General features: G+C 36.7%; 7 protein-coding genes across 12 annotated transcripts in view; 2 read left to right on the top strand and 5 right to left on the bottom strand.

Moving 5' to 3' along the window:
* LOC109710505 (basic leucine zipper 19-like) lies at positions 10,459–13,197 on the top strand. Its single transcript, XM_020233135.1, has 4 exons — positions 10,459–11,073; positions 11,448–11,538; positions 12,008–12,134; positions 12,585–13,197. The coding sequence occupies exons 1-4, from the start codon at positions 10,706–10,708 to the stop codon at positions 12,746–12,748; spliced, it is 750 nt and encodes a 249-aa protein (XP_020088724.1). The 5' UTR covers positions 10,459–10,705; the 3' UTR covers positions 12,749–13,197.
* Positions 13,295–31,514, bottom strand: LOC109710504 (putative callose synthase 8). Of its 3 annotated transcripts, XM_020233132.1 has the most exons (41): positions 31,200–31,511; positions 30,224–30,324; positions 29,880–29,950; positions 29,691–29,772; positions 29,331–29,432; positions 28,998–29,117; positions 28,723–28,812; positions 28,553–28,644; positions 28,283–28,409; positions 27,281–27,418; positions 27,125–27,201; positions 26,925–27,018; positions 26,043–26,168; positions 25,838–25,955; positions 25,079–25,407; positions 24,528–24,580; positions 24,395–24,455; positions 23,752–23,833; positions 23,616–23,665; positions 23,399–23,485; positions 23,180–23,314; positions 22,975–23,069; positions 20,791–20,875; positions 20,550–20,710; positions 20,310–20,433; positions 20,126–20,220; positions 19,898–20,045; positions 19,346–19,497; positions 18,836–18,942; positions 18,645–18,743; positions 18,465–18,533; positions 18,189–18,375; positions 17,996–18,101; positions 17,718–17,837; positions 17,528–17,643; positions 17,321–17,404; positions 17,036–17,148; positions 16,445–16,674; positions 14,916–15,764; positions 14,240–14,425; positions 13,295–13,718 (listed from the first exon to the last, which is right to left on the bottom strand). In XM_020233132.1, the coding sequence occupies exons 1-41, from the start codon at positions 31,483–31,485 to the stop codon at positions 13,488–13,490; spliced, it is 5,778 nt and encodes a 1,925-aa protein (XP_020088721.1). In that variant the 5' UTR covers positions 31,486–31,511; the 3' UTR covers positions 13,295–13,487. The 3 variants fall into 3 exon arrangements, with proteins under 3 accessions (XP_020088721.1, XP_020088722.1, XP_020088720.1); XM_020233133.1 differs by having other exon boundaries at positions 14,916–15,524; positions 28,553–28,812; positions 31,200–31,514; XM_020233131.1 differs by having other exon boundaries at positions 28,553–28,812; positions 31,200–31,512.
* Positions 33,774–36,724, bottom strand: LOC109710585 (prefoldin subunit 6). Its single transcript, XM_020233285.1, has 5 exons — positions 36,578–36,724; positions 36,368–36,438; positions 36,122–36,246; positions 35,924–35,984; positions 33,774–34,092 (listed from the first exon to the last, which is right to left on the bottom strand). The coding sequence occupies exons 1-5, from the start codon at positions 36,657–36,659 to the stop codon at positions 34,036–34,038; spliced, it is 396 nt and encodes a 131-aa protein (XP_020088874.1). The 5' UTR covers positions 36,660–36,724; the 3' UTR covers positions 33,774–34,035.
* On the top strand, positions 37,202–41,181 carry LOC109710586 (uncharacterized mitochondrial protein ymf11). Its single transcript, XM_020233286.1, has 3 exons — positions 37,202–39,405; positions 40,633–40,805; positions 40,916–41,181. Exon 1 carries the CDS (start codon positions 37,230–37,232, stop codon positions 39,240–39,242), a length of 2,013 nt encoding a protein of 670 aa, XP_020088875.1. The 5' UTR covers positions 37,202–37,229; the 3' UTR covers positions 39,243–39,405; positions 40,633–40,805; positions 40,916–41,181.
* LOC109710951 lies at positions 43,233–44,227 on the bottom strand. The gene has a single exon (XM_020233775.1). The coding sequence runs from the start codon at positions 44,103–44,105 to the stop codon at positions 43,620–43,622; it is 486 nt and encodes a 161-aa protein (XP_020089364.1). The 5' UTR covers positions 44,106–44,227; the 3' UTR covers positions 43,233–43,619.
* LOC109710159 (ubiquitin carboxyl-terminal hydrolase 15) lies at positions 51,176–61,380 on the bottom strand. 2 transcript variants are annotated; one of them, XM_020232626.1, is made up of 16 exons: positions 61,129–61,380; positions 60,280–60,445; positions 60,132–60,179; positions 59,583–59,953; positions 56,726–57,140; positions 55,957–56,353; positions 55,704–55,849; positions 55,494–55,591; positions 54,726–54,811; positions 54,486–54,648; positions 53,862–53,985; positions 53,347–53,504; positions 52,729–52,813; positions 52,181–52,393; positions 51,952–52,013; positions 51,176–51,859 (listed from the first exon to the last, which is right to left on the bottom strand). In XM_020232626.1, the coding sequence occupies exons 4-16, from the start codon at positions 59,870–59,872 to the stop codon at positions 51,226–51,228; spliced, it is 2,871 nt and encodes a 956-aa protein (XP_020088215.1). In that variant the 5' UTR covers positions 59,873–59,953; positions 60,132–60,179; positions 60,280–60,445; positions 61,129–61,380; the 3' UTR covers positions 51,176–51,225. The 2 variants fall into 2 exon arrangements, with proteins under 2 accessions (XP_020088215.1, XP_020088216.1); XM_020232627.1 differs by having other exon boundaries at positions 55,494–55,582.
* LOC109710654 (katanin p60 ATPase-containing subunit A-like 2) overlaps positions 66,204–70,482 on the bottom strand; it is a 4,889-nt gene continuing 610 nt past the window's right edge. Inside the window, exons 3-12 of one of the 3 annotated variants that reach the window (XM_020233377.1) lie at positions 70,440–70,482; positions 69,881–69,942; positions 69,642–69,749; positions 69,042–69,108; positions 68,572–68,656; positions 68,202–68,362; positions 67,780–67,881; positions 66,998–67,220; positions 66,634–66,769; positions 66,204–66,531 (exon numbers count right to left, since the gene is read on the bottom strand). The exon at positions 70,440–70,482 is cut by the window's right edge and continues 10 nt beyond it. In XM_020233377.1, the coding sequence (XP_020088966.1) occupies positions 66,636–66,769; positions 66,998–67,220; positions 67,780–67,881; positions 68,202–68,362; positions 68,572–68,656; positions 69,042–69,108; positions 69,642–69,749; positions 69,881–69,942; positions 70,440–70,482 (985 nt within the window). In that variant the 3' untranslated portion in view covers positions 66,204–66,531; positions 66,634–66,635. Of the gene's footprint in view, positions 66,770–66,997; positions 67,221–67,779; positions 67,882–68,201; positions 68,363–68,571; positions 68,657–69,041; positions 69,109–69,641; positions 69,750–69,880; positions 69,947–70,439 lie in introns of all 3 variants that reach the window. The other 2 variants (XM_020233376.1, XM_020233378.1) reach the window with 2 other exon arrangements.

Below are 70,482 nucleotides of genomic sequence, written 5' to 3'. Positions count from 1 at the left end.
GTGGAGAGTTCTTGTCAATAAGGCCGGAACACATAGAATGTGAGTAGGACCGTGGCCAGGGTGGTTCCTATTTTTTTGGAAATAAAATGGCAAAGGCAAATTGGGGAGATTGACATTAAAAAGAAAGAGTATGAAAATATGACCACCATATTGACCTCCAACTATAGTCAGCCGAAGAGGAAATCGGAGCAATGGGGTTCTGGAATAGTCACCATCGGACTTCGCGCGTGCATCTAGAACAAGCATGCAGAGCTCTCTGGAAAAGCTAAGATGTTTTTCGCATGAGAAGGAACAAGCATACATCGAAGTGACGCAAATGGAGCTGCAGCTACTGAACGCATACTAACCAGATAGGATCAGGTTTACCACCTCTTGATAGAGAAGCAAGAATGAAGAACAGCAAAAGTGGCAGATGAGCATATGCGTTTCCGAGGCTGAGCTCAATGTCATGTTCCAATTTAGTGGCGGTTATACAGAGCGGCTTTGAAGCATACTCGTAGTGCTGTTTTCTGACTACAGGAAAAAGTTTCCACAGGTGAGGAGCCTCTTTATAGTGATGTTCTGCAGTGTGGTGTTGTCTTAGTAACCAAGGAGTTGGAAAGGCAGGTTGGAGAAAGGGACAAATGGCGCTTTTGTTAGGTTGGATGATTGTGAGCTTCAGAAGGAATCTTTTGAAGTTTGGGAGTTTTGACGACCGGCCTCGTGCGCATGTTGAGAAGGGAATAGCAGAAGCTGGTGAGGAATGATATTTCAAGGAAAAGTTTGTAAAAAACGGAGTTCAGGCTAACTTCCAGAATGGAGTCTACGCGCGTATGTTCGGAACATGACTTGGAATTATAGCTTACACATTTAATCATGGTGTGCAGTTAATCAAAGAGTTGTATTAAGACTATGTAGCTTATGTTAAGGTATCCGCAACACCTTCTTGCACCAGTTGCCTAAATTAACGTACTTTCAAGATTGTCTGAAATTTCTGGAGACCAGAATATTCATCTTACTATGTAATTGCAACGAGTTTCCAGTATCCATATTTTGTTATCTCTATTTTCTCAGCTCGCATTATATGACTAATATATTTATATTACCGCCTGCTGTCTGTGGCGACAGTTGATTATATAATTGTATAAACTATTCCTGTTTGTAAGGAGCTCAAAAAAAATGTTAAAATCTGAAATTTATTTATTTTGATGAGCATGCTTTTCAGCTGTTCAAGACCCTTTTTTTGCTGATTCAAAGCTAACAGTTGCTTGAAGTACTGACATTTTAATATTCAGTGACCCTAAGTATATCTTCTCATCAAGACGCTTGTTTAGTAAATTTCTTAGCATGTGATTCAATGAAAATATCTGTGAAATCATGAATAGGAACCCGTTGTGGACCTACTCATGGGTCATTGCAATTTAAAAATTAGATAACACGTTGGCAATTCATTTTGGACATTTATGCATTCGCGAATAATCAAATGAGATGTTGCTTGATACTAAGGTCTATCCAAGGCATGTAATTTTGCGTTTTTTGCACCGTTAGGCTGATATTTGCTATGTTAGAACTTACCTGCTCATGGCTACTCCAGTCATGACTGCTGGATCATAACGTGTACATGTCGTAGATACAACTTGCGCACAAGACAAACACCCTTTGACGGTAGATTTTGTGTTAATGCGAACATCTTATGGCAGGCCCACTAATAATATACTGAAAGAGACAGGTGACATCTATGATTTTAAAATTACCCGGAGCTTCCATGTGTCTGATTACGTCTGTCTAATATTGTTAAGATTAAAAGCAAAAGATTGAGAACTGTAATTGGAATATTTAAGTGAAATTCATCTTGATAACATGACAAGGGTCATATATGAGGCTCCATGTTGACACTGCAAGTGCCATCGTTCTCAAGTCATCCTTCTGTGTTTGGTTTTTGTATTGATTTCCTCTTTGTTATATTGCATTTCGCATTCTCACGCTTACACTTCTTTGCCTCTTGAATCTGTCTCAAAGTCTTTTTGCCGATGAAGCAGATACTCTTACCATTTTTGGAGCTTTTGACTTGATATTATATTTGAGCTTGTAGGAAGCTACAAGCGGAAGACCTGGTTTGCCTGTTATAATCTTTTACAGTTGTATTTTTGCTTGAAATATACTGATCATTTAATCATTCGAGCGAGTTGACAAGACAAAATCTAGCGCTCTTCTTGGGGGGAGAGTATATATCTTCCTGAGCATTCACTTTACATCTGCAGATTTGTCATTACCAGTAACTGTTTTGTGATGCATCTTTTAGAAAATTCTGACTGCACACGGCCAGTTGGAATGACAAGCAGACTCTATTACCAATGTCGTAAGCTCACTTGTTATTATTTTTGCTTTATAATATTATAGTGTTTCCTGCACCTTCGTTACAGTTTATTTAAAGCCTGTCCTGCACCTTTTGTTCGGCAGCTTATTCTTTAATCTATCTACTCCTCGCTATTTTTTTTTTTTCCCATTGGAACACGCAATTACTATTCTTTCTTTCTAATGGTTTAATACATTTATTCTTCTCTTACGCACTGTTAACCCAGCATCCTGAAACTTTTTTGTTTTTTTGATTATAGTCGAAAGTATTTTTTTTTTGTACAGTTACAATTTGCTTTGCCGCTTAACATGTACCTCTTTATCCAGTTTCCTTTGACTTAATTGTTATGTCGGTGATCAGGTTTCTACTCATGTACATTTGGAAATTCTTCTGTCTCCTTTATGGCTGTTCATTATTGAACTAAAATACTTATTAGCCAACAGTTAAAAGCCCACGCCGTCCCCTAATTTAAATTTTGCATTTCTGTGCTAATTTTTTAGCATTTTCGTCTTGAAAAGTTCTCAGCTTCCTTGATAATGCCAATTCCGAAATATTCTGCATCGGAAATGATTTGTTATTGTATGAATGAAATGAATTCGCAGTCTCTGTTTTCGAATTTAGTAGCTTCGAATTTGGTAGTTTTGTTGCAATGTCCTTGTTCTTGAACTTCGAATATCTTCTTAGTTATGCTTGTAATGTGCATGCTTTTTAGTGGTAATTTTTGCGCACAATTTATTCATCGGAGATGAAAGATTGAAAGTATTTTTCAAACTTTTAGACCTTCAATTTAGAAGGTAACTGCCTAATAATGTGGCTTTCTTCGTATTTTAATCTCTCACCGATCAGAAAGTGATGTGTTTTGCGTTCAAATAAATGGGTTACCAATTGCATACAAATGGATTTAATAATAATTAACATGATAGCTAATAAAAACTTTTTTTTCAAGTCCAGTTGATAAACGATCGTGTGGTGCAATTTGACTTCACTTCTGATCAAAGATCAGGCTTTTTCTATTTCTCTGGTGATCCACTTATTTGTGGTCCGACGCGACAGCATGCCGAACGTGCTGTGCATTCTGAATTGCAGGGGACCGCGGTTTGCCTGCACCACCATGACTGTTGCAGATGCCTGACATGTCCGCAATTGACTGGATCTGTCGAATAATGCTTTGCCCACTCCCATGAGCAGATTGAGTACTGAACAATTGGCACAGACTATTGATTCTTGTTTTTGTTTCGAGAAAGAGATAGGACCTACCCGTTTTATTTATTAGGTAAAAAAAACTACCGTATAAGATGAAAGCACTTAGAGCCTCGGCAGACAAAAGGAACATATTTGAGAAATATAGAAAAAGTGAGAAGAAAAAGAAAGAATAAGTATATAGAAAGCAGTGAAAGAAAAGGAAGAAAATAAAAAGCCGTACAGGAGAGGACTCGGGAAGCTCATTCCAAGTTGCCAGCAGAGTTTGACACATGGCGAATGCCCGAAGGATGTGGGAGTTTCGTTAGAAGATAAAATTGTTTCTCTCTGTTCAGACGACCCACTAAATTGCTGACAAAGAGTTATCCTTTTGTTCGCTGTCGCGGCACATAGTGAAACCAAAAGATTAACAATCATTCTTGTTGAGTCTCTGAAATTACTCTTGATGATGTAGTTTCTATTCCTGATATATTCTATCGCTGGTTTGCTCTCAGTGAGTTGTGCAAAATTACTCTATTTCTGCCGATTTTTGGCCGTGATAATGATCTCGGTGTTACCAAATACCGCTTCTTTCAACACATATGATTTTCGCTAGCTTTACTTCACTGTGTATATCTGAGACATGGAATGCCGCATCAGGCACTTTGATGGTCACATGACGATGCGCAGGGCATTTTGCACGCAATGTGGCCCTGGAATAGAACTTAATATTTTAAAACAAAAAACAATAAATCAAAATATTGGTTTCTCTCTGGCAAGTTGCAGCCACGATATAGAAAAAGCCTCAAGCTTGTTTGCGATGGAAACTTGAAAATAAGCTTTCCACTTAAAAATAGAATTCAATACAAATACTTTCACTTTTGTAGTTGTAGAAAACACTTGAACAAACAGACTCAATACAAAAAAACAAAGAAAAACTTCACATCTCTTTAAGAACACTTTATTAAGCTACACTTACTATACAAACCTCCGTTCATAGCCAAAGTGAAAAAACGGCTTTGGGCAATGTTAGTTCAATCGAATATATAATCTCTGCTTCTCAAATAGAAAAAACTGTTTTCGGGCCAGGCATCGGACAACGGCGAGAGTGAAAAAAACCAAAATTCCCAAAACGGAGCAGCAGTGTGGCCATGAATTAATGTGGAAGAGATGGGGACGGCTCGTGTGCGTCTCCCACATGGAGTACTCTGCTGCTACACGCTGCAAAATTGCGTGTGTCCTCTGTCCCTGGCCCTCTCCACATGCACTGTTCTGTCTCGGTCCATTATTAATTAAAAGCTAATTAACCATCTAAAATACACAACATGAGATCGGATGCAATTTATATACAATGTAGACATATGAAAATTCATTACATGCATCTATTATGGACGATAAAAACTCGTGCCCTTTAGCGACTTTATTATGGATAAGTTCACAAGAAACTATGAGAATGAAGTGGCATGTAAATATATAAGCTCAGCAAATGGTATGCTCATCAAAAAATGCTTACTCACAACATTTATATGAGTTGACTATACTGACGCATAAATCATGCATTAATCACGATCATTTGCGCATCAATTAGGCGGCTTAATAATATATTCCATACATCTTTGAGTAGATATTAAGAATGTTTTACAGACAAAATAATATAGTTCTTCATTCTTCCTGTGAACAGTAAACTGTTCTAAACATGGGTGCCACATCCCACTAGCATCATAGATGTATAGGCACTTTAAAAACCAAGTACTTACAAAAGCAATATGGCAATTTTAATGTTGCTTTTTTTTGTTATTATTATTAGAAAATTATTTTCTAAGTCTTGCCTGTAGAAGAAGGCTGTTTTTTTTATGCTACTTGTAAAAGTAATTCTATATCTGTTTTTTGCTACAGTCCCAACATTATACACATTATAGTAGTATTTTAAACTAGAAGTAGAAATTTGAAATTCGGATCTACCTCGTAGTCTCAATATAAAGGCTCATTTCAGGTTTTTGCCAAGCTTCAGCAAGAAATTTTTAAGGCCTATATTTTTTTAAACTTTAATTACTTTAGGATTTTATTATACTATATTGTTAGTTCTGGCATTCATATGACAAAGTAAACATAAATTCAAGCAAAAAACCCCGGAAGAGATTACGAAAATCAAAAGTTTGTTCTCTACATCTATACGAAATTCATACCATTGTGCCTCCCAGGCCCGTATCTACTCTTATCATACTTTAAATCTTGATTCTTCATCGATCCAACTTTAAAAAGAAACAAGCTTTCAAAACTTGATGGAATGCACTAGCTGTAAGTGATAATTTTTTATTAATATTTATATGTGCACCTAAAGTGGGGTATAAGAATTTACACTTCTAAAATTTTGAATATGCTAGAATATATCTACTGTCTTATCAAAAAAAAATCTTAACAAAAAATTCAAATAATATAGATTCATGTAGATATACATTTGTAATAAGAGGCCGTATATGTTAGCAATTTTTTAGTTTTAAATCAAAGAGGCTAGTAAAGGGTTTGCATGTGGCATTTGCATGTGACACACGATCATGGTACGGACAGATAAAGAAGGATCCACAAGCAACCTCACATGGGGAACCCATCATTTAATACACATAATCCTTTCCATTCTCTAAGTATCATTTCCTCTCTAACTCCCACCCTCACATCTCCAATTACATCCCTCTTTCAGTCTTCTCTCAGAACTTGCTTTCCTCCACTGTGCCTATTAATGGATATATATATATACTAGGTAGAGATCCAGCCGAACAAGCATTCTAGTTATAGTTCAAGCAAGTAGCGCAAAGTTTAATAAAAATTTATATTTACAGTTTATAATATATAACAAAATCTATACCATTATTTGCACAACCAGTAATTTGGCATGACTAAATGCATTATGGTGCAGCAGGGCCCCACGCGGATCGGTTCAGCAGGCGCACTTATATAGGCTGCCGGCTCGGTTTCGCCGGGACGATACTTACTCGAAGGGAGACAATGTTTCTTCGGAGGCTCTTCTTCTTCTTCTTCTTCTTCCTCCACTCATCTTCGTTACATCACAGTCGGAGAGAAGCAGAGAGAGGATTGTGGAGTGGAGAGATACGGATATTTTTTTTTTTTGGCATCAAAAAGTACAAGAGGGGGGTAGGAGTATTAATGGAGGAAGAAGAGTGGATTAAAGTTTATAAAGTCACTCAGTGAGTAGAATACTCACTATAGTTGCATGTAATTAAATGTTGCAATTGCATGCACATTAGAGTATGGGGTGGGTGAAGGCGCGTTGAGAAGAGAAGAAGGTGGTTTGTTTAAAGTTGGATTTTAAAGTTGCAATAATTAAAGTGCACTTTGCATTAATTAAGAAGAAAATGGGGGAGGTTGAAGAGTTGTGGTTTGATTGAAAGTTGGGTCCTATGAAAATGAACGAATAATATGCACGTGGCAGAGAGTATTGTGGCTTAATTCATATAATAATTAGGTTGATTTAAAGTTGATTTTTTAAAGTTGCATATAATAAATGTTGCACGTGCATTAATTAGAGATAGTGGGAGGTTGAGAGTTGGTTTATTTAAAGTTGGGTTAATGCAGAATGAAGATAATAGCCACGTTAGCAAGATAGTATTGATGGCCTTCATATATATATATATATATATATAGTACGGCTGGAGATACGATCGATAGCAGATTGGTGCTTATCAATTTTCCACGTTAGATTTAACCCTTTGAATTATTTTTATCCTTAGATTATACTATGTCAACTTAATCACTCACTCAAACCTACTCAACCTTAGCGGACCCACATCATCCTAAATATACATTTTTCAATCCGAAGGCTGAAAAAACTGAATAAGACCAGTATATTATATATATAAATACATATATAATATATATGTATATATATATAGTATATATATATACAATATATATATACTACAACATTAAATATATATATACATATATATATATCAAGTACATTATATATATATATAACATAGTAATATATATACATACATATTATCATATGATATACATATATAGTATATAATACTATATATATTATATTAATATATATACAGAGTTGGACTGGCGCTACTATAGTAGCCAAAATTCATTGTTGCGTTACCAGTTTTGGACGCGGCACTATTAGTAGCAAACTGCATTGATGTACCAGTTTTTAGCCCTTTAGATCAACTCTTGTTCGATTATTCTAACATTGGATTAAATACTAATAATCTAGTAGGGACCACTCAACCCTAGGGGGACCACTCACTCTAACCGATCAATATCATCCTCACCCTAATTTTTCATTCCAATGGTTTAAAAATTGATAGCAAAAAAGAGCGTTTTACTTTAATAGTTATTCCAGCCTAATTCTATATATATATATATATATGGTAGTGTGTGTGTGTGTGTGTGTGATTGTGGTGTATTAGATAATATATGTCATGTATACTGTACACTATACCATATATATATATATATATTATGATAATACATATATAGTATATATAGTACACAACACATATATATATATATATATATATATTATATATATATATATAATAAATATATATAAACATATAGATATATACATATTAATAATACATTATATATATAATATACATATAACATATACATAACATATACATATATATATATATATATATATACCACACACACAGATATATATATATATAATAATATATATGATATAATATACAATACTATTATAATATACATTATACATACTATACATAGCATATAAAATACGGTATAATACATATAACATCGTATACATATATATATATATATATACATATATATAATATATATATATATATAGTATATATATTAATACATATATATATATATATATATATAACATATAATATATAGATACAATATATGATATATACATGGATATGTATAACATATATAAATATATGTATGATACATATCATTAGTATACATATATACATATATGTATATAACATATATGTAATATATATACTGTAATATAACACATTATAGATTGAGCATCATACTTTCTACAGTATCACAATCATGGCTGCTATTAGATTTTAAGCCATTGGCATCCCTACGTGTTTGATTATTAATACCCTTCTGGACCTAATATTACTCATCTCCACCCTACCACCAGCTACACATCTACCCACATCATCTCAACCTCACATCGTCTCCATGCCAAAGCAAAAATATACAAGCTAGTCCACTCCCATGATACTTTTTACAAGTATCTAGCTCTACTCTAATACTATATATGATATATATATATATAATATATATATATGATATATATATATATATTTCTTATTATAGTGGGACTACTATTCTTCTGGAAGTACGGAGCCTTCCGTACTCTTTCATGGCGTTGTCGATGTTGCGACTTCCGGTTTCGAATCGTCGATCGGCTCCGTTAAACTTGATCTAGAGTATTCGAAGTATCTAGAAAATAAATTTCGTAATTTTTCGATATCATTTGCCTAGTGAACTAAGGGGCTCAAAATCAACGGCTGAAAATAAAAATCTTACAAAACATGATAATATGATATTAAAATTTTAGATCAAAGATATTGATCTTGTTTTATATAGTATAAAAAATTTTCTATCAAAATTTCACGTGATTTAAATATTTTTATAACGTTAAACTTGCAAGCGGCTCACCATAACCTTTAAAATTATTAATTTTGAGCCCTTTCGATTACTAGGCAAATGATATTGAAAAATCATAAAATTTATTTTCTAGATACTTCGAATATTCTAGATCAAGTTTAACGGAGCTGATCGACGATTCGAAAGTCGCAACATCAAAAACGACTTAGAAGCATGGAAGGCTCCGTGCTTCCAGAAGCATAATAGCCTCATTCTATATATACATATCTATATATATTGAGCTAGGTTAATATATACTATCGGTAACACGGAGGCCTCCGTGCTACCAAATTGTTTTCAATGATGCGGTTTTCAAATCGATGATCGGCTTTATTAGACTTGATCTACACTATTAAAAATATTTGGAAACTAAATTTTATAATATTTTGACATCATTTGGCTAGCGATCAAAAGTTTTCAAATTGACAATTTTAATGGTAGATGTGATGCGTTTGTGAATTTAACAGTGTAAAACAATTCAAATCTAATGAAATTTTTATAGAAATTTTTTTTCACTATTTAGAATAAGATCAATATCTCTGATCTTAAATTCAAGTCTTTTATCATCATTTTTTATGAGATTTTTATTTTCAACTGTTCATTTTTAGACTACTCATTTGATGGGTAAAAGATACCGAAAAATTATGAAATTTAGTTTCCAAATACTTTCAATAGTGTAGATCAAGTCTAACGGAGCCGATCGTCGATTTGGAAACCGCATCATTAAAAACAGCGTGGTACTGATAGTATACCAACCTAGCTCAATATATGTATACACACAACACACACACACACTTGTGGATCCAAAATGTCAATAATATACTATTGCAGCAGCAGGGACTCACCTCACTCATACTAACTTTTAGCTGGAGAAACTATTACGTGCACCCACTGCACCATATATTGCACTTTTAAAAATTCAATTATAAAGTATATATTATACTTAATGGGAGTAAAAAAAAAGTCTGCTTAATTATATCAAAAATTACAAATGTGGAATACGTATTTAGTTTCTGAAACAACAGCCTATCAAAACTAGCTTATAATATTTTACATATAAGTACTTCAGATATTATAGATCGTATTGATTGAATCACGCGCTGATACGGTGAATATTAATAATTGAACATGAAGTGTAGTGTACGGTGCGCCGGGTGCATGAAATTAATACTCTTTCTTTACTAGCTGTACCTCCTCCTCTCATGTGGCTTACCTTCTTCATTCATTCGATATTTCTTTCGAGCCCATTGAAAGGGATGATGTGCATGCGCTCAAATTAACTACGACGCCTATGGAGATCGCAAGTACATTAATGGATATATATGTGTTGTAGAGAGAAGAGGTGTACGTCATAGAGGAGATCGCTTCACGTCTATTTCCCTACTATACCCATAATACTGAGTTTTTGCAAGTATAGGGATCTTAGCATTTACACAAACCATATTGCATAAAATATGGTTTCACTGTAGCATTGCGAACTACTGGGCTTGTTTGGTTCTCGTTCGCTTCAGCAAAATGGCGCAGTTGCCTCCGAAGGTCCCCAACATCACGCCCACTCACCAGCCGGCGGCGCCGTGGGCCAGCGAGTTCCTCGGCTTCTCCGCCGCCAGGCGCGGGGCCCACCGCCGGTCGGTGAGCGACTCCGTCGCATTTCTCGAGGAGTGCGTCGGCAGGGGTGGCGAAGGACTCGGCGGCTTCGACAACAACGACGACCAGCTCATGGCCATGTTCCCCGATGACGCGGCGCCGGTCGTGTCGTCGCCGTCGGACCGCAGCGGCGTGAATGGCATGCCGTGCGAGGAGGCGGAGCCGACCGCGGGGGCGCCGCCGCAGGAAGAGACGACGGCGGCGGAGAAGATAGTTGACCCCAAGAGGGTTAAAAGGTGATCAGTAAGCCGCCATTCACCGGCCACTTTGGATTGCAATCCTATAATTTTGATCATCTAAAGATTAGCTAAACCCTCAAAGTACGTGATTGGATCTTAATTTTGGTTGTAGATCTAACATTTCTCTAATTAAAAACTACAATTAAGCTTCAAGAAGAGATGCATGTAGCTGTAGCTCTTTCAACGGCACATGTACAAATTGTTTATACACTAGCTAGGTAATATCAAACACGTAAGATCGATCACGAGTTAAAATCTGATCTGTTAAAATGTACGCGACAAAAATTGCCGAGTATTAATAAAAATGAAATTATCTCTCTTTTTTTTTCATGAAATTTGAAATTTTCTCTCGGTATATATGGTTTGTGTAGGATATTGGCGAATAGGCAATCGGCGCAGAGATCGCGAGTGCGGAAGCTGCAGTACATCTCCGAGTTAGAACGGAGCGTGACGACGCTGCAGGTATTTAGTAAATTTCATGAGTGGGTGGTTGGTTGAATAGTATAATCTAACGGGTGTAAATATTCAACAGTACTGATCTAACGGTTAAAAACCTACAAGTACAAAATGATTGGTGCTTTTACAAGCACCATAGCCGGACTCTATAGAATTGAGCTCCTATGCTTTTAAAAATACCAAGACATTAGTACTTGTAAGTTTTTAGCCTTTAGATTAAAAAATATGTGGTTAGGATGATATGCACAACTTAGGGTTGAGTGGGTGGTTGGTTGAATAGTATAATCTAACGGATGTAAATGATCAATAGTGCTGATCTAACGGTTAAAAACCTATAAGCACAAAGTGATTGGTACTTTTACAAGCACCATAGCCAGACTCTTTATCCATATTATATATTATTCATTAACATCTTGTTACATATGATTTATACTAATTTCGTTGTTATTGTATGATATTATGCTTAATTATGAAGACGGAGGTTTCTGCGTTGTCCCCTCGAGTGGCCTTTCTGGATCACCAGCGCTCGCTGCTCACGGTCGGCAACAGCCATCTTAAGCAGCGCATTGCTGCCCTCGCCCAAGATAACATTTTTAAAGATGGTGACTCTCTCTCTCTCTCTCTCTCTCTCTCTCTCTCTCTCTCTCTTTCCATATATCTATCTCTATAATTAATTGCACATGGTATTATTTATTTAAATAGTGTTTCAAACTTACAATTAGAAGAAATACAGTACTAAATTTATTCTAATTAAGTTTTAAAGTACAACTTCTACTTACATGGAGAAGTATTTAGACCAACACATAATGGACTTGAGAACAATCAAGTTCGATCTCTCTATAATGCTTCAGAATATAACTATTTAGAGTTCAGGGATTAAAGTGAAACTCACGTGCAATTGTGTAATATATCCCAAAAAATTAGTAAGGCCACTTTAATTAGAATGTTGTTTAAGATCGTGGGCTGAAGTGTTTAAGCACAAATTCAAAGATGATATAGCCCTAGATGGTTGGTGCCTTTCATTTATTTGAGTTTGAACAAACATTTTGTAGCTCACCAAGAGGAACTAAAGAAGGAGCTTGAGAGATTGCGAGAAGTGTATTATCAGCAGAAGCTCAGGAACATGGACGCACCGGATTTTGATGCTTCAGTACATTTGGAGAAAGAGCTCCTCAACTTCGAGGGAACTACTTGCACATTGGGCCCAACTCCGTGACTCTCTTATTTATGATTGTGGCGATGATCATGGAAGGAATTCGTTGCGAATAACCTTGTTAAGTATGTCTGCTTCCGAACGTAAATGAGAGTAGAAATTAAATTGAAAAGATTGATTCTTCCCACAACGTATGAGGCCCGCACCCTCGTGATTTGTATAAATTTCTTAACAATTTAGGCGCTTCCAATTACTTCTAAAAGACGTCATAGACCAAGGTGGTGGCGGTGGTGGAGGTCGTACTCATCTGTTAGTTTTATTTGTTTATTCCTTGATTTTTCATAATTGATTAATTTTGGTTTTATTTAGTTTTGATATTGGGGATTTACAAGAATTCTAATGAAATGCACGGGCCGAAGGGTTTATCAGATTAATTTTTCCGTTGTTCCAAATGCCATTTTATACAGTAACAAGTTTTTTTTTTTTTCTATTTTTTTTCTCTTTTTCTTTTTTGTTGGGTTATTATGCTCTGTGGTTCCTTAAAAATCTCAACATTCTGAAAGTAAACATACTCCCTCTCCCTTCAATCTCTAAAAAAATTCACTCAAATCCTTTGAAACATGCATTTTCAAAGTTCATAGAGACAGATAACAATATTCAAGCTAAAATTGTTACATGAACTTTAGTGCAAAGGCATTTATAAGAAACAAAAAAAATGGATTGTATTAAACTATCTACACAAGGAGATTTCATGTACCAAAAAATACCAGCTATAAAATGGCAACTGAAATGTAGCCTCAATCTACCTATATTTGCTTTTCCCCGCAAGAATAGGTTGAATCTGCAATTGACGGCTGAATGCCTGGTTGAAAAGAACGCGAGTTTGAATGGCTGAGATTACAGGCATCCATGCTAATGCGGCGATTGGCGCAAATAGTACTGAACCCATTCCATAGTCATAGGCATGAGCAATAACCTGGATAGGCTCCCATATTGCGTAGTCCTCTATCATCGGTCTCAAAACTTGCACAATCTGGAGCAAAGGGAAACGAAAGAGTTCAAACGATAAAAAAGAAAAAGGAGAGCCTGCATTAACTCGATGCATTTTGAGTGCTTGTTTGGCATGGCGTTGAGAATAGCTTCTCTGCTTTGAAAAGCAGCAGGACCATGTTGGGTCAATCAGAAAATGGGCTTTTACTGTCGCAGGAAGTCAAAACAAGTTCAAGAATAGAAGCTCCAATTTGGAGCTTTTTCTTCTTCTGCAAAGTGAAGGTGATGAGGATATCACCGAAAAATCTGTTAGCACTGGGGATAGCCATGCTGACCATGAGAATTTAGTATCTAATATCATGCTCATGGCATGTTACTACATGCTGAGGTACGCATGTAGTAGGCTACTCAGCAGAGCACAGGATGTAGATGCCAGCACAAGAGCAGCAGGCTCTGTGCCGTGGCTCGGCAATCCTTGGGTAGGCATTTTTTTTGAAATGTTATGCTTAACAATAATTCTACAGAAGCTTCAGCTAGACCAAAAAAGCACTCGATCAAACTTACCAGCAAGAGGCCCCAGCCGGTCGGTATAAATGCGAGACAGCACATGATCAGATCCATTAAAGAGAGTTTGCACAAATTTGAAAGAATAATTAAACAGGTTATTACACCCAGGAACATCAGCAGCTTAAAAAGCCTGAACGCTAGGTGATAATCTGTGCTCAGCCGCCGACGAGCCTCATTTACAATCTGCAGCAAGATCAAAAACTTTAATATTCATAGTTATACCCTGTAAATTTGTTTCATATAGCCTAATCTGAAATCCCAACCATGCCATTTAAAAATTTATCTTCTTACACTTAGTACCATTCTATTTAACAAAATGCCCCTCTTTTAAATAACTTGCAAACTTCACATAGTGGTGCTTTCATAAGAAATAACACTTCAAGGGGTTGTGAAACTGCAAACTTCACATAGTGGTGCTTTCATAAGAAATAACACTTCACATAGTGGTGCTTTCATAAGAAATAACACTTCACATAGTGGTGCTTTCATAAGAAATAACACTTCAAGGGGTATAGATATGAAACTGCAAATTCTATAGGGGTGTAATTTTGTAGGATGTTGGAGTAATAGCTCCTACTTTCTAATGCAATGGGGTTGTGGATTCCTATATTTCTTTATTACATACAGGATGGAATGAAAATAAAATCAAACTTTTGAGTAATGGATCCCATACCTTGACTAGTGCAACAATGGCAACTATCACGAGCCAGGAAAGCACATAAACCACAAAATTCTTGTTTTGTTGAGAAATGTCGAGGTGATAGACAAGGCCGTATTGATAAATGAAGAACCTTAGAGAGAGAAGAACTTCAAGAACTCTAGAGCTCACCACTGAATGCCTTAGATGTGCGTGCTCAGCATCCCACCAAGACTCCCAGCTCTTGTCCGGTTGTACTCCTATACCTCCTTGGTTACTCATCCACCTATTCCACTCGACCCAATCCTCAACTATCTTTCGCCATTGAAAACCGGAAGGGTTGAAAAGAAAAGGCGTGAAGAGCCACGTCACCGCCATGAACCACGTAGAATACGTGACCATTAAATAAGCCATATTGCTCTGATAAGATTTTCTGAACAGATTATATATTACCAACAGAAATATCAATTCGAATCCTTTGACAAAGTGGCTTCGCGAGTATAGTCGATAGTTTTCAGTGAAACTGGCATGGAAAACCACAAACTTGCGACCTGTGGGCCGGTATTTGGCTCCGCCATGGAGAATAGTCCGACCAAAGTAGTGGGCCTTTGTTCCAAGAGAGAATGTGAAAAAGACAGAGGCGAGCTGCAGTTGCATCAGAATGAAGTCTGTTAGAGCCGTACGGAATCCTTTTTCAAGACATAGTTCCATAACCATAGGTAAGCCAGTGAGAAGTCCTAGCTGCAGAAAAGATTGGGATGCAAGGGCTGTTTCTAAAGATTTCATATTTTGAGCTCGAGCTTCAGTTAAAAGTGCTTTCTCCACTCCACTAAGAACCAAGTACAACTGTCCATACAGGAAAATGTAAACCCCAACAATTGAGATCTGCAACATTATTGAGGAATTGTTAGATTAATTGACTGTGTAAAGGAAATTTGTTATAGATGTCTTTTAAGTTTGTTCAGCAATTCCCGGACCCTCACGTTTTAAAATTTAGTAAGATGATATCAATCTTGATCAACAGAACATATCATAACTGAAGATCACCTGGTGCTAATTTTTTAATAACTGAAAAGAAGAATTTACGTAAGTATGAAGTCTAATTGACAACCATGGTTGGACACATATGTATTGGAAATTCGTGTATGCCTGAATGTATGCATGCACACATGCATGTAGATATATGTATGTATGCATGTATGTTTGGGCTTCGGAGTATGATGTTATACAAACACATACATGTGTATCTGTACATTCATACAAAACAAAAGTACATATCCATATATCTATACATATGGACATACATATATGCATATGTATATTAACACATGGATGTATGTGGATGTACATATATATGTGCATATCTGTACAAACATACATATTTACACACACATGCATGCATGCATAGATACATGCGTACATAAATGCATGCAAAAGTACATATCCTCATGCATACATAGATGCATATGTACATTAACACATGGATGTATATGGATGCAAAATATACAAATATGTATATATATATATATATAGAGAGAGAGAGAGAGAGAGAGAGAGTTACATACTAGGCTATTGAAGTAAAATCCAACTGTAGAGAAATAACAAGAAAGCATTCGGAAAAAGTCAAAACGCCGACCAAGACGGTAGATATCACGGCTTATAGTTTGCTCACTGTTCCCATTTGCTACTTTGGCTTCAAACTGAGATATCTGATTGAGACCAACATCACGCCCTTTGCCAACTTGAATATACTCATTGTAGGTTACAGATCCACGGCGTAGCGTGGAATTATAACCTGTAAGCAACTCGGATAAAAATATATAAGGTAATCACGTGGGATTTTGCAAAAATAATCCCCTTTTTTTTCATTTTTGCAACTTTGATTACATTCATTTTTGCAACTTTAGGTTAAAATCTTCATTTATGGACTGAAATACCCCTGAGTTACCTTGGGACAAACATGTGAACTAGAGTTCCAGCAAGAAGCAGTTTGGCCCATTCAAGAAAATTTCAGTCCAAAATACAAGAATACAAAAAAAAAAAAAAAAAAAAAAAAAAAAAAAAAGTGGGTCAAAGTTGCAAAATCAAAAAAGTGTACTTTTTTATGGCAAAATAGACTAATCACATTTAAAAAAACAAAAAGAAAGTAACTTTACCAGCAAATACATCCTCGCTTAAATTAATAGTTTTAGAGGCTTTGCTAATGCCACCTCTTGCCAAATGAAAAAGCCTATCAAAAAGATCTGGGTGGCCATAATGAAATCGTACCCTGTATGAAATAGGAGTAATTGAGCAACTGTTTCTTCTAAACAAGTAGATCTTTCACTTTAACGACTCTTTGATACATTCATCGATACTGTTAAGACATATTTAGTATCTCTCATGCTATATAAGGATACTATATATGTCTTAACAGATACAAACATGACACATAATTTTACCTGAGGGGATTTGCAAGAAATCGCTGTCCTATGGTGACAAAGCTTGTCTCTTGATAGGACATGAAGGCAGCAAGAGAAGAAACACTGCAATTGTAGATATAGTATATTGAAAAAAGAGTCTAGAATTAATAAAGTTAACTAAAGTATTTATAATTAGTAAAGTTACTTAAAAGTATTTGTAAGCCATGTGAGAGAAAACTGACAAACCTTCCTGTGAATATGTGCTCTCTTAGCCCAAGTATGGTCGGAGCATGCTCTCCATGATGCCTAACAAACTCCTGGAGAACATTTCGCATTTTATAGGCTTCTTCTAGATAGTTGTCCTGAAAAACAAAATAAAGATGATCAGTACATGGACATTTTGTCAAGAAGAGCTAAAGAAATGCAAGGGTCATACTTGGTTCATATCAATTGTTTGAAGAGCATCACCACGAGTGAAAATAATTGCATGGTTTTGGTTTTCAGGTTTCCCTTCTCCAATGATTGGTGGACCAGGAAGCTTTATACGGTATATTTCCTATAAATTAGCAGTTCATCACCGTAAACTTATCAGGCTACTATTTCACAATGATACTGTTGTATGTAGTAAGAAGTTAATTATTGCAAGATCAATATCCAAACAACTATATGCCAGTAATTGTAGGAAAGTCTTTAAGTAATAAAGCATCACATTACCTGGTCCAGATTATTCTCTGCTTTAACTAAAACTGAAGAATAAACCTTACAGGGCGTATCAGCTAACTCTTCCTCTTCAATATAGGCAACACGCAATGATGGATACCTTCGGTATAAAGAAATGGAATTTTAGTCAAATTGCAATTTCAAGATAAATAAAATTTAAAAATGGCAAGTATATACGGGAGAAGACCTCATCATCAGATCGATAATATCTTTAACACGAGGATCACCAGAAGATTTTTGTTCTCCATACATTTGACAAGATAAAACATATGTGAATTTCATATCTGCTAATGCATCTAGCTGGGCTGACAATGATTGTTGGCCTTTTTTCTTACTTTGTCCTTGTTCAATAGCAATATGCCCTTTACATATCTCTGGTCAGAGAAAATAAATCAATTCATTAAAAAAAAAAAGAAATCCTAGATCATTGATAAATAGAAAAAAGAGTAAATTCTTTCTGTACCTTGATCGCTAGCCCTGTCTAGGAAAGCCTGCAGTTTTAATGCTTTTCTGTAGTACATCATTCCTCGAACTATAATAATTCATAGAGGCACAAGTGTATTAGAGCAAGGATTTGGATTGGTTACAACTTTAACATACAAGGATAATGTTTTTGGCACAATAAAATGATGATCTCGAATACCTGTACGGCTCAATGTTTGTCCACGAAAAGAAGCCCAATATCTAATCTCTTCATTGGTAGCCTTGGGACCAAGACGCTCCAAAAAGTTCTTCCACTCAGCTATTAAACATGATAAGAAAGGCTTATATAAAATCAAAGCAGAAAAAAAAGAAAAGAAAAAGTAATTATTTTGTCATTTGTGTTCAAGTTACCTGGATAAATTTTTTGCATATAAGATAGGATGGATGCCCCATCTGGACTTAAATGAAGCTCCTCCTCTGAAAAATTAACTTCTTCCATGAAATAAGGAGTCATCACGCTAAAATAAAAAAAGAGTTGCTTAGACTGAGAAATGTTGTCAAATGCTTACTCTTATGGAAGAAAGAAGAGATACTCGAAAGAAATATACAACAAAACTTTTGAAAATGTGAACATTATAACGTGATTATCCATTAACACTTAATATCTAGTTGTTAATTTAAGTTTGTAAAATATTGGGACTAGATGTGGTGCTTGAATTATGATCTAGTGTAGCAATAGGTTATTGATGTACATGAGAAGGACAGCACATAAAAAAAAGATGCTCAGAATATAGCACACAAAAAAAGGTGCTCGCTGAAACTAATTGAGAAGCAATGTCAGAGTTGCTATGTTATTATGTAAATTTTGTAACGATTGTTAAGAGAAAATTTATTGTTAAGCATATAAAAAAAAGAAATTACCTGAATGACAACATATTGCGGACACTCGGAGCAACAGGCATGTCCATGAACAGAGAAGTGGCAAAGAAGGAAATGCGCTGTCGAGCCTCTAAATTGGTTGGTATATCCATAGCATTTTCCTTGGTAGTAAGCAATAAATAAAGGCGTTTGACCTGACAAAAACAGATAGATGCTTGCTATGACAACAGAACCTTACATTAATGCAGCTTCAATTTTGGGACTTTGACACATTTATCGCCTGCAAAATCATCATTTTACACATATGTCCCTGCAAATTTCTAATTTTATATAATCACACCAAAGTGCAACTTCTTACAAAAATACCCTTGTTTTAGGTTGGCAATTCATTCAATTCAATTCATGACAGGAAGTTGGTTTGGTATTATAACATATGTTTTATATAAGGACATTCCTGTAAGTACAAGGCATATATTTAAAAAACTAATAGAAATAGAAGAGCAATCAGAATTCGCAAACCAGAATTTGCAGGGGTTTAGATATACATATATGCTTCTGTAGGGATGGTAATATCATTTAGTTCATTTTAATCACCTGTTCTTTCAGTGGACCCTTATCTGGAAGAGGAAAGCGGATGGTAAACCCAGAGACATTTGATGCAAATAACTGTGGGTTGTAATATGTGAATAAATTATCATCATCGCAGTTCACCATTTGGGAGGAATTGATCACATCCAATATTCTGTAGGAAACAGATAAATTTGGAATAATAAACACAACATAATAATATCGTAGGAAAAGACATTAGCTTCTATATCTCACCTGCCACCATCTACCATCATATCTTTGATCAGAATCTCAATGATATCTTGAAGCAAAATGATAACTTTGTCTTTATTAGCTTGCTTGTTTTCATACTGGTAGATGGCATGAGAATTCATGTATTACTAGGCAAAATTGTGTAAGACATAAGTCACAAAAAAAAAAAAAAGGGGATAGTTATTACCAACAAATCGATCAGCTGAGCAAATTTATTGCGTAAATTTGGCAGTTCAACCGTTGTAAAATTGACAAATAGGCTTGATTCATAAATGCTTTTATCAATTTCTTTAAATATTGCACCTACAACTCTGAACAGAATCTGTAAAGCATCATGATAATATCCGAAAAGGCAAAAATTGATTCAGAGAAGAAAGAGATTTTGAAATTGAGAACATCTAGAAAGTAACAACATGGTTCAAGATACCTTTTCTCTAGATCACCGATAATAAGAACCTTGAAAATATTCCTCAGTAAGTCATAACACTCTTTAACAGCACAAAACATGTAGTCATCCTTCTTTATTTTCCGGCAAAGATGATCATAATTTCCAGCTAAATCTTTTGCCATGTTAACTGCTGTTGAAAACTGGAATGACACGGAAAACTATTATGAAATGACACAGATCTTGGCGACCCTCCAAATTCCAATAACTAACAGAAAGGTACCTTACTAGCCAGTAGAAATAAGGGCCATTGAACAGGGCTCGAACTCATGTTCGATGACAGAGGCATGGTCATCAAATCCATCTCTCTGAAAAAAAGGAACATTGAATGTTAAGGGAGATATATATACATATATATATAGAGAGAGAGAGAGAGAGAGAAAGAATTGAGTTCCTATACTTTTAAAAGTACTAAGTCATTGGTGCTTGTAGGTTTTTGGCCCTTGGATTAAGATATGTACGATTAGGACGATAGTGATCCCCTAGGGTTGAGTGAGTGGTTAGTTGAATAGCATGATCGAACGGGTAAAAATGGGTAGAGGGGTAGATCAAACGGCAGAAAACTTACAAGTACCAAGTACTTTAGTATTCCAGCCTAGTTCTATATATATATATATATATAGAGTCCGGCTACTATACTCTTATGAGTACGATCGCCTTCGTACTCATAAGTTGTTTTCGATGATAGAGCTTACGAATCGACGATCCATACCGTTAAACTTTATATAGAGTATTTAAAACTTCTAGAAATCAAATTTTATAATTTTTCGATATCATTTACCTTACGATCAAAAGCTCACAAAATTGACAATTTTTAACGGCCGGTATGAGATATTTGCTGGTTTAACGGTGAAAAAGAGTCGGAATAGGTTGAATTTTGATAGAAAATTCTTTCAGTACCTAAATAAAGATCAATAACTCCGATTCTTAAATTGAAGGATCCAATCATTCCATTTTAAGATGTCATTCATTTTAATACCGTTCATTTTATTCCTGCTTGATGGACTTTATAAGATTTTGAAAAATTACGAACATTTTATTTCTAGAAGTTTCAAATACTCTAGTTACTTTTAACGTGGTGTGGATCGTCGATTCGAAAAGCCTACACATCCTAAACAACTTATGAGTACGAAAGGTCTATGCTCATAATAAGAGTATAGAAGCCCTACTCTCTCTCTCTCTCTCTCTCTCTATATATATATATAAGAACTAGGCTAGAATACTATTAATAGTACCAAGTCATTGGGGCTATTAGGTTTTTCGGCCTTTGAATGAAGGAATGTGCAATTAGGATGATCAGTGGTCCCTAGATATTAAGTGGGTGATTGTGAATAGTATGATCTAAGGGTGGAAATGGTCGAAGGGATAGATCTACCGATGGAAAAATTGGAGCACCAAAGTGCTTGGTGCTATTGATAGCATTGTAGCCGAACTCTCTCTCTCTCTTTCTCCTATATATATATATATATATATCTTATACAATAATATGATATATAACAGAACTGCTATGCTCTCAGGAGCACGGAGGCCTCTGTGCTCCTGAGCCGTTTTCGATGATCGAATTTCCGAATCGACGATCGACTCCGTTAGACTTGATCTAGCGTATCTGAAGTTTCTAGAAAATAATTTTTGCGATTTTTCGATATCATTTACTTAACAATCGAAAGAATTCAAAATCAATAATTTTTAACGGTTGAAAATAAAAATTCTATAAAAAGTGGTGATGTAGCATTAAAATTTTCGATCAGAAATATTGATCTTGTTGTAGATAGTATAAAGAATTTTGTATCAAAATTTCATCTGATTTGAATACTTCTACACCGTTAAACTTGAAAACGGCAGATATCAACCATTAAAAATTATTGATTTGAATCATTTCGATCACTAGGTAAATGATATCAAAAATTTGCAAAAATTATTTTCTAGAAACTTCAAATATCCTAGATCAAGTCTAACGGAGCCGATCGTCGATTCGAAAATTCCATCATTAAAAACGGCTCAGGAGCACGGAGGCCTCTGTGCTCCTAAGAGCACAGCAGTCCTGCTCTATATATATATGTATGTATGTATGTATGTATCCTTGAAAAATCATCTCTTACATATATAAACCCCTGTAAAACCTGGAATTTCTTATGTACCCCTTAAAGGTGTTTACAAAATTACCATATCTCAAGTTGGGGATCATGGGGGAAATTGACCTCGAAATTAGACAAAGTTTCATAAGTGGTACAATTTTGTCACTACAAATATTTTAAACGTAATAGGAAAATTTACGTTTGAACGGCATATGAGAATTCAAATTTCGCGCAGGCATAGCTAACTACATAATTTCTGTATATATGTAAATAACTCGATTGCTAAATTGTCTGATCATAGACAATAGATTCTTAAACTAACCAACAAGTACCTGTTGCTTATCAAGTCCTCCGAACGAAAACTGCTGATTATTTGATTCCAAACTAGAGCAAATCTAGAGAGATCATTTCTTTCAATGCTAGGACCCTGGATCAAAAGAACTATATCAAAACTACTGAAAAGCAAAAGGGTTACAGGGTAACTAAATCTGTGATGAAACTAGCTTAACTGCACCATGAGATAGAAACAACATTCACCTTAAAAAGTTTATTTTCCAAGAAACTCTTTAATGTCTTCTTCTTTTCCTTTGTTGATGACTGTGGAACAAGAGAAGCATTGAAGACAGACGGTAATGTGTGGAATCGGGTTCTAACCATTCCCATTGTTCGGATCTAGATGTGAAATAGTAAACTCACTTGAGCAAATTATATTTATCTCTTAATCCTCAAGTTCGTAAGAAAAGTGTGATACCTCACCTCACCCAGATGATGAACAATCCCATAAATGCCACCAAAAATTGTACAAAATATGGAATACCATATCTGGGTATCCATGAAATAGACCTATATCAAGTACAACCAAATTAGAAGCAAATACAAGAAATTTTACCAGATACAGTCAGAGAAACAGTTCAAAGAAAAATGTTGATCAAAAAAGAAAATTACAACAATAAATACATCAAAGCTTCCTCACAAGAATGATTGGGGCCCACACAGCAAGAATTGCACCAGCATTGCTCTTAACTGAAGCACAACAAAAATGTAGCATTACTAGTAATGAAGATTAGTAAATCCATTTGCACACCATAGGGAACAAACTTGAAAATAACCTTGTGGAAAGAGCTCATGCCAATCGTATCCATTTATGTTAACATTCATAATTTCTTTGGTTGGAACCACAAGAGGCTTTATCTGTAATTACCAGATGTCCAATGAGTCAACGAACCAATAGGAATGAAAAAAGGGAAGTTAGCTACTTAAAGCATGGCAAAAAGGAAACCCAATGAGAAACGTGGATCCACCTTGTAGATTTTGAAAAATATGGAAGTTAAAGAAACCTTCATAAGATAACCTATTGGTTAGCTCCTTTCTTTTTTCCTAGTTGCAGATAAAAAAAGGTCCCTCATATATTTTGATTTTCAACAAAGATCATTAATGCCAAATTTATGAGGTTTACTTATTAATAGTGAATCATAATTAAAAACACATTATGCGCACAGGTAACATAAGCAGCTTTTTTAGAAGAGAAATATTGCTGGGACCTGGAACGTCCTGCATGTAGGTCCTCAATTTGTTATTTACACTAATTGTTCCATTGAAAGTAGCAGGAAAAAAGGATACTATCATTAATATCGCTCATTGCCTAAGAATTTTCTGGTCTAAATTTTGAAATCATCCAAGGCCAATTCTGACATTGAAAATCAAGAACATCTAGCTACTGTAGATCTCAATGGAAATTCTTTTATTTATTACCTCGAAATGGTAGCTGAATATAAATTTGCTTGACAGTAGAAACACCCAGAACACTGTGTACCTGAAAGGAAGTGAAAGTTATACTCACTTCACGGTATTAATAGAAGCAATTCAATTATAATTTAGCAATTACTTTAGTAGAGATGTTTGGCCTTCTTGCATTCCTCGTCCAACATATAACCGAGGCTGCATATAAGATTGTCATCACAACCCACTACAATATGATCTCTCTAAATCAAGATTATAAGTAAACAAGTGTGTTCATATGAATCTATGTGAGGTTAACAAGACAGAAACAGCAAAAAATGGAAAAAGATTTAAGCAAGGATTAAAGTGTCGTGGCACAGGATCATGCCGGAAACTTGCCGGCGCGGTGTGTTCCGGGCCGTGCCGATGCGTGCCGGTCAAAAAAATATGTGTGCCGACACATAATGGCATTAAAATATTTATTTTCTTTAGTAACAAAATATGGCAATTATTTATTATGTATTTTTCTCAAATCTTTTGAACTTTGTTGAGAAAATTACTTACTAATTTCAAGAATAGAAGGTTTTGAGTTATGTCATCGGCACAGGGGCTGTATCATGTCGATATTTTGCTGGCATGATATGGCACGGTGGATACGACCCGTACCGATAGACACTTTAATCCTTAGATTTAAGATTTATTATAACCAAAGCTTACCTGAGACCACCATGATAGAACTTTACAAATTTTCCAATTTGATGTCTCCAAGAAGTTGCTAACAGCAGGAACAAAGAATAATGCCATGCCAATCACATTACTGATTAGGTATATCGCAACCACAATCATATATGGTGACAGGCAGAATATGCCAATTATGCTGTTGGGTTGTTTGGTAGAACAAAAGGAGCCCTTTTGAGAACTGGCATAAGAGACTGGAAGAGTGACAGCCCAGATTGCAGCAATAAAAAGTTTCACTGCAAATCTTAATTGTTGATTGAAGCTCATAGTACGTTTTGCTTTCCATGTAAAAGCAATGTCAAGAGTCACTGCAACCAAATAAAAATTATACGTGAAAATATATATTAAATAACTAGTATATTTTCTGTAATTCATACATGAGGAAAGTAATATAAGTCAAAAAATCCAGCATGCAGAACACAACATATTTTTTATCAAATGCGATATTTTTGCTCCAGGCGAATCCATCAAAATTATGTAGATACAGCTATTCATTAACAAAGATATATTTCATCTTCAAGTTGCTCGACAATGTGGATAATCATTCATATAATGCAGGCAAACAATTTCAAAATCGAACCAGAAGAAACTCTTAACGAATTGTGAGTTCTGTTTAAGCTACTAAGTACATATTCATATTGTGCTTGAGAAAATCATGAGTAACAAAGTGTTCTTACTAAAAGACTTGAGAGGGTTGTTTAAAAGACTAAATAATAATCAAATAAGTTAGTATAAAACCTTGTACAAGTCTAAGAACAGCATTAGTTATAAAAATGCTCAGCACGTCCTCAAAAATTATTGGATCGAGTAACCGGAGAGGCGTTTCTACATCATGCCATGCCAAAATTATCATCACCTGTAAAAGAAACAATAATTTTAGATCAAAAGACAAAGGGCTGCAAAAAGAGCCAAGTTAAAAAATTTCGTGCGAGCTGGGTTAAACCTGAATTGCAAGTACAAAAAATGTCCACATCCGATCAAAGCTTCTAAAAAGGTGCCAAAATGATCGGATTTCTATGAAGTTTGTCTTCCCCAACCACTTCTGCTGACAAGCTGTAGTGGCGCTTACCTGGTTGACATTCAGTTTGAATAAGAAAAGCATTATGCGAAGTACATTAATCACATCCAAGTTCAATGCCAGTAAACTTATACAAATATATAGATAGGAAGAAAATTGTGTGAAAGATAAATACATACATATGTCAAATTTGATATGGTATCTATTATGATCCCAAAAACCTTTTAGCATATACAACATTTTGATTGCTTTGCTTGTTTGGTTTAGAGCCATACCCTCAGTGATATTGGCAATCCTCTAATCAAACTGATATTTTTTATCTTCATTTTCGAATTAGGAGATTCCAAGCATAAGAAGGTTTGAATGTGTTTTCTCTAGATAACAGTGATTACCACAATCCTTCACTTTTTATAACTCCGGTAATTAGAGAAGTAGCAAGGAAAAGAATACTCAATATAAAGCAATGTCCAAAGTAAATCTTAACATAGGCTGATTGGATTAAATATTTACACTTCGTTGCATCTAGGGTAACAAGTTGCTAGCAACTCAGACAGTGGTTGAAAGTGTTACTGCATTTCTTGAAGCAGCAATAGGTTAAAAATTAAGCTTAAATACACTGAAAGAAATCATAATGAATAACCAATTGAGAACAAATTCTACCAAAAAAGAAATTTAAGAAAGAAAGCACAGCATAACTGGAAGAGCTTAAAAGATAGAAAAGGCACTAATACCTCAGTAAGTTACAAAAGAAGCAAAAAAAAAAAAAAGGGACTAACATGAATTACGAAAAAAATATGATTATAAGACCTGAGAGTTGATACTTTGATTAGGCGAAGATGAGGTGCAAAAGAATTCATTATCAAGACGCATGGGCCAACCAAGCTTGAAACAATCAACCGACCTACACATTTGGAAAAAAAGAAGATGCAAATACAGTTTACCAATAATGAGATTGTTGAAAAGTTAACTATAGGTAATCTGAGATGACAACGAAGAGATTTGCGGACCAGAAAAACTCATTCAGATCATCATAATTTCTCCACTTTGAGTGATCAGAAACCCCATTTTTGTTCTTTTGAGCTTCCTTCAGTAACAAAAGCAAAATAAGAAAGATAATTGAACAGTGTGCAAGAATGAGATACAATAGAAAGTGAGCTTAGAACCTCATATATGACTTTATATATTGGGGTAACCACATTCTTAAGAAATGACTCGCAGTCTCCGCCATATGCTGGCCGGACTTTTTCTCTAGTATTTAAGCTTACAGCACCAGATAGCACACCGTACAACTCATATGCCATCTGAAAAAGGAAGAAAAATTGGAAAGAGAAAAAAACACTAGAAATAACTCTAGTTTAATTCAGAATTTTAGACATAATATGGCATTGAATGCATATTTAACAACAAAACATTGGGAATAGCACACTGTACAACTCATATGCCATCCGAAAAAGGAAGAAAAATAGGAAAAGACAAATAAGCCTAGAAATAACTCTCACAAAATAGTTTAATTCAGAATTTTAGACATAATATGGCATTAAAAGCATATTTAACAATACAACATCAGGAGCAACTAAGTGCACGGAGGGAGCTTATTGTACTAATACAAAGATCCATCAAATTTGAAAGTCAGCTATGGGTAATGAATAAAAATATTTCAATATATTAAACAGGGTAAACCATCTGTCTACTTGATGTATATTTCAGATTGTTTTGCCATGTAAATTAACACTGCCATGTCAAAGTGACTCTTTTAACTTGACATTGACTGCAAATATCAAGTGATATACTGCAATGCTGAAGTATATGGTCATTAAACCAATTGTCAGTTACAGTCAAATAAAGTAAATATACTTATCTATAGTGGAAGTATGCTTATTCTACAAGAAAAACTGCACTTTACAGGTGGTAGTTTTTCAGGGCCTACTTCGGCTCAATATTTTCACTTCTGCTTGAAGCATAAAGGAGAACCTTATTCACAAAACCCCATAACAAAGACAATAAACAAAATAAAACGCTATAAGAAGTGTTGAACTTCTCCAAGTTCAAAGGTAATCCAGAAAAAGCAGGACTGACTAATATACAGAAAGTTGACAATTGACATTATAAAAAGAAAGCATAAAGCGTTATTAATGTAAACTATGAGATAGATAGAATAGACGTACATGATGAAATATGTAACATATGCATTCTGGCATTAACCGCAAGTTTGAAGCTTCACCCCATATAAGGAGATAAAGAGCAATATATAAAATTTTATGCTGTTGAACTTCTTGCTTTATAGATGGTAACCTGCAATGACCAAGCAGATTAAGCCATACAAGTAAATACAAGATACTAACTCCTAGTGAGCTGAAGTTAGCTAGTGGAAATATTATATACTTGCTGTATACAAAGCTCAGTTTATGTAAGGATACAGTAGCATAAAATTTTACCAGATGTTGCTTTTGCGGCCCAAAAATTTGCACCAGGTGACATAATTCTTTAATATCTTCACCATCAGTTCATTTACAGCTCTGTCATCAAGCTGACAAAATAAACATACAACAGTTAAAGATATTATAAGAAAGAAAGAGCTGAACAACAAAATTCCAGCAGGTGATACCTTTGACATAGAAGGTTTCGGATTCAGTCTAACATGAATGTTAGCGAGCAGTAAGATCAGATGTTCCCTTTGATTTGCCACATTTCCTTTCTAGAAGCAAATGAAAACTCATCAACTTCACCAAGTTTTGTATTTTTAGATGGACATGAAAGGACATAGAAGAAAGATCTATAAACTGTTAAAGTTGCATCTTCTGTGCCTTTGATTTAAGCAACTTGATTCAAACTAAAACATTGCAGATATACATTACAATGACAATTGTATCTAATGTCTACCTGAAATCCAAACCAGCTTTCTAGCCATTCGAATAAATCTCTATGGCCTCCGGTTTCCTCATCATCATTAGCTAATGGAAGACCTCGAACATTATAAACAGCGGAAACGGCAGCTTTGATCTGTGGATCATTAGTTTATATTAAACCCCTAAAGCAGATATACTTTACACAAATTTGATGGCAAATAGTGTTATGCAGCAATTGAAGTTGGTGCTACAATACAAGATAGGAAGCAATGGCCATGGTTGCACTAGCTTAGTCAAAAAAAGTTGCTGGTTGGGATAGAAGAATTCAAGTATTGAGAAGTAAAATCAGAAGCAGATCCAATCAGACCTCTGGAAGAAGCATAATTGCTTGCTGGCCTCCACTCGAATGTAGTGGAAGTATGTTGTATCGACTATATAAACCTGACATGTCTTCACCAGCAGCAAAGTTCTGTTGATTGGAGGGAAGCATAAATAACATAGAGAAAAACATTTTGAAAACTAGGGATGGCAATGAACCAGAAATGCTACTGGTTCAATCTTTAACCAGTTGGACCACTGATTCAATCACCGGTTCGACTGGTTCAACAAGTTTTTCATTAGACCAAATCACCGAAGTCTAAGTGAATCAACCCAACCAGTCTTTGAAACAATTACTTAAATTACCAGTCTTTGAAACAACTATTTAGAAGAAATAAGGGATGACAACCTCAAGGCCAGCGCCGGATACAACTGCCCTCAACGCTTCTAGCAGAACAGAAGCTACTTCATGTGCGTTCACAGACTTTTTTCTGTGAAGGAATGCAAATTAATAAAATATGAAATGACAAAATAAGACTATAATCAGAAATCACAAGAACAGGAAGTAGTAGAAATACGGAACAGAGGAGAATCATACTTTTCATATAACGACTTCAACTCTCGAGCATCATTTTTTTCCTTCCGCTTTGATATAGTGATTTCTTCGTCCTGCCATGCAAACAAACATGATATACAATATCTTTAGACAAGCACAAAAAAAAGTCTTATTCGAAATGCAGTTTTTTGTGGATCATTTGGAAGCAATGCCAAGAGTTAAATGATGGCAGACTAATTAGATGAAAAGGTATGACAAATTTCAGAATATTTCAACGAGCGTAGAGCCAATGTGATTTCTTCTGAACTAGATTAGCAAACTATTTTGCTATATATGTTACAGACATAATTGTTGTTTCGGGACTCCTAGTAAGAGAATATATTGACCTGTTCAAGTCGTTGAAGAAGCGTAGTTTTGAACTGTCGAACACCCCTAACACTTGAATGGGGATCCATCATGTGTGCCTTTTCAAACGCATGGAAGCGGCCTATCAAAGAAATATAAGTCATTAGACAAAAATAAGTACATAACTTTCATTGGTTGATTTGGAGAAAAGTTCCTTTGTTTTAGCACTGACCATTACACTTGATTGAATGCACTATAACATTTCAATATGATGCTTTTAGTTCTTTCCTTGTTGCAACAACAATAAAGCAGTGAAAAATGTTGGAAAACCAAAAATCATTTTAGTCAGAAATGAAATGATAACATAAGTAAGAAACGATAACAAAGGGAGAGCTACATGAAGAGGCCCTAATATATGTACAATAGAGTCCCTTCGAAAATCCGTAGATCGACAAGGATTCAAGTTTTTTTTTAATTGCAATTACCCATTTATTATCAACCACCAATTAGAATAAAACATGATCAGGCTCCGACACAAAAGCTTGAGCTGATAAATGGAGAAACCCTTGGACACTATATATAGGTTAGGATCCTTAAAAAATGTACGGATAGGTATTTTAAAATTTATGATTTTACTACCTTATCTTATAGTACTTTTCAAATAAGTACCTAGACTTTGAAAGCTTTGATTTTATTAGCTAACCTTAACAGTATTTGTAAAATTTTTTAAAGAATGTTTTGTCGAGTAAAAAAAAAAAAATTTCTGTAACAGAATATTCCATCAAAATATTATAAATATTGTTAAGGTTAGAGAGTCCAATTAAAACCTTCAAAGTTCAGATACGTATTTTCAAAATCACTGCAATGTCCGTTTATTTCAAAATATGCTGTAGTTCAGGTAAAGGTTGTAAATTTTTACCTAGCACTTGACACAAGCGAAATAATAAATCTTCTTACGAACTAAGCAAGAAGAAACGGAAACTGATGGTCGAGGGGAGAGGAAGGATCCGATCATACAGAGGTACGCGGCGCGAGGGGACTCGCTCTCGATCTGATTGGCGACGCGGAGGAAGGGGCGGATCTCGGAGACGAGCATCGGCGGCAGCTTCTCGCTGTCGAAGGGCTCCGCGGCGTACGCCGCCGATGAAGACGACGACGGCCGCCGCCGCGGCGGCGGCGGCGGCGGCGCTGCCACAGCGGAGGCGTCGACGATGCCCGGACGGGCGGTGCGAGGGCCCCTCCTCGGGAACGATCTCGTCCATGGCACAATGTGAAGCAACCTCTTAGGGATTGGTACCACCATTGCTCTCCTTTTAACCTCGATCTCTCTCTCTCTTGCTTTTGTGATGGAGTTGCTTTTTGGGGGTGAATAGGGGAGCCTTTTGCTTTTGCTTTACTCTTTTTTTTTGCTTTCTCTTTGAGAGGGACGAAGAAGGGAAAGAGAAACGAGAAGGAGAGCGAGAGAGAGAGAGAGAGAGAGAGAGAGAGAGAGAGAGGAGTGCGGTTCGCTTTCGATTTACAACGTTGGGCAGCGGGAAGTGGGAGGTGGGGGGGAAGAAAGGAAAGAGGGGGAAGAGGAACGGCTTTTTGAATGTTGGGAATTTATATATTAACGTGCTTTTGATTAATAATTAATTAAATACATAATAATGGTCTTTAGTGAGTAATTACGTTGTTAAGCATTTGCACCGAAGAAGAAAGTATAGAAGAATCTAGCAAGAGGGTATCAGGTTACGTTACGTTTTTTTGGGTTCAATGGGGGCAGGTTTCAGATCAAATTAAAAAACTCCATATCTTAAAAAGGCAAAAAAAAAAAGAGACACTGTTGATTTGGTCCCCATAGTCAAATTTAGTAATTGAGTGGATTGTAATTATAATTAATTAGCTTCCATAATTTACTTGTTAGTATTAAGATTAGTTCTAAAAATGTCATAGAAAAAATAAAGCAGCTGAAGTTTTCGGAACGTAGGACGAAACGAGTGGGAGGATAGACACTATCTTGAGTGCGTGGAGGTCACTACGAGTTCGGAGATGTTGTCGTTTAGATGAAAAGATCCGTCGACAGCGCTACACTTCTTGTGCTGCTCCCACTTTTTTTTGGTAGCGGCAGCAACTTTTGCCTTTTGGTTTTACTGATCCACTTTGCTCGCAATTAATGCGCACCATGAGGCAATTGTTTAAGCTGTCAACGAAAATTCGACATCATTTAACAGGGACGAAAAAACGCGACAGATTGGAAGAGGTTAATCACAAACGCACTACCCCGACCCACTTTTTGAGAGTGTAACAGTGCTATTCAAATCATCAAATGTCATTCACGGCATTGGTAGCTTCGTCCGGTTCAGCACCACGCGGAACTAGCGTGTCATAGCGCTTGGTAAATCTTGATATCAGACCGATTGTTTCTAGTGCAAATGACAAAGTATTTGATGGTTGGTATTCAAAGTTTCAAGTTTGAATCTTAGTTGATTCACAGTTTCAGCTAAATTTATTTTTAAATAAAGTAAATGAAGCGGGTAAAATACTATCTATTTCTACAAAAAAAAAAAAAAAAAAACCTTGATATCAGGTGAGTGGGAGACGAAGTCACGAGCTTTGACTACTATATGCTGATCAAGTTTTAGCTCTGAAATTTTGTTAGCTCAAACCGCACCCTAACAACACTATACATTGTGAGCCGACCAAGCGCAGGGCCAAACAATCCTATAGTCTCGTGCGCTTATTCCACCAGCACGGGAAAAGTTCTATTATTTTGCAATGTTACCGCTGCTATTTTAAGGGTCGGTACCTTCAAAGTGGTCCAAGTGACTGGGCCTCTTCAATGCTTCCATTGACAAGGACAGCTAAGACTTTTTGTCTCGGATCGAGAGGAAAGGGACATTGAGCCCTGCACCCAGTGAGCTTAGCTTGCTTAGTAACAAAGTTTTGATTCTTAGCTTAGCTCGGTGGATTTATGGTTTGCTTTCCAGGCTTTTCCGGCCACAGTTTCTCCATCCATGAAAAACATGTGTGTACTTTTGGAGCACGCGGATAATTAATCTCTCTACCTAGAGAAAATTGGATTCTAAGGTGCGCCAAACACGTTGGTTAAGAGCGTCTGATGTGAGTCTGACTAGTCAGAAATTTTATATAGCTATTTTAAATCCGAACCCGACCAAATAAATCAAATATTGTTGGATCAAGCAAAGTCGACTAAAAACTGGGTCACCCAAGCCCCATCCTTTCTCGGGCCGCAGCTTCTATGATCGAATGATACAATGAATCACATTAGACTTCAACTTAAACTGCAAAAGTTTGTAAACAGCCGGACCAGGGGGAGTCAGATCTTTTTCAAGCAGGTCCAACAAGAAATACAAGAAGGGGCTTTCACAGCGAATATATGATTTGCAATACTAACGTAAAATTGGAAAGCTAAGTTTGGCTTTCTTCAAACTCTACAACAGTGGATGATTCAAAAGGGAATGAGCCTAAGAATCTAATTGATCTGAATTGAACCTGGGTAACTAAGCTAGTATACCTGGAAGGTAAAAATGTATGGAGACCGCCTCAATTACAGGCCATTTTGAAATTCCACTCAGAAAACAGCCTGACTTAAATAAGCATGCCATAGTATTCCCCAATATGAAATAATAAAGCCCATAAAAAGTCCTAATATGGCAAAAAGCCACGCTGTTACAGTCATTTCCTGCAGCCAAAGGAATGTAATAATAATAAATAACCAAAAAGAAGAAAAAGGTGATATTTAAGTATGCAACAAACATTGACAAATACTGATTGCTACATTGCTCATCTGATGGAGCTAAAACTCCCTGTATGAGTTCAACCACAACTTACGGTCCCTACAAAAAGATAACTAGGACTTCGCTTTTCCAGCTTGTACAGTCTGAATCCTCTGTTGTAACTTAAGAATCTGCAAAAAGAAAGCAAATTAATTAGATAGATAGTTCGAAATTAGATAATTACGTCTGAAATGCACAGCAGCAAACTTGGTCATACATGAATATAAGAGCTTGTTATCAGACATATTTAGCTTGGGAACTTCAAAAAGTATAAAATCATCATTTTGCCAACATAAAACATGTCCAAGAATATTTGATCAACAGTAGAAAAGAAAATTCCGGCATTAAATACAACATTAAATTTGAAATCGAAGAAAATATTTATGCTCTGCACAGTCAGTTGCCTAATTTTAATAGATCTGACTGTTAAAACGCTTAAACTGCATGAGCCTTTCAACCGACACAACGAAACAGCATTAATGAGATACAACAGAGCAATGACACCGCTCAAAAGAGCTAATCCACTGATAATTAAAGGATTTAAAAGGTCAGAACATATCTGTATCCAGTAGCCATAGAAAAGGTCACGTACTAGAGCTTTTAAGCACTTAGATTAGGATGTACACAAGATTTGCGAATGCCAGAAATATGGCATGCACTTTGTTTATTATACCATGCTGTCACTGTACATAGAGGAACTAAAGCTTATTTCAGCAGTTAAGTAATGTTGTTCCTGCCATCATATGGATGGAGAACAACATTGGCACCCAAAAGGAAAAAAAAAAGGAAAAAAAAATCAGTCTGAGAGATCAAGTGAATACGATGGCCCATTTAGTATCATTGGATCTATAAAGTATTATGGAAGTGATGTGCTATTAATGCGACTGAAACAATGAATTTCCAGCTGTTATCAACAAAAATTTTACAAAGAGCCACCTTGAAAACACAGTTCAAAAACCTCGTCATATTCTCTGAAATTCTTACTATGTAAACCTCCAATTCCAAGTCCCGAAAAGTATCAATTTACTAGTTTCCTCTCATATATTTCCTTCATCCGATTCTGAGATTAGCTGCAGTGATTCTCAAAAGTCTATATCTCATCTCTAGCAGCGACCACTATTTGCTTAATATTATCAGAAACAGTGAGCACTATTTGCTAAATCTTATCATAAATGTCTTGAATCATCTACCGCCAAAAATTTTCTAGACTCGTACTTTTCCCTGCCTAGGAAAGAAATCACTCATCATGTTTTTTCAACTGCGCTCTATAGTCCATTAACAGTCAAACTAAAAATATCTACCAAGACAAACTGAAAGAGCATACAAGATAAGAGCAGTAGACTCACGATGTCCATGTTGGTGTCCAAGTGTCTGTGTGTATTTTCAAAATTTATATGGTAGGGATAAAGAGTGGAAAGCATTAGAAAGAAACAAACACTAGATATCAACAGCAATATAATGGTAAAATAACACAACATTTAGTTTTTTTATAATTTTTTTCTCTTTATGCGAAAGCAACAGGGTTATCATAATGTAACATCGTGAAATTGATAGCATGCTCTTTCTCATGCAAAGTTACTAACTTCAGTAAACCATGCTATGAAAATGGACTCCCCTTTTCACTCTAAACTCCTAATTCCATCTTTCTTTTAGTTCCATTTGAATAAACTACTCATGTAATACACACTTCTGCAAATTACGAGATCCCTATGTCATTGAAGTGGGCATGAAAATTGTGCATGAAGATATATCAAATTTAATTGTTATATAAGAGTAATTTGATTCTTTTTCGTTACGCTATCAACTAATAATTGCTGAATTTTATTTAGAAAATAATCTGCTGCAAATTCACAATGATTTGATATTTGAACAAAAACTTCACATCAGCGTCCAGGAGATGAAGAAGCTATCAAAAACATTCTTACATAAGATACAATTCAAATAGAAAATGAGGCAACATACCGATTCCTTCTTGCTATTTTGCTTGTCCTCTAAATCCTGAAGGGTCCCATCAAGCCGTTTTCTGTGGAGTTAAGAAATCACAAACATAGTAACCATTAAAAAAAGCCAAATTTACCATTCAATCAATCAAAAGAAGCAAATAATACCACGAATACGAGCAAATAAAAATTTTCTGGTTCGTAATCAATAGGAACCTACAGTTCCGCGGAGATGTACTCAATTCTCTTCTTAACATTGGCCTTCGCCTCGGCGAGGTCCTGCTTCACCAGCACCGGCCCGATCAGCTTGTATACATTGGCACTTTCGTTCAATAGCTCCAGCTCCTAATATACCAGATTCAACATTCGGATTAAAAAAGACGGATCACAAAAAAATTTCCTTTTAGCCCCTTCTTCAAACTATACAGTGAAGAGTAAAAGAGTAAAATAAGCATAGAGGCCAGACCTTGAGGACGAGCTCGTTCTCACCGAGCTGGATCGTGTACTGCTTCCGCACCTGGTGGTTCTTCGCAATATCTGCGGAAGAGAGAGAGAGAGAGAGAGAGAGAGAGGAGGGAACGAGGAAGATCGGAGTCGATGAATCGAAGCTAGGGTTAGGGTTTTAGGGAGGTTGGAGAGAGAGAGTGGGGGAGAGGGAGGAGAGAGAGAAGGGAACCTTTTTGGATCTTGCTGAGGGCGTTGGCTTGGTTCTCGAGGTCGCGCTGGAGTTCGCGAAGCGCCGGAGACGACGAAGCCATGTCTCGTGCGATGGAGGCTTGCTCGGGTTCAGTGATTGTTCGACAGTTTCGGACAAATAAATTGAGATGGCAAGAGTTGACCCGACCCGACTCTTTCACAATCCGATTGGATCCGACCCGACTTAACTCGTATGATAAATAACCCGAAGTAATGGCCTGTGACCCNTGCTTCCGCACCTGGTGGTTCTTCGCAATATCTGCGGAAGAGAGAGAGAGAGAGAGAGAGAGAGAGAGAGAGGAGGGAACGAGGAAGATCGGAGTCGATGAATCGAAGCTAGGGTTAGGGTTTTAGGGAGGTTGGAGAGAGAGAGTGGGGGAGAGGGAGGAGAGAGAAGGGAACCTTTTTGGATCTTGCTGAGGGCGTTGGCTTGGTTCTCGAGGTCGCGCTGGAGTTCGCGAAGCGCCGGAGACGACGAAGCCATGTCTCGTGCGATGGAGGCTTGCTCGGGTTCAGTGATTGTTCGACAGTTTCGGACAAATAAATTGAGATGGCAAGAGTTGACCCGACCCGACTCTTTCACAATCCGATTGGATCCGACCGGAGGAGGAAGGAGGAGGATAGAAGCGACGATGCGCTTCCCAACTCTCAAACACTCTTTCTCTCTTCTACCCTTCCCCTCCCATATCCACGTTTCCCTATGCCTCTCCTCCTCCTCGTCCCTCTTCTCCTCACCTTCTCTTCCCCACCACCACCACCACCACCACCACCATGAAGACGACGACGTCGCCTCCTCCCTCCCCAATCCCTACGACCTCATGAAGGAGGACCCCATCCAAATATGCTCCGACCTCTGGGTCCGCTCCTTCCTCCTCCTCCAACGCTCCGCCCTCTCCCCTTCCTACCCTTGGGGCGCCTCCACCCACCTCCTCCTCCGCTCCCCCGCTGACCCTCCCTCCACGCGCCCCATCTCCCGCCGCAAGTTCCGAGCCCTAATCGCCTCCGCACCCCCGCCGTTCCAGGACCGCGTCGTCCAGGAGCTCCTCCTACTCATCCTTGAACCTGTTTTCGAACCCCGCTTCTCGTCCAAATCCCATGCCTTTCGCCCCGGCCGAGGCCCCCACACCGTCCTCCGCACAATCCGCTCCAACTTCGCCGGGTACCTCTGGTTCCTTAAAGCCGACCTCACAGACGTTGCCGATGGGCTCACCCCGGACGTGATCATAAGGTGTTTGGAGAAATGCGTCACTGACCGGAACGTCCTCCGCTTGATCAAATCTGCACTTAAGAGACCCATTCGGGTCGGCTCTTTACCCCCAGATAAACAAGAAGTCGATAAATTGGCTAAGAAGAGGATGAAGCGGAAGATGCTAAGGAAAGCCAGGAAGAAGAAGGTGCTGAACGAGAATGAGCCGAAGCCCGACCCATACTGGCTAAGAACTTTCTTTGAATTTGCTCCTGACGAGGCTAAGGGAATTCCTCACTATGGGCATTGCGGAATTTTAAGCCCATTGCTTGCTAACATATGTTTCACCGAATTAGACAATTGGATGGAGGATAAGATATACGATTACTTCTGCCCATCGAAGCTTGACTCCATTTGGAAGGAATCAATTGATGACGGTTGCCATAATCCATCATGGCCCGAATTCGTTCCATCGAGCGGGAAAGAGAAGACGAGAAAGATGGATTATATCCGTTACGGGTCCCACATTTTGATCGGAATTCGAGGCCCGAGAGAGGATGCGGTGGACTTGAGAAGGAATTTGATCGAATTCTGCGAAACCACGTTTGGACTTAGGTTGGAGAATTCGAAAGTAGAGATCGAGCACATATCGAGGGGAATTGAATTCTTGGATCATGTGATATGCCGACGAGTGATATACCCTACACTGCGTTACACGGCCACTGGGGGTAAAGTTGTAAGTGAGAAAGGAGTTGGAACATTGCTTTCAGTAACTGCGAGCTTGCAGCGATGTATAAGACACTTCAGGCAGCTCGAACTTGTCAAAGGGGATCGCGATCCCGAGCCATTGCCTTGCATGCCGATGCTTTATTCTGGACAAGCCCACACCAATTCTCAGATGAATAAGTTCCTTGAAACCATGGCGGATTGGTATAGATATGCAGATAATAGAAAGAAAATTGTTGGTTTTTGTGCCTATGTTGTAAGGAGTTCTTTGGCTAAGCTGTATGCTGCAAGGTATAGATTGAAGTCCCGTGCTAAGGTCTACAAGATCGCCTCGCGTGATCTCAGCCGTCCATTGACGGAAAGCACAAGAAATGATGCACCTGAGTATTCTGACCTTTTGAGAATGGGGCTTGTTGATGCCATTGAGGGGGTTCAGTTCTCTCGCATGTCGTCGATTCCTTCTTGTGATTATACCCCTTTGCCTAGGAATTGGGTGCCTCACCATGAACTCGTGTTGCGTGAATATATTAAGCTGCAAGATCCAAAGTTCTTCTGTGAATTGCTTAAGACGGTCAAGCGTCAGGAATTAATTTCACCCCAGGAGGATATATCAAAGATGGTGTGGAGCCATAAAATTCATGGCATTTTGAGCAAGAAATCATCAAGAACTTTAAAAGAGAAGGGAAAGAGTGACGATACTTCCTATGCTGACAAAATATATCTATTAGGGTAAATGGTCAGATTTAAGTGATACAGTACTTTGATGGGTTGAAGAAAAGATGTGGACTGATTCATTTCTCAAGGATAAGTGGGCAGTGAGGATGTGTACATTAGGTGGACTCCACAACCGAACAAGCTTCTTCAACAAATACCACAGCATGCTGAGACATCTTAAGGTAACTTAGCTGAAATAACAAGCCCTTCAATTCATTAATTCTGTTTCCCTGTTCCACAAATTTTTTAGGTCAAGTTATCAGTTAATAATGCTCTCTGATTATTTTAAACTCCAGAGGGACAAAACACAATGGAAAGAAGAGCAATAAAAATACCTGTTCTCTACATCAACTATTGCTCCATCATGTAATAAGAAAATTCCCCTTGTGATTTCAGCAAAAATATTGAATCTTCCTGGGTTGTTTATTATTATGTTACAATCATCTTAATCATGCTAACTTTTATTCATGCTCTTGCTTCCTCAATGTTCTTTGTTGAGCTCCATATAACCTTAATATGTTCCAAGGGAAATCAAGCTTTCAAATAATCCCCTCCCTGATTTGCATGGAATTATTTGAAATGAAACTTGTCTGATTCAGTGTGTCATTTTGGGAAACAAAATAAGGTGCTGAAGCTTTGTTAGATGCCTATAAGATTGCATTGCTTCATAGTCAGATTATAGCCAACTAGAAAAGAAACTTGTCAAAAATGGGTTTAGCGGAGATGGGAATGGTTAGTTAAATCAGTGATGTTAGAAGGAAAGTTAGGATGTTCATTGCATTTATTTTACAGCAAATTAGAATGCATGAAGGTGAGGATGAAGTACGATACGACCATTCCATGGTATCTGATGATATTCGACGGGGTGATGGAATGCACTAATTAAGAAACGTGATTCAGTTAAGTTGGATTTTAGAGCGCAAGTCATGAAATTCAAAAAGGACCTGGCCTTCTACAATAGGTGGAGATGAGGCCCAAAGCAAATATTTTGAGTACTATAATGGAGCGAAAACTGAGTGAGCCTTAAAAGCAGAAGGTAGGATGTGAATCTTCTTCTGCAGTAGGAAGCTGTTGCAGATAGTGTTTCTTGTAGAAAAGCTCTAGCCAAAACAACGAGTCCCTTAGACATGTAAAGCAAAAGCTTATGAAACTAAGGCTTCGTTTGGGATTGCGGGGAGATTGCGTTACGTGCGGTGAGAAAGTACGTTGGAAAAATACCCGATTTGTTTCCGTACATAATATTGCATTCCGCATATCGCGATGAGTCGGTTACGATATATTTTCTGCGGTCCCACCGAAGAACGCAGAAGCATATTCCTATATATTTTTTCCTCAACTCCATTTTATCTAATAGCGTTTGATAGACCTCAATACCAAACTAAGCCTAACATATATTTGTTTTTCTTTAGGCCAGAGCTTATTTTGTCTACTTGAAGCATTACTTTCTTTTACTGAACTTTTTTCCGGGAAAATACTTGTTAAAGTCAGACAAGTAAACCAAAGCTCATGCAAGTCGGGATCAGCTGGATTTGCCTACTCTACCCATTAAGTATTTACAAGTTAGCCGCTTAAGGTGGTTTAGGTATGTTCCATGTCAAGCCTTTTATCAAACAGATGTTTTAATCTTGTTTGTTTTGGCAATTAGTATTTGTTTTCTTTTATCTCTTTAATCTTGTTTGTTTTGGCAATTAGGACCATTCAGTGGTGGAAATAAAATTTTGAGCAGCTTCAGTTGTTGCCAAGCGGAGTTGCCAGAGGGTTTCTACATTGTGCCCCTCCTAGTGGCTCCACTCAAACGACTCATGGAACAATAAGGGCAAGAACCTCTCTCTCTCGCGCGCGCGCGCGCACAATTCTAAGGAACCATTTTTCATATTGGAATACAATAAGATGCTGAAATTCGTTGCGACAGAAAGGACGTTGTGAAGTTAATAATATGAGGACATTGATTGATAAAAGTTCCTTTTCTTTCCTGATTGACTTTTTTCTCATTTTTGGCAATGTTGCCAGGATCGCGCCTCATTTATATGCAGATCGACTTCCTACTAGTGCTTGCCACCGTCGTCATTACTGTTTGCAGGTGAAGAAGTTGACTACTATCTACTCTTTTGGTTATGCAGAAAATGAAGCACCACCTCAGAACACTTGACGAGAGACAGAATTTTCTCCCTCATGGTGTTGACACTTTAACAACAACTACAAAATCAACAGTAAGTTTTTTCAATTTTATTTTTTTATACTTTTTTTTTTTTGAAAGCTAATTTTTACACTATTTTCATCTAATCTTTTTCCATAGTTTTGCCACTTATAAAACGTTAATTTGGTCTGGTCCTAGGCGGTGTGTAAAACCTATTTACTGATTATTCGCGTAAATCTCTTGGCTATATTGCTAGAAAGAATATATTTTAGAGTAAAATCTTCACCTTTGCTGAAGATTTTACTATCCCCATAATAAAAAAAAAACACGAAACCAAATATATATCCTTTGCCTCGAGACATATCATTAGTGTTTTCTTTTTGACCACAGGTCCACAGCATAGCATCACTGCAGGAGCTAGCGTTATCATCTCGATTTTAATGCGTGCAGCGAATCGCTACCGTCCAAACCGTGGCTGCGAGGCGATTTGTATGCTTGCATGATAGAGATAGAGAAACACAATTCCACGCTCATTCTATTGAATACAGACGCCCCCCTCTAGAAAGATAAAAGGAAATAAAAATTTAAAACTAATCCGAACTTACTGGAATAACTATTTAATTTTAAAAAATTTTGCTCTACGATCGAACGTAAAAGCAACAAAAATGGATGGAGACTTAATGCGCGCCCTACACAGACAAATAAGTTCTTACGATGTGTAACAGATTTAAGTCGTGAAAAATGCAAATATATATATATATATATATATATATATATATATATATATATATATATATATATATAAAGCTATTATACTATTAATAGCATTAAGTCAATAGTGTTATTAAATTTTCAATCTTTGGATTAAAAAAATATGCGGCTAGAATTATAATAATTCTTAAACATTGAGTGGATTATTTGTCCAATAGTATGATCTACTAGGTGGAAATGGTTAAAAGATTAGGTCTATATTTAGTACTATTGATAGTATAGTAACAACTCTTCTCTCTCTATGTAAGTCGAACTCTCTCTCTCTCTATATATATATATATTTGGTGAATTATGTGATAAGAAAATTAAAGTTTTCCCAAATATAAAATAATTGATAAATGCTATTCTCAACTCAGTTTGATTTTTCTCTTTAAAATTAGAATTTTTTGTATTTAAACTTTAAGATGCCAATTTTGTTTTGACTATCTCTCTTTTCTTTGACTCTTCTTCAAATAAAGCCACCATTTCTTAAACAGCAATTCATACCAAGGACTTTTTTTGAAAATAATCATGTGAAATTTTGTATTTGCCAAGTTAATTCTGTAAAATTTTTATTTGTGAAACTAATCCTCCTCTCGCAATGTGGGCGCCACGTTAGGGATTCCTCAAAAAGACGGTGAATCGTTCACCGTCTTTGATATTTGTTGTGAAGGCGGTGAATCATTTACCGTTTTTAATATAAATTTCTACTTTCAAGTCCATAATATGGTGTTATTGATAAGACGATGAATCGTTCTCTGTCTTCTCGAGGGCACAGAAACGACAGACTTAAGAGGGCGGAAAGGAAAATTTTGCACTAAAGACGGTGAATGGTTCACCGTCTTCTAAAGACAGTGAACCATTCACTACTTTTACAAAAAAAAATTACAAAGATGGTGAATAATTCACCGTCTTTTTGAGGAATTTCTGACGTGCATTCACGTGGCAAAAGGAGAGTTAGTTTTATAAATAAAATTTTGATAAAATTATTTTGTCAAAATCAATTCTCGGAGGATCATTTTATAAAAAAACCCCTCATACCGACTGAACGCACTCACATTCGAGTCCAATCCCCAAAATAGCAACAGCAGGATATAATAAAATAAAAAATATATAGCAAAGTTAAAAAATACAAAAAAGTAAATCACTATTAATTAATTAATAATAATGGTCCAGCATACATTCCATCCAACTATTAGTAGCTTAAATAAATCTCCCCAACAGAATTTTAGAACCATCACTATTATTATTAATAATAATAACTATAACTTAACGCACATCCATCGTTCTAAACCAGTAGTAAACTATAATAAACGGCCCAGATCATAAAGTAAAAAAGTAAGACCCCCCCCCTTCCCCAACTTTGAAAAAAGCCAAAAGAATAAAAGGTCAAAGGTGAAAAAAAAAAAAAGAAAAGAAGAAGAAAAAAGAGTAACGCACACCCCAAACGTACCCAACCCCGATAAACTGCCCAAACACGACGAAACCCGGGGGAGTTTTTTGCCTCTTTCACTTGTTGTTGGCCGCTGCTGGTGCTGGTGCTGGTGCTGGTGCTGGTGCTGGTGCGGCTTCTTCCTCCTCGAAGGCGGAGACGGGGAAGGATCGGCCGATCCCGGTGGGGGTTTTGAAGGTGATGCGCTTGGCGTCGGGGTCGTCGATGTACATGTCGGAGATGGTGATCCAGATGAGGAGCTCCCTGCTCTTGACGCCGGTCATCCGCTTCATCCGACGGTCCTCGACGTACGCCGTGACCTCGGCGGCGTAGGACACGGTCCTGCCAATCCGCTTGAAGGCGTGCGTGATGGCCCGCTTCTGCCGCAGCCACACGAACCCCGTCGCCCTGTTGTACCCCACCTCCTCCAGCTCCGCCAGCGGCAGCAGCCCCCTCGGCAGGTGCATCTCCTCCAGCAGCTCCATCGACTTCTTCTTGCATATCTCCGCCCCCGCGTACACCTCCGCCCCCTCCCTCTGGCTCTCGATCGCCTGCGACGCCATTTTTCACACCTCCTCTCCTAGGCTTTTAGGGTTTGGGGTAGGGTTACGGTTACGGTTTGTTTTGGAGAAGAGGGGTGGGGTTTATTTATTGAGGGGGGGGGGATGGGGGATGGGTAATGGGGCGGAGGGTTTGTTGGGTATGGGATTTAATGCGAGGAGTTAATAGTTAGCTGTTGTTGGATGCGGTCACCGCCTCCGCGGGTCTTCGCCTCGCGTAGTTTCGACGCGTATATAAAAAGGGTTATCCCCCCGTGTCGGGTATAGTTTTTGTTTTTATACTGAAACCGAAACGCAACCGCTTCTGGAATCTGGAAAAGAATGTGAAATTGGTATAAATAAAAGATTTACTTGGATTATTTCATTTCACTTTTAACTGATTAATAACAAGATCTCATCTTTTCGGATTCTATTCTATTTTATATTGTTCGTTAAATATCAACTATTTAATTTTGGAGATATATAATTATATACCGGTTCGGTGGTAGAAACAAATCTGCTAGTGATGTGATGCGATGCGATGCGATGCCGAATCATCATTATTATTATTATTATTATGTGAAATCTTGTGCTCTTGTGTTTGATTCAAAAATTTATATTTCAAAATATATTTATATTTTATATTTGAAAGGTAATTTGGTACTGAGTCATATTTGAATAATATATTTTTATTAATGAACTATTAATGCGAGGATCAACGGCCTCAAGAAATGCCAACTAAGCTAGCGACCAGATGTGTTGAAATAATAATTGTTATTGAAGCAGAGGTTTACACGTTTTGTTGACCGGTGGGTAGTTGATGGCTATTGAGGTTATTTTTTCACCAAATGGAAACGTGAGTGTAAATGCAAAAGCGATTTCCTGAATCGCTTTCGATGGATTGATCCGTGAAAGGGGAAAATGTAAATGTGAAAGAGTCGCTGTCCCATACATTTTCACAGAGCACCTTCTACAGGGAACTCGATGGCTCGAGCTTAAACCTAGCTTCATATGGAGAGCCTTGTGATTAAAAGCAAACAAAAACAATCCGAGAAGTTCGAATCAAACCCGGTTTTGAGCCCTTATGAACTTCTGGGGATCTGACCAGGTTTTCATTAATTGGACTCTGCTTCCTCTTTTTTTTCTTTTTTTTTCCCCGATAAAAAGTAGTAAGCTAAACTGCATAAATCATTAGATAAATAAATTCAGCTACTCGTGTGAGGTAACTAGGCCTCAAAAGTTTTAAAAAAATTCAAAAAATAATCAAAAAATAATGAGAAAACGGACATATGCTAATAAGATTACCTACAAAAGTAATTCCACAATTCCATCAAATTACAAATATCTGCAAACACCTACTGTGAGTTCTTACTCTTGTTTTGAAATATTAGTTTTTCATTTCTAACCAAACTGCTTACCCGGTTACTCTAAGAGGTCGTTTGGTTATATATAATTATAAATACAGTGTAATTAGAAATGCATGCAGCTGTAACTATATACATCATGCTTGGTTGGATGTAGTAAAAAACGTCACAACTACAAATAATTTGTTTGACTCCATACAATTAAGAAATTAATTCTTAGAATTTTATCATTTTATATATAGGATGATAAGATTACCTCTAATATAAAAAAGAAAAATATTTTTTGTTTAAAAAATAATTAAGAAGATAAACTTATCTTTTGTTTTAAAGTTATTCTTTCAAACTGCTGTAGTTAGAATTGCGATCAATTTGGACGTAGTTCCAACTGCTAAAGTTAAACCTCCTCCTCCTACAATTCCAACTGCAACAATTGGAATTAAATATATCAAACTAAATACCAAATTTATATTGCATACAATTATAACAGTATAATTATAATTTCATACAATCAAACAGCCCTAGGTGCAATAAGATCCTTTTGTCTATACCGAGTGCCCATCTCTAGTTGGTCTGTGTTACGGGTGCATGTTATTGTTGTATTTTTAGCCCAAAACCAACCCGTGAACGAGACTGAGTTCGTGCAGTCTCCGTACAAAGAGATGTCTCTCGCGACATTCATCGGACCATTCAAATGAAAGACGAGATCCATCCCGATCCAATCGATAGCAGCAATCTAATAATAATAATAATAATAATAATAATAATAATAATAATCGGCCATACCGATCATTTCTAGTGCAAATGGCAAAAGAATTTAATGGTTGGTACCCGATATCCAAATTCGAATGTTAGTTGATTTATATTTCTAGCTAAGTTTATTTTTAAATGAAATAAATAAAACGGATAGAATCCTATCTATCTCTAAAAATAATAATAATAATAATAATAATAATCGGCCAAAAAACAAGATCGAGCAGTTGAGATCAATAAAGCTTATAGATCAACACGAACGGCGAGGTCGTACTTTGTGCCAGATTTTTCTCGAATCGAGCTGTAGAAAAAGCAAATTAATATAAGCAGGATTCAATGCAGTCCATCCAACTAACTCCCTTTAAATCTCAAATAAAGTACAACTTCAATCAAAGGGTGGATTTAACAAATGGGTTAGATGGAGGGTGTTTTCTTTGTGTAAGTTGTCCACTTAACCAGTGTACTATGTTCATGGGCAGATATACAAACAAGTGTTTAACAGTAATGCATATTTATCAAATCAAGTACTGTGTTCATAAATTTGCCGCTTCGACGAGGGAATACCGTTGGATCGAGGGCACTGATCCACATCTGACTATGTGGGAGGCCCTGTCAAACGATCAACCTAAAGAATCGGCGAGAACAGAGTAATTCTGAGAATTGAGGGGTCTTGAGCAAGATTTTAAGTGCTCGTCCGCACGAGCCGTGTCTACCGTATCATACCGTGTCAATAAGATACCGGTACGATACAGATCCCGTTCCGATGGCACAGATAAGAACCCTCTATTAAAAGATGTAATAAAAAAAACATAATAAATAGTTAGAATATTTGTTGCTAAAGAAAATAAATATTTCATTTTATTATGTGTCAGCACATAAGAATTTTTTTTACCGGCATGCATCGGCACGGCTCGGCACGTACCGTACCATACTGTGCCAGCAAGTTTCCGGCACGACCCCCTGCCACGGCACTTAAATTTGTGGTCTTGAGTTTGAATCCCAGGCCAAGCGAGTCGGGATAGGAGTACAAAAGTGCTAAGATTTGCAGAAAGGAAAAAAATAAAAAATGGATTTTTTTTTGGGTTTGTTCATGTAGACCTCGTAGAAAAAGAAAGGATTAATTTTATACAGCTTTCTAAAACTATATTAAATAATAAATATATTCTTACAAAATTCAACTTTTCATATTTATCATCACTGTAAAAATTCAACGATATTCATATTTGTCATTCTGATTTGTTACCGTTAATAGAGTACAATTTATTTTTTAATAGAAGATAAATGAAATGACATTTATACCATCACAATTATGCCCCTCCAAAAGCCCCTTAATTGTTACAATTATTGTGAGATCCCTGGTGTTCGGCAGTGAAGGCTTGTCGACAGCTCTGGAGAGTGTCGAGACAAGTCTGAGTCGCGTTGGCGCGAAATAGACGCAAAACGGACTTTATGCGACTCGAAAGCAGCGTTTAGCAAGAAAATCTGTAAAAAAGCTGATTTTCTGCTTGCTGTACCGGTACAGCCATCAGGGTGTACCGGTACATTGCACAGGTTGCGCGCAAACTGCTTTCTGGTTGGCTTCTTGTACTGGTACGCGAGCCCGTGTACCGGTACGCCAGGGTAGGTAGGAGGACTTTTTGGTCTTTTTTCACCTCGTTCGTGTCACCTTTTCCCTCTCTTTCTATTTAGGCTTATGTAGAGCTGAGAGAGATTTTGTACTATCCTTCTACTCCTCTCTCTCTAGCTTCGATCGTGAGCCAAGGAGGGAGCTCGGGTGGAGGTTTCGTCGCCGATGTCGTGCCGCGGAGCCGTTCGAGCGTACGTTCGCCGCCGTTGTGTCGCAAGGAGGCCGGGCGAGGAAGTGTTTTCACTGTTATTGACATCGCCCTGGTGCTAGTCGCTGTCGAGGTGGGTGTTCTGTCGATTTGCTTCAAGTACTTCTAGCATCACCTAATTCGAGCTAGGTGCTGTCCCTACAGATTTTCTGCGTCGACCATTGGCGTTTCGGCCCGTTCTCTGCGTAGGAGTATCGGATTTTGGCGAGACTTGGTTCGTTGGATTCAGGACTTCAAGAGAAATCCACGAAGCCCTTATTTATCGAATTTGGTGCAGGTTAGCTTGGTCGTATCACCGTTTCTCTCTGCTGCTGTTGCTTTAGGCAGATTCGAGGCTTATTGTGGGTTTCTATGTTTAGACCTGTGGAGCATTGTTGCCGCTGGTTCGGGGAGCTACGCCGAGCTTGACAGGGACTCCGATGACCTTCTTCACTGTCGGAAATTTGTGTTTTAGGTGGGTTAATCATCGGTTAACTCCTAAGTGCCTATATAGTCGATATGTATTCGTGGAATTATTTTGTGTATAGCAATTGCTCAGTTCATTGATTTACTATGATTAATAATCTGAATTGGAGCCTTGGTTATTATCTTTGGATATATATACATGTTCGACTTGATTGAGACTTGGGAGAAAACTCGCGATTATGATCGTCATATGCTTAAACTACCTGATTTAACCCTATGGGCCGTTATATAAATTTTTACTGTGGCAGTATCTTCTTAGTGGGTATCCCAGATAGTTTAGATTTCAGTTACGCTCGTGCTGGGATGCCGGATGTATTTTTACTGTAGCGTTCAGGCTGTTCCGAACTGTTGGGTGCCGTCGAGGTTGACGGTAGACCCGTATCACCTATTTGGTGTCGAATTGTGCCGAGGGCGCGTTACCTGTTGGTTGTTAGACCAGTTTTAGTCGGTTACTAAACTTTGGCTTTCGAGAGCCTGATTGAGCTCGACAGAGATATGCTGCATACTCGGTTGGGTAGCTCCTACGAGTGTCACTCCAGAGACGGGCGCTGTGTTTTCGCGTTGGTGTTGCTCATGCCGATTGGACTTGCTCTCCACAGACTAGTAGTGTGGAGGTAGCTGGATAGTCACAACTGGACAGGGACGGGTGTGTTCACAGTCCCAGAGACCGGTATGCTTACAGTCCCGATTGGATTGGGTCAGATTTGACATTTCCTACAGTTGGTTAGTGTAGAGCATGATAGTGTAGTGACCTATAGCGGTAAATTTCATTCCTGCATTTACTACTTCTTTGCTCCCTTCTGTAGACTTAGTGGGTGGACCAATATTATTGAGGGCGGCACCCACTGAGGACTACCTATTTTTACAGTAGTTCTCACGCCCTGTTTTACCCTCCTGTTTTTGCAGAGCCATCGTCTTCGGCTGCTGCTGTTGCCGACCAGGATCGAGGCAAGGGCGTCGCGAGTTAGAGCCCTACCAGACGTGTCGAGCTAGAGGTACCTCTACTGCAGGTAGATGTTTATTTTGAGTTCATGTATATAGTATACTTAACTCGCCAGTGCGAGTAGCTCTGTGTTTTTGGTATTGGACTACATATATGGAACTCCGTTTCTTTAGCTTCTGTTTACTCTAGCAGCTTTATACTACTATTTGTAGTATTGTATGATTTACATGTTCAACTATCGCTTCGTGTATAGGAAAAATTTTTTTATATAAGGCGAATTTGTCGGCGTGCCCGGGGAACATGTAATCTGGGGCGTGACAATTATGCAGAAATGTTCTTCCAAAAATTCTCAACGATGAAAAAATGTCAATTTATCTCATTTACTAACCAGAGTTAAGTATTTTATCTAACGCTTCATGTACAGGAAAAATTTCTTTGTATACGGCGAATTTGTCGGCGTACCCGGGGAACATGTAATCTGGGGCGTGACAATTATGCAGAAATGTTCTTCCAAAAATTCTCAACGATGAAAAAATATCAATTTATCTCATTTACTAACCAGAGTTAAGTATTTTATCTATGATTAACTATATTTTTTTAATGGATTCTAACACCAAGAGTATATTTGAAAACATTATGATTTTTGTAGGAATAAATATGAGAAATTGAACTTTGTATGGATATATCTGCTATTCGATATGTTTATAGAGAGCTGTATGCAATTAACACAAAAAGGAAAAGATACGTGCACTTAATGATAGCATAGATATTAACAAAGTGATTTTAATCTTATAAGATAAATAAATAATTAAAATAGCCTTTGTTAATATCGATTTTGGAGATTTAAAATGTAGGTCCACTTTTCAATTGTTTACGCTGTATCATCATTATCAAATTAGTTTTCAGGTAGATTTCAGCTGATTGTGATTGATTCCAAAGCGGTGGAGAAATAGACCTCTAGCTCCCAACGAACTGTTGTGATTCTCATTAAATTTCCATGAAATTGTAGCGTTCATATTTTAGGAGGTAGGTTTTGGGAAGAGGTGGTGTTGTTGTGTCAATTTTTGTCACCCTAACGCATTTGTTTCGTTCAATCATTTCATGTTAATGGATCAGATTCTGATTGGATTGGTTTGTTAGCTGAATTTTGTATATTAAGCATTTGTTTCTGCTTTCAACAATAGTTACTTTTTGTTTAATATCTAAAAAAAATTTTAAAAAAAAGGCAATATGAATTTGTGGTCCAAAAGTTAAAAATCCTAATTCTGATCTTAGAGATTTCAATTCTGATCTACGATCTGAAACTCTAATTCTGATCTTAGAGATTTCAGTAAAGTGTTCTTCATAAAAAGCTGTAGAGCCAAAACAGCAGATTGAAGCACTCAAATTGCAAATTATCAAAAACTTTGATTGAGAAACAAATTAGTTTTTTGATTTTGCTTTTTGAGACTTCACATTTGTATCATAATGAGATACAAATTCATCGATTTATATTTGCAAAAACTTGAAAACTGAAGCTCCTAAAATCTTCTCATTAATGGTGATGGAAATGCGGACACTACACAAGAAAAGATGCAGGCTTCCTCATTTCCAGCTTATGACTCCTGAGATTATCACTAAAGACTCTGACATCAAATCAAGATATCTTTTACTTCGCTAATTATGAGGTTTCTAGCAATATATCATACAATTTGCATTTACGACTAAGAAGTGCCACATTCAAAAAGAACTTAAGACTGAGGCGCCAACAATATTTAGATTGGTATTAAACTATCAAATCTAATCAATTACATGTCACATAATCCAGAAGTTTGGACAAAACCATCTTTGGGATTACTCCCGTATCGACCATACACATTATAGTTACTACCCAAATCTAAAGGGCCAGCAGGAGAAGCAAAGTTTCGAATTAGATACCTACCTCTATGTACATCACGGCCCATGCTCTCAGGGAAGAACTTCGTTTGCGGTCCACAAGGCGAGAACTTCCTACATGAAATGACATTTCCCTGAGAGTACTCTGTGCCATAATATGCGCCGAATATAGAGGAAATTGGATCGCTTCCTACATTATCTCCATAATCCACTGTGCTAAATGAATCCCTGGTGCTCTCGGTGGTGAAGGATGATTCGTCAGAGCTCGTGAAGAAAGACCAGTCGCTCGATGTAGTAGTAGCATCAGAGAAATCTACACTGTATGTATCTGTGAACGGTCCAGTCTGGTCCTTGTTGTTGTCTTCTCTAAATTCCAGTCTAAAATCATATACCCAACTTGTCGCATCTTCAACGGAAGGAATTTCGGATTGTTTATGTTGTTCACTTTTCGAAGCTTTTTGGGATTTGGGGGTGTTGAGCTTGGAAGAAGATGAGGCTTGGAGAAGTTGCTTTTCAATGTAAACTCTCGGAGGCCGGGGGAAAGACCTGAATGAGATTTCATGAATGTAAGGTCTCCATGGAAGGATCTTCTCCCAGGATAACAAAAGGAGCTTACAAGTGTCATCTCGAATGCGTACCTTGAATAGAATAACATGTATGCACCTTCTGACATCACCTGACTCAATGATACAGTTTGCACCTGTCCCACAAATGGCAATGGTAACATGAGGTTAGCATTGGCGTCGAAAAGGTAAAATCCATGAGAAACTTAGCAAACATTCCTTCTATTGTTCATTGGCAGCTAAGCATGCATGCATGCTCAGGCCCAGGGTCAATCAGCCCAAAATCTTTACAGGCAATATTTACCTGAGAGTCGTCGATTCTTAGCCATGTTCCTTGCATATCTTTGACATATGAGACATAATGTCCGCTGAATGATGCATTCTGTGTATCTAAATGTACAACCACCGCATACAAAAGGTAAAGAGGAGGGTTGTCTGCAGTTCCAGTCACAAAGGGTATCATATCCAGCATGTCAGGGAAAGTAACGCATTTATTGATTTTCCCGAATTGCCCTGTCTGAAAAGCGAGGTAACAATCAAATTTAATACCTAGAAAATTGACAAGAGATTGCATTTGCAGCAAGATAAGGGAAAATTACCGCAAAACAGACTAACTAAACGGAATCAGCTATAAAGATCGATCAAAAGTAAATTATAATAATAGCAAAAAAGAGAGGTCAAAATTTCTGCCCATATTTATGCATATGGCATTCTTCTCCGTGATATATATTGTCGAGAAAAATATGGCACCAACAACTTTCACTATGTTGCAAGATATAGTCTTGAAAAAAATTCAATACTGGAATCTCTTCAGGATTGAGTCTTGAGTTAAGATGATATGTAAATCATTACCTGGAATCTCTTCAGAACTATGGTTAAGATGTTTGGCACCTCATGCAGACTTAATTGTTTCCTGGCTTTGACGTACGCAGAACACCTGAATCAACAAGCCATAGATGAAATCAAGTTAGACTTTATGTAATTACCCGATCACTGACACTAATAATTTATTGGGTCCTAAACCACTAGCCCAAAATGCTTTAGTCCAGTTATTTTTGAGAGAAGGTAGCATGCTACCGCTTCATTCATTTAGGGGGTGAACTCAGCTACAGGGTGAGACAACCAGGTCTCCGACGGACTAAAAAAAAAAAAGAGAAAATCTTTGGTTTTTATATTCTCATTTACAATTCCTTGCACATCCGATGTAAAACTATTGGGGCGTCACAAATTCTCTCATTTAGATCCTGATGTTCTCGTCAAGTCCCCAATCCCCAAGCCCAAGATTGCCGGGCAATGTGACACACCTCACATTTAAGGCGGGTAAATAGGCTCTGATACCAAATGTAAACAATCCAGCCCACTAATATTAATAATTGGGCTCTTTACACGTCATGAAGAGACAACTAAGTTCAAATAAATTATTTCATCCAAAAGCTCAAAATTTAAACTGCCTATAATGAAACAGCATACCTTCCACATCTATACATGTTTTCTCCATCTAAATCCTCGGGAGCAGTAAACTGTGTTAGGGCATCTTCCAAGGACTCCACCCATCCATGTATCTCCAAAGTAAGATCCATGATATTCTCGTATCTCTCAGACTCATGATAGCATCTGAGGCACTTGACCTTAATTGTTCAACCAAAATAATTAGTAACATTATAGGCAATTAGTTAATGCAGAAAAACCTCCACTATATGGCCGCCCTGCATAATTTGATTTTCCATTTATGCCCTTCAGAAACTAGATTTTCACATGCATACCTTTAACAGAATTGCCTCTCCTTAAAAATTTCACTTGCACAAGTGCATGTGAAAATTCCCATTATACAGGGGCATACATGTAAATTGTGATTCTGCAGATGCGTGCGTGCATGCGTGTGTGCATGTGTGTGTGTGTAAAATCCCTGGTAATGAAGCCCAATAGAAGATCCAAACTGAATATATGGGATGATAAGTAAAAAAGGTCAAGCCTGAGACTTTTACCTTTGATCTGAGGCGACCACCGAAAATCTGTTGTATTAGTGTTGTCTCTTGTAGTCTTGGGTCGAGTTCCTTTTCACCGCCGAGTCCCTCGAGGCAGGAGGATTGCATAGACATTACAAGAAGCCTAGTGGCATATAAGTTAAAAAAGTAAGCAAACAAAGAATATAGAAAACTAGAAGAGCAAGAGCCCAGAAGTGAATAAAGCAGCAGCAGCCGTAAATTGCAACTCCACAGACGCATGAATTATGTGTAAAAAGGCTTGTTTCTTTGTGTGTGTGTGTGTGTGCATCTCCCAGGCTCCCAGCATAATTACATCATTAAAACACCCTGTAAAATCTTTTCTGATAAGTTCATCGGAGGCGCAATTTTCTACCATAGTATTTTTATCTGAAGTTGGAAAGTCATCCAATTCATAGGAACCGTTGGTTTTGTACTAGGAAAAGTATTTTACAGGAAGTATTTTCAATAAGGGTACATATGTAATAAACTACGTTACTGAAGGATACGTATGAAAATTCAGATTTGGGATGTTTTCTATGTAAATAGTTAATTTTGCAGGGGTAATATGTAAATATCTCAGGAAAGAAAAAAAAAAGAAGAAGAGGAGCATGTGCATTATGACACCTTAAAAACTCATGAGCATCTTCCTGGCTTCCTCCGCCCAAACGACAACCAATATTTCTCATATTTGAAAGGATCCTACTTGGAGATAAAGGGCCTCCACATTCCCGTAACATTGAAGCATATTGCTCAAGTTCACACATAAGGCACCATTTTTTTGCAGAACCTAAATGACAGAGCATAATTAAGAAAAAAGCATAAAGAATTGCAAGGAAAAAGAGAGTGATAAAATTTGATAATTACAAGCTTTGGAGTGCAATCGCAAAAGCAGGTAGATCATGAGGGGTTTCGTGCAAGTAAGACACTGTAAGACAGCATTAGCGTAGCAACTGCATGGAAACAGAGATGTGTATGTTAAGTATAGAAAAATTACAGAAGCACTTAAATAAAGCTCTCATGGCTGTGATCTACCATTACACTAAACACCTGTGTGGCCCAACAAGAGCTTCTATAGAAATCAGTTCGCGTAGAGTTGTACGAAGAAGCACTAACAACTTTTGGTTAAAAGCCTGCCGGCAGCTTCAAAGCTTCAAATTGAAGCTTCTGCTTTCAGAACATAGAACTCATTTCAGCTTCTCGTTACTACAAAAGCTCCACATTTTTGGCTTGGCAAATGACTGTGTGTTCCATGGGAGTAGAGAATCCATTCCAAAAAGAGTCAGGGCAAACAGGGATCAAGTATTCAAATATACCATAACACTGATGCTCAGAATCATTTATAAAATGTGATCCAACTGTATTTTTCAACCTGCAGTCGGTTGCTTGTCCAAGACGATGTGTCTAAGGCAACAATGCGGGTTAACTCTCTTTAGAGCTACCCAGACACAAGAAATTAAACCACTAAATATATGGAAGAGCCCACCCACCACATTTTTCAGAAGTTAAAATACTGCTAAAGACCAGATTAAAGTTATATATTCATTATGGCATGCAAAATGAAAATGACAAAGTTGCAAAACTTCTTATCAGTAGAATAGTTGAACTTAATGAGAAGCAAACGTTTAACCATACCTATTTCCACAATTAAGAAGACCCCTAGGAGAAATTCCCAGGACTTCGCTCTGAAAAAACTTCACAAGATCCTCGTATGGAAACAACACCTGCAATGTCTATAATTTAGAAAGAAAAAGTAGATCCTTCAGTTGATGCTTTAAAAGAGAAGCCGATACTCGTGTGTTAAGAACTTTACTAAAGAGGTTTTTAATAGGCAAATGCTCAAACCTTATTCCTTTTCTTATCATTTAACAATCCAACAAGAGTACATTTAAGTAACTTCCCGGGCTTCTTTGAGCTTTCACTCTTCATCCCTCCTGTGTTTGAGAACCCATTGTATTGGTTCTTCGTGCAATTTGTCAATTCAGAGTATCCTTAAAAAAAAAAGAGAGTAAAAAGTCAGAAAAAAGAACAGAAAAAGCAAGTCAAAGTCCAGTAAAAGTTGCATAATAGAGTAGGGAACAAGTTTTAGGAGGCCTACTCAATTCATTTTTCTTGCATGAATTTCTTTCTATACCACGAGAATGGTACTCTTCTAACAACTGGTCTTCCGATTTTTGAGATACAGAAACTTTTTGCCTGTGTGTGTATGGAGGTTTCTTATATGTCGTGTTACCTTTAACGGCAACAGAAGAAGCAGATCCACCCTCACAATTTCCAATCTTATCTGAAGTGTCACAAATTCCAGTTTCCAACTCACTTATCACTTTATTACCCAAATGAGACGGAATTGGTGCTCCAGGTGAGCTGCTTTTTTTGGAAGCTTTTCTTGTTTCACTTGCTGATTTATGAAGCTGGTGCGGAATATTTTTGGCAATGTACGCACCAGCATCTTGATTCTTATGCATGTCATCAGAAGCCAAATCCCCATTTATTAACTGACAAACCACGAGGAAGGGGTATAAATATAAAGTCATTCACATACATGTCCATGTAAGACCATCTATCTACGTATATACCAATGCAAAATCAGAAACTTCACATATACTCATAAGTTTCTTCGATTCCATACTTAAATGGGGTGAAGAGATGATCAAAGAACTGGATTAAGTTGATTCTATTAGAAAAAATAAAACATAAAAACAGGCATTTTTTCTAGGGTGAAGGTATATATGTAGGAAAATTTTTGAAGGGCATATATAAAAACTCATACTGTGCAGGGATATTTATGTAAGTAGCTAATTTTACACAGGTATATAAACAAAATAAATGAAAGACAAACTATAGAGAGACCAATTCGATTAAGGTACCTTATGTCCGGAAAGAGCTTCCTTCGATGTATTCTCTGAAAACACCGTGCCCTCATGCATAGCACTGCTACAATTTTCATTCAAGGCAAAAGGAATACCATCTTCACTTCTAAAGGACACTCGCTTTGATTTGTTGGGAGACCTTTCTGAAGAATGCATTCCAGTCCCTGCATCTTGAGATTTATCAGCTGCGATATTAGATGGATCATTTGATGGATCACCAGGATCATCACAGTTCCATGAACCTTCAGTATCAGTTCCAACAACTGGACCATTCAAGCTTTTTGGGAAGTACTTCTGATGAACTGCTTCTGTAGCAGATAGGCCTGGGGAGCCATTTATAACGTTATCACACCACTGTTGACATATTTGCTTGTGTCCCTGCCTCCAGTGAATTATTTGACACTTCCCAGAACTGCAAACATGTGACAAAATCAGATTTTATACGATCCGTTTTAAATCATCAAACATTATATGCTTGTTAACAATGCACCAAAATGTGGCGGAGGAATTAAACCCATGCCTTTATTCGGAAAATGAATATAATCTCTATGACAACAAAGAAAAAGAAAAGTACATGCAACACGTATTTTTCAATATTATGAAGTGATAAATTACCTAGGATAATAACAGTTTGATCCAAGAAATCAACCACCAATGACCCTACGGCTCTCTTCCAACTTAGCAAGTTGTTTAACATAAAGCATGTAGCGATTTGCCAAATTTGATCCATTGATGTTGATGACTAATTTTTCACTCTTAAGTGGTGAAAACTTCTGATGCCTCGTATATGACGCCACAATTTTTTTTCACATTGCAGTTCACACCATGCACCATTGCCTAATATGGTCGCAAAAGGGTCGCAAAAGAAAAGGAGAGATAAAAAAGAAGAAAAAAGTGAGAATGCTTCACATATGAAGCAATCTTAATCTGTTATGCCGTACTAGTCATATTACACTCGTGATGCACGGATAGAGTTGATATCAACCATAAAAATGGAGCAAGTTGAATTATATACGACTGTTCATAAAAGAACATACTTCAAGTGAGCCTGTTGAATAATTTCTTTTAGATGATTTCTCTTAGGAAGGACATCAAGTTTTAATCAAATAAGAGAGGGTAGAAAACTCATGCTGGTGTAGTTTTCCGATTAATCGAGACCGTCCATCGAAATTCTATGCACCAAAGAGTTAGGACACTCTCATGCATGCACACATGAAGAGATCGGATGCATCTCGCCCTTGCCCGATCTATGGAAGAAGGTAAAGGGAAGGGAAATGTAGTATTTCTCATTTAAAAATTAGGGGTAATTCACTCAACCAAATTTATTGATACTTGACAGGTATATCGCGAATATTGTAAACATAATTGAAAAGTTCAAATTACTAGGTGCTAATTTTATGTATTTGTTTTAATTAAATGTAATTTCCAATAAGACAAGGCATTTTCTCATAAAATCATAATAACTGGTGTTTTCCGTAACTTTCACAATAAGAATAAAAGCCTCGAGACAATTTTAAAGCATACCATAATTAAGCGTACTTCTCTACATATTTGACTATTTTAAATTTCGTTAACTCAAAAAAGGAAAGATAATTCTTGTGACTCCAAGGAAATTAACAGATAGAACAACATGAGAAATTTCAGTCAAAAAGATCACAGAATATGTGCAAGTTACTACTAATCGTATATTATCCATCTTTCTAAACGTTTGTCACTCGTACCTTCTCATTTTGAGCTTCTTCAGGAAAGAATTTTCTAGAAATATTATGGCGAGGGATAACATTGCACAAAAAATAAGAATTTCCATTACACCTTATGGAAGAAAAAGAAGATGCCTGAACTAGATGGATGTCGTTTTAGTATCTAGTTTAGTATCACGAGAACTCTTCAGTCTCGAAAAATCAGACCACTTTTTTTTTTCCCTTTAAGGTCCAAAGAAAGAATAAAATGTAAGGCTAAATATGTAACTACAACTGATATGCCATAACAAGTAGAAAAATGATTTTTACTCGTGCAAAATTAAGCATTCATATGCAAACAACTTGCAGAGGAACGCAAGCATGTTAATATCCAAAAGAACAGTGACTCCAACATTATTAAGCATGAACAAAGGGCAGAAAAACAAGATTGTAGAAACAGTATGGTGCCTCTCGTGGCAAGTATACTCAGTTCAACCCAAAACAAAAAAGTATTCTGAGTGTCTCATCTCATATTTATTTTGTTGTTCAAAACAATCAAGATATTAAATTTTGAGGTGACTAGTAACGCAGTTTCGGACTTGCATCTGCTGAAAAAGAAAGCAAACAGCTGACTACAAGGTCTCCATCCACTGCTAGAAAAGTATTTTGCACTTCATTGTATACCTCCAATGGAATGTATACAAAAAAGGCAATACGGTGAACCAAACAGGAATTTCCAGTTTTTGCTTTTGGTTCATTTTTTCCAAAAAATTGAAAGAACCAGTATGGTTCAGTTCTCCTTCAGAAATTAAACATAACCGAATGGCACACAACCAAGTCCAATAAACCTCCCATGCATAATAAAATTTTCCTTTGGGCAAATGTTTGAAAAACTAGCACTAGGAAAAATTCACTTCAATGTGTTTCATCATATTATATTTGGTACATCAATTTATAAAAGACACAAGAAACAAAAAGAAAGCAAAAGAATTGGCATTAGATGCGAAGTGCAGCTTAGGGTTGCTGAACGTTCACTCTCCCTGGCTTCATGCTTAACAAGAACTTCCCATACAGTAAATCAACTATCAATTTTCGGTAATAAGATATTGAAATTTTGCATGTGTTAATCAGAGAGAGAGAGAGAGAGAGAGGCACATTATTGAAAACATGCATACCAGTATCTAACAGACTTGCATCTTGAGCAGCGAGTCGTAGCAGGGGCGAGGCACATGGCGCATTCATGAAACCCATGTCTCAAAGAAGGACTAGTTGGCATTATAACATCAGCACAAGCCATCGCTTCTACTCTAAGTGCTTCCTCAGCGGCTCGCTGAGCAAGCACACTTATCCTTGCTTTCTTCTTCGCCGCCTCACCCCATATCCCAAGAAGAATATAAGTTACCAGCGGAAGCACAACGAAGACCAGAAAGAGCGCGGGTACATGAGCTTCTTGTAGCTGGAGCATGTCCCCGCCAACATACTCATGCGCTAGCTCCCCAATGAATACTACTCAAATGGCAACATATTATGCTGAATACTGTTTTGCCTTCAATTATCAAAAAAATTTACTAAATCAACCGTATGAGATAATAATTAGGGTAAATGAAGAATAGTCCCAATACTATCCCACTATTGCAACTTAGTGCCCGAACTTTTATTTAAGCAACTTAGTGAAAACAGTCTACTACTAGAAATAGTAAGTATAACCAGTAAAAGAATTTTACCTTAAGCAACTACACCCACATGTATTCAAGCCCCAGAAGAAGTTCCTTCTTCAAATAAAAGGAAAAAAGTTTCCCTTTGAGATGATGCATTAATTAAATATAAATAGAATATAGAAGACATAATCCCAAATGGAAATAAAAGACTTACGAGTTTTTGTTAATGACCAGCATATAAATACAAGGAGGGGCATATTACTCAAAGATCCCAAATATTCAAGATCCAGGCTTAATTCACCTTGCCTGAAAATGATCTTAAATTTCAAGCAAGCGGGTGGGAACACTGGAAATTTGTGTCTTTTTTCCCCTCAAGGCACCTAGGAAACACGGAAAGATGTCATAGAAATTAAAGATCGGAAATCAGGGAAGTAAAGAGGGCAATTTTACAGGATAAGAGGCAAAATAAAAACATCTCCAGGTTATTCAAGTTAAAAGTTTACTAATCAAGTTAAATTAGAATTTCCAGGAAGTTTTCCTAACTAATTTCCCAGGGAATCGACTATGAATCCATTTCTCCACACACTAGACACCACAGAAGGCTTAAATGGAGCATTTTAGTGGAGGAAAATGACTAAATAAGAAGCCAGAAACAGCATTTCTACCTCTTATGCGAAGAAGAAACACAAATTGGGGAGGTGCGAGTAGATTTTGCAGAGTACCCACTTCATCAAATCCACTACTTTACACTCCCCAACCAAAAATACCCAAATCAAAGCCCTATTTCCAACATACCCACCTGAGATCACCACTCAAAACTAGAGCCCTTTACACAGCACAACCCCACATCGAATCTACAACTACCCAACCATTTCACCATGAAAAAGACCTCGGGAGCACGAAAGGAACCTCATTTATGTAACCTACAAGAAAAGGAGATAAAATGGCCCCAATTTTGGACCAAACCACCATTTTTTTTTGGCATTTCTCACTGATTCGAGATTCGCAAGGTTAAAACTGGGGCTTGGTGAAGAGTAAAAAGAAGATGGGATTTTGATCTTACCAGTGTGCGTGGAGAGAGGAAAGCGAGGAAACCTAGATGACCCAAAACTCCGAATCAAGTCTCGGATTCGCTCGATTCCTCAGCGGCTACAGGAAGAAGCAGAAGCAGGAGAAAAGGAGTGGCTTTTCGCACAAGCTCGTTTTTGCCGCACCCCTGCTTCAGTAGTACTACACTTCGCCCAAAACTCTCTCTCTCTCTCTCTCTCTCTCCCTCTCTCTCTCTCTCCTCACTCTCTTTCTCTCTCTCTCTCTCTCTCTCTCTCTCTCTTCCGACGCTGTTGTACGGCGTTACTATTACCGAATAGCGGACAAATTAATTTTAATGAACCCTCAAAAATGTATGAACACCCCCTCCACTATAGCCTATTCTGAAAAACGCCTCAACTTTAGTTTTTTCTTTTTTTTTCCGTTAACACTCACTTTAATTTTTGAGATTTTTTACAAAAAACAATTCTTTTAAGGCTAAATTATAGAAAATTTTCTGTAAATACTCATTTTTTTACTTTTTTCTCCCTGGCTTTCAAAAATATATATTCACCCCCTTAAAATTTTAAAAATATTTTTAGAAGGAGTCTGCTTTAATGGAGATGACAAAATAATCAAATTATTCTTATTTTTCTAAAAAACATAATTTTTAATATATTTTTGTTATTTTTAATGATATTTTTAGTCTAAATTATAAAATTGAATAAAATACTGATAGAACCCGACAGAGAAAGCTAAATACAACAACTTAAAATTTTGAAATGATGAAATATAGATTTTTAAAAAATAAAATAAAAAAAAAGGTATCTATAAAAAAGTTTTCTGTAATTTAGACTATTTTAACTGGTTTAAAAAATTTTATTAAAATTTTAAATTAAATACTCTAAAATCAGATCAATGAAAAAAAAATAAAAACTAAAATCATTGAGAATGAAAAAGAATAAAGTCTAGGGATGCATTTCGGAATAAAATATAGTTCGGGGGCCTCCGTATGTTTTCACCTTGATAATAAACAACGGAGAGAGCTCCGTCCAATACACACAGTCATACATCTGCTTTTTCCAGTCACATATATGTTTTGGTATTATTCCTAATATACCCTCCTCTGTTTCTTTTTCTTTTTTTCCAATTTCTGTTTTTTCTTCTTTAATTTTCCAATCACTTTTTTGGGATAGTGTTCCAAATCTGGTTAATAAATTAAAGAAGTGATAAGAAGATAACAATGAACCTCCAAAATTTAATTTGTGCATCTTTTATCATAGTAAAGCTTATTGTTACGCAACCGCTAGAGAAAGAAAATATTTTGAAACTACAGAGATAATATTATTATTTTTTATTAGTTCGTGAGTCCATAGAAAACTAGATAAAAGCTGATGACGTAATGCATGAGCCGCAAAAAAATTATTTGATTAAAAGAACTCATCCATGCATAATAATTAAATGAGATTTACATGCAATCATTTTCAAGAAATATAATAGCATGGTAATGAATTATTTTTCCCACACGAAACGATAACTATGCATGCTATGCTGGGAACTTTTGAAAGAGAAAATTAGGAGGTGTTGAAATTATAATTTTTGAGATGATCCAATAGCTTAGTCAATTATTCCTGTTTATTCCCAAAGGTTGATTGTTATCCTCACCTGCTTAAATATGCTTCCTTAATACCTTGGCTCGTGTTAGGCATGTATATTAGACGTACGGGACTAAAAAGATATATATTGGTGATGCATGTAATATTGTATGAATAATGCTGTGCTTATAACTAAATCCTATAGCCATGCAATACACGAAAATCGCAAATCAAAGAAGAAACTCACCCGATCAAACGCATGTGATATAGATTGTAGTGTGCGGCAAAATATAATTCGACTCGTATGACTAAGAATGTTATTGGATTAAGAACAGAAACGTAGAAATCATCTATCGTGAAATTTTGTTCGGATAAAGTTCTTTATCTGAGTTAAAAGTAGGATCTTATCTTTGTCTTATAAATCTGGCATTGAATCCAGATTGCTAATAGCACTCTAGGTAGCTAAATCAAATAAAAAAAAAAAAAATCACCTTTATACAATTGTAGGTTGGGCATAGCATTTTCAATATTTGTTGTACCATTATTATTCATTGTTTTTTTTTTTTTCCTGAGAGATAGATAGCACGCTACCCACTTCGTTTATTTCATTTAGAAATAAACTTAGCTGAAAATGTGAATCAACTAGGATTCAAACTTAGGTCTCAATACCAACCACCAAATTCTTTGCCACTTACTCTAGGAACGGTTGGTCATTAATTATTCATTATTATTTATTGTTATTATACACATGCATGCACACTTCATAGATCACAAACTTGCAATCCAAATGATTGTTCCTTTGATTGAAGGAAGAGTAATGATACAGGAATTAATAAAGGAGTTGAGACAACATTGGAAGATGGAATAGCTATAAGCCATTTTGTTTAAGTACTGTGTCACCCCCATGCACTGTCCCACTTCCCTATCTCCCTTTCATTATATATAGAGAGAGAGAGAGTCCGGCTATGGTGCTTATAAAAGCACTAAACACGTGGTGTTTGTGAATTTTTTATCGTTCGATCTACGTCTTTGATTATTTTCACCCGTTAGATTATACTATTCAACCAACTACCCACTCAACCCAAGAGGGCCCACATCATCCTAACCGCACATCTATTAATCCAAGGGTTAAAAATTTACAAGCACCAATGCATGACTTATACTTTTAAAAGTATAAAAGCTCAATTCTCTCTCTCTCTCTATATATATATATATTGAGCAATAAGACCATACAGAGTTCTAGATAAAAGAGCCTGCTGTAGGTATGTGGGATAAGAATTATATTATTATATATCAAATTCCATCCACGCACAGGATGAAAAGGAGAGTTCTCCAATGGTGCAATTTCTCCTTCTTTTTTTTTTCTCTTTCTTTTTTTATCTCATTGTGGGCCCTTTGAGGTGACCGACTCCCATGACAGGTGATGATGATAGAGATTGAGAGACGCTTGTTTGGTGCAACATAAAAAGGGGGAGAGATAAAAGGAGAGATAGAGAGAGATGACCAGCAAAATATTCCAGCTTTTAAACTTCAAAAATATTCTTAATATTTTAATAAAAATATTTTATAAATAACTTGATGATAAAATTTTGTACTTACCATTATGCCATTTATATTTTATTTGTAGTTTATAAAATATCGTTTCTTGCTATAATTACTAAATCAGGACCAAATGAGTAAAAATTTTTGCTGAATCTGAAGAGACAACAAATGCATACTTCTTTGAACTTTCTATGACAAAGAATAAATGCTTATCCTATTTCTTGAGCAAATTTTTTTTAAAATTTTATAATACTTGTAGCTAGTTGAATAAATATTGAGAATAAAGTTGACAAGGTCAATCCCACCATCTCTCTCTCCCTTCATCTAGGTAGTGCTTCTTATAGCATGGCATTTATTGAATTTTGTCGCTATTAGGCCATTTTTAATAGAGTCCTTGTCCATTGTGTTCGTCATATCTTGTAGGGTACCATATGAGCAGGGATGCTCCTAGTTTTGTTTGGACCATGTTACGACACTCTCATTCTATTTGTTAGGATTAAATTGACATTTTAAATAACTTATCATATATTATATATAAATTCTAATCATCATTAACTCTATTATATATTTGATTAAAAAAATTCTAATATAAGGCTTAAATTATTGGTAAGCCTCAGTGGACATAGCGTTTAAACTCTGACTCTAAGAACTGTAATTTGGATTTAAACTTTAGACCTACATATTTAAAAGCGATCGATAGCTTATCCCTTTATCCTAATAAGTTTAAGTGATCATCGTATACATCTTCTTCTTTTTTTTAGTGAGAATGTGGGACATGCTTGTGGAGAAGAGTACCTTAAAGACAAATTGCTACGCTAGCCTGGTGACATTCCACATGCCTAGTATACTACAAAGCATAATGGTCAGCGACATAATTATGAGCTGTGTTATCTTTTAATCCTTACTACTACATAGGCGTAGATTGTTCACGTGGCCAAGACATATCAGAAGCATAGTTTTTGACTTTACCAATATGAAGCTATAATATTCTTCTTGTCTGATAATATTTGAGCCCATTGTACAACCTAGTTGATGGGCAATAGTACGTATTTGTTTTGTTGAAAGTGGAGGATGATGAAGTTATTTTAAATGGTAAATATGCATTTATGTTGATTGGTTTATGTTAAATTAAATTCATCTGTAACTCTCTTTTCTGAAAACGCCATAATAAAATTCGCTACCGTCCACTTTTCCAAAAACGCTGTAATTAACTTTGCCGTAAATGGTGACAAAATTAATTTGCGAAAGAAAGAGACAGGATAGAAAAACTAAGACATAACGATTACCTGCTAGTACAATAATAAATACAAAATATAGGATAACTAAGATTGTAACGTCATTGATTTCCTATCAAACAAATAAATGATAGAAAAATAATTTTTACCCGAACTTTAGTTTAACTAAAAGTTTTTTTAAATCTGAAAACCAATTACGGACAACAAACAGACAATCCTCCTTAGTCAGTAGTGGATTCAAATTGGGCTAAGAGCCGCCTTATTGCGGCCACCCAAAAAAATGACAAAGAACTTGATGGTTGGTATCCGAAATCCCAAATTCAAATTCTAATCGATTCACATTTTCGGCTAAATTTATTTCTAAAAGAAATAAACGAAACGAGTAGCATACTAACTTTCTCTCAAGAAAAAAGCCAAAATGATCTAAACATACAAAATTTTCAAAGAATCAGCCCAATAAGTCACCCGTAATACCGACTGTCCCTAGATCAAGTGGCAAAAGACTTGGTGATTGGAACCCGAGATCCAAGTTCGAATCCTAGTTGATTCACATTTCAAGCTAAGTTTATTTCTAAATAAAATAAACGAACCGGGTAGCGCGCGTGCTACCTATCTCTCAAAAAAAAAAAAAAGTCACTCGTAATAATGCGGTGTTTGGGAACTAGAAACAATTAGAGAAATGCTATAGGTTGTGGTAGTGTGCCGTAAGGAGAATTATACTAATAATACTCTCGTATGCCGAACAAGCGGACTGCTAAATTTTCTCGAGATGATATTATTGAAAAACAAACATTACAATTTGTTTCAAATTTGATCGAACAGCTAACTCTAGAAGAAGAGGGAGACCGCAAACCTCCGCGCATCTGTGTGTAATGAACAGCTTGGTAAAACACTTCATTTTTCGGCAAAAGTCATGAAATCTCCCTCACAACGGCTACTCGAATAACTTAACCTTGCAAACACTCCCTGACGATTGGACTAGCTGGATATATAAATTCATCAGACAACACAGAACTTTCGAAAAAGCCATTATCAAGGTCACTGGGTTCTGACTACCTACACAACTAACTGTAAATACATGAAAATGGTAAGAAGTTCGGCACTTACAAGAATTGACCAGCAAATCCAGCAAAATGATATGTAAAATGTAAGGTTATTTAAAGGTAGAACCTTTAAGTTAGAATCTGGCTCCCGTAGTCCCCATTGAACTTATCGTAACGGTGGGCATGGAGATGTGCGGATGGTCTAGTGTTCCTTAGTGCTACCTCAATGTCCTCCGGAGTGACTGAACCAACCGCTGGTAACTCTGAATACCATAAAATTATAAATATAACTAATTTGTCCAAAAGAGACGAACGTCGAAGTTATGGTAGCATGTTCAAAAAAGTCAATCTCTCAAAGAAAATTGCAAATTACCGCATCTTCCAATTTCCAGGGGGAGAGAGAGTTTTAAGTATTTAGGCCAGTGAGTAAAATTACCGCATCTTCCAATTTCCAGAGACAATAAAAGAGCATCATGAAGAGCAATGCTTACCATCCTCCTGGATCGGTTCTTGGTTCTCTTCCAATAATGCCATTAGGCGCCTTAGCGGCTGCATGGCTGCTTCCTTGCATAGTAATCGTACATCAGAGCCTGAATAACCTTCCGTCTTTTCCACAAGAACATTATATGGAATCTCTACTTCCTCAGGAACCAATGGCAAAAGCTCCTCAAAAATTGCAAGCCTAGCTTCTGGTTCTGGAAGAGGAACTAGGATCTGTTTAAACATAGTCATGGAGAATAGTTGTAATAGTAAATGGAAGAAAAGGAAAAAAAATACATCTAGCACCTCGATATAATAGTAAACCATTGTTGTCATAGTCTTCCATGACAAATGGTAAAAACAATTACTCCATCAGATAATCCAATATTTTATGTATATATATAGAGAGAGAGAGAGTTATGTTGGAATACTATTGATAATAATACTATCCACTTTGTAACCATTGGATGCCTAGAGTTGAGTGGGTGGTTGGTATAATAGTAATAATTCAAGGGTGAAAAAGTGGATCGTATGTATTATTAATAGTATGCTAGCTGAACTCTCTCTCTCTCTCTCTCTCTCTCTCTCTCTCTCTCCCTCTCTCTCTCTCTCTCTCTCTCTATATATATATATATATATATATTGAAAGCATTGAACTCGATAGAGAAAAATGCCATGATACCGGCTTTCCTTCTAGTCATTTTATTTCCGAAAGACCATAACTGAAATCCGTGAGCATTTCTTAATCATAATAAGCTAACAATTAAATATTAATAAACATATTTGAGGATACGCGCTTCTCAAGACGCCGGAGCATAGCTGCATCGAGTTCCCAGGGCAGATTCGTTGCTGCCAAAACAAAAACAAGCTCATTTGTCTTTGTCAGACCATCCATCTGCATATAAAAATCCACATTAACAACTCTTACTTAAGAAAATTGATTTCCATATCAAGCAATTGACAGATAAATATAACATATTTTACAGTTTATTACAATAAACTGTCATGTAAACTTGTATAACCATTACTCCTCACTACCTAGTATCTGCTATCAGGTTTCTTTCTCTAATAGCGAACTAGGAATAATATCCTTTAAGTTATGTAGTTTATAAATTTTCTAGAAGGACAAGCGAGAGTTCTTCGTATACCTTTTCTACCTAAATATAAGAAGAACATATATGCATTTCCGAAAAATGCTGAGAATAGCAGTGTTACCTGTACAAGAAGCTCAGTTTTTAAACGTCGACTAGCTTCATGCTCACTATGTGCTTCACCGCGTTGGCTAATGATTGCGTCGATCTCATCTAAAAATATAGTAGATGGCGCATGGTGCCTGGCAAGGTCAAAAAGGACTTTTACTAGCTTCTCTGAATCACCTGTAAATGCAGAAACAAATTAAATATATTAACAGAGTAAAACTGTATTTATGGTGGAAGAAAAAAGAAATACAATAGCTGCTCAATTTTAATAACTAGTAATTGTATCTTATTACTGCTGTCTGATGATATTTAGTAGTACTAAAATAGAAATTTCAATACAGCATATCATTCAGAAGAAAATAAATGTATGTTAAATGTTCACATACCACGCCATTTACTGACAATTGAAGATGCTGAAATATTGAAAAAGGTGGTCTTGCATTCTGTAGCCACCGCTTTTGCTAGCATTGTCTGGTGTAGAAAAATTATGACACAAAATATGGAAAATATTAGAGATCTAAGTAAAACTTTTCAGCAAATCTTCAAACATAGAATTTCATTTCTTATATTTTATTGAAAATATATTTTTCTAAGAAATGCTTGTTCATGCTTGTGTACTAATATGAATATAGGTATTTTAGCACCAAGTAATATTGATAGTAACCTCGTCTTACGAGAGAAAGTATCTTAATTAGCAGAACCATTGTAGATAGTTATATTAAGTGAAAATAGAACTAGAGAACTGAATAAATTCTTGTCTGAATTGATCTTATAAAAATTATGTCACTAGACAATGAAACTGGAAAAAAAAAAAAAAAAGACTTTCTCAGCAGGTGCTGCATTTTCCTTCACAAACCTTCCCTGTTCCAGGAGGACCAAAGAGCAAAATACCTTTCCATGGTGAAAGAAGCCCAGTGAAGTACCTATATAAATAGAATGTTGGTAAAGAGCTATACTTCTCATGCAAATCTGAGCTAATGACGGTATTCTCGGCTCATCTAGCCACCACTATTAAACATAATGGTACTCAGTCAACAGAATTAGCATGTCTTTTGTAAAGGTAGAATATAAAAATTTAGAAACAATAGCTATTGTCTCAAACAAAAGAGAAAGGAAATAGAGCTAGACACAGAAAAATAGAACGAAATGGAAAAAAGATGTTTGAAGACTACGAAGAACGAGTGGCATCAGTTATGACAAAAGCAACAAATAGCAAGTTGGGATAGGCTATATGAATCTTGTTCGTTTCTTCAAAATAATGGTTCATATCAATATAAAGCAGAAAAAATGGATCATATTTCAGAAAGACCAAAAAAGTGGCAAAAAAGTATAATGGCAAGATCATAAACAGTAGAAGATGCTGTGAAACTCGCATTCCGAGTGTCTCTATCATTGAGGCATATCAAGACATATGGTTTTTATAACTAAAAGATACCTTGCAGAACAGAGCACTTACTTTGGATATTTTATAGGCATGACTACTGCTTCCTTAAGAAGGCGTTTTGCATTTTCTAAGCCCTTGATGCTTTCCCAGTTTACATCTGGACTTCCACGGATGATATCTCTGTGAAGAAAAATTATGCAATCACTAAAGCTATCTCCGAAAAGAGCATGATGACATGAAAATATCGGCCAATTAAAGTCAACATAGTTAAAAAATGTTCACTGATGCAATCAGTTATAAAACAAGATTACCTGCATAAAGCCTCTGCTAGAGTGCGCATCTCTGCAGATTCAAAAGGAGGCAGCATGGGCTTCTGGCTATCAATTTATTAATTTCAGTTAGAAGTTTCCTAAAAATTGAACTAAATTGTCTTAATTTTTGCAGAATGACATGAATAGATTAACTGGACAAAACATCTTTTTCATTTTTATGTTCAATTTTAGTAAGAAAAGCACCAAAGCAGGAAGAAAAAAAAACAAAACTCTGGATCTAACATAGAACAAAAAAAAATGTTATAAAATTATTGAAAAATAATATAAAACAACCGCATACAGAGACAATTTAATTATAGCTACCAAGATGCGAGTTCAAAATAATAAGATAGAAGCGAACTCTGCTCAGACTACTTAGAATTAACCAAGCAGAAACATTTCTATAGCATAAATAAACATTATGCTAAGATCAAACAAGCATTATGCTAATACATGCATCTGAATAACCAGTTGCAATTCACTATGAATCATTCTACCATCAAACAAACACCAAACCATAACACGCATCACAAAAACAAGTAACCAATCGAAGCCTCACCGCATTTCCTTTTGGTCCGAGACAATTCCGCGGCGCACCTCGC

This window comes from Ananas comosus, linkage group 5 (genome assembly GCF_001540865.1).
Source record: "Ananas comosus cultivar F153 linkage group 5, ASM154086v1, whole genome shotgun sequence".
NCBI classification, from domain to species: Eukaryota; Viridiplantae; Streptophyta; class Magnoliopsida; order Poales; family Bromeliaceae; genus Ananas; species Ananas comosus.
The sequence above is the reverse complement of the archived record's forward strand: the minus strand, read 5'-3'. Positions and strand labels throughout refer to the sequence as shown.

What these genes read in the sequence shown, in the direction of transcription:
- LOC109710159 (XM_020232626.1), bottom strand. Translation starts at nt 59,872, where the DNA reads ATGCTCCAGCTACAAGAAGCTCATGTACCCGCGCTCTTTCTGGTCTTC. An exon ending in AAGCTCTTTCCGGACATAAG is followed by an intron (nt 56,354 to 56,725) that starts GTACCTTAATCG and finishes GTGGTTTGTCAG; the next exon opens with TTAATAAATGGGGATTTGGC. An exon ending in TACATGTTATTCTATTCAAG is followed by an intron (nt 51,860 to 51,951) that starts GTACGCATTCGA and finishes AATCTCATTCAG; the next exon opens with GTCTTTCCCCCGGCCTCCGA.
- LOC109710585 (XM_020233285.1), bottom strand. Translation starts at nt 36,659, where the DNA reads ATGGCTTCGTCGTCTCCGGCGCTTCGCGAACTCCAGCGCGACCTCGAG. An exon ending in AGAACGAGCTCGTCCTCAAG is followed by an intron (nt 36,247 to 36,367) that starts GTCTGGCCTCTA and finishes CTGGTATATTAG; the next exon opens with GAGCTGGAGCTATTGAACGA. An exon ending in AAAATAGCAAGAAGGAATCG is followed by an intron (nt 34,093 to 35,923) that starts GTATGTTGCCTC and finishes TTCTTTTTGCAG; the next exon opens with ATTCTTAAGTTACAACAGAG.
- LOC109710586 (XM_020233286.1), top strand. Translation starts at nt 37,230, where the DNA reads ATGCGCTTCCCAACTCTCAAACACTCTTTCTCTCTTCTACCCTTCCCC.
- LOC109710951 (XM_020233775.1), bottom strand. Translation starts at nt 44,105, where the DNA reads ATGGCGTCGCAGGCGATCGAGAGCCAGAGGGAGGGGGCGGAGGTGTAC.
- LOC109710504 (XM_020233131.1), bottom strand. Translation starts at nt 31,485, where the DNA reads ATGGTGGTACCAATCCCTAAGAGGTTGCTTCACATTGTGCCATGGACG. An exon ending in GGCCGCAAAAGCAACATCTG is followed by an intron (nt 28,410 to 28,552) that starts GTAAAATTTTAT and finishes TGGTCATTGCAG; the next exon opens with GTTACCATCTATAAAGCAAG. An exon ending in TTTCTTGCAAATCCCCTCAG is followed by an intron (nt 17,149 to 17,320) that starts GTAAAATTATGT and finishes TATTTCATACAG; the next exon opens with GGTACGATTTCATTATGGCC.
- LOC109710505 (XM_020233135.1), top strand. Translation starts at nt 10,706, where the DNA reads ATGGCGCAGTTGCCTCCGAAGGTCCCCAACATCACGCCCACTCACCAG. An exon ending in GGAGCGTGACGACGCTGCAG is followed by an intron (nt 11,539 to 12,007) that starts GTATTTAGTAAA and finishes TTAATTATGAAG; the next exon opens with ACGGAGGTTTCTGCGTTGTC. An exon ending in AGATAACATTTTTAAAGATG is followed by an intron (nt 12,135 to 12,584) that starts GTGACTCTCTCT and finishes AACATTTTGTAG; the next exon opens with CTCACCAAGAGGAACTAAAG.